This window comes from Sorex araneus, chromosome 2 (assembly GCF_027595985.1).
Source record: "Sorex araneus isolate mSorAra2 chromosome 2, mSorAra2.pri, whole genome shotgun sequence".
Taxonomy (NCBI): Eukaryota; Metazoa; Chordata; class Mammalia; order Eulipotyphla; family Soricidae; genus Sorex; species Sorex araneus.
The window spans coordinates 43,275,118-43,347,206 of record NC_073303.1 but is presented as its reverse complement, the minus strand read 5'-3'; the positions used below and the strand labels follow the sequence as shown (position 1 = coordinate 43,347,206).

At 46.2% G+C, this 72,089-nt stretch overlaps 1 protein-coding gene across 1 annotated transcript; it reads left to right on the top strand.

Moving 5' to 3' along the window:
• Nucleotides 1-24,041: 24,041 nt before the first annotated feature.
• On the top strand, nucleotides 24,042-60,324 carry LOC129401670 (NUT family member 2G-like). Its single transcript, XM_055124407.1, has 8 exons — nucleotides 24,042-24,057; nucleotides 25,971-26,676; nucleotides 27,210-27,338; nucleotides 27,694-27,833; nucleotides 28,210-28,502; nucleotides 29,041-29,157; nucleotides 29,590-29,655; nucleotides 59,839-60,324. Exons 1-8 carry the CDS (start codon nucleotides 24,042-24,044, stop codon nucleotides 60,322-60,324), a joined length of 1,953 nt encoding a protein of 650 aa, XP_054980382.1.
• Nucleotides 60,325-72,089: the final 11,765 nt, after the last annotated feature.

The following is a 72,089-nucleotide window of genomic DNA, read 5'->3' as shown; positions in this document are numbered from 1 at the left end:
ACAAAAAACTGAACTCATTAGTCAGAAGCAGAGTGAATGCCATGCTGAAAAATAGATTAAGGAAATTATGTTTACTCCTAACTTGCTAAGGGATTTTATACATTTTTTTTGTTTTTGTTTTTGTAACCCCAGCGATGTACAAGAATTACTCCTGGCTCATGCACCCAGGAATTACTCCTGGTGGTGCTCGGAGGACCATATGGGATGCTGGGAATCGAACCGGGGTCAGCCGCGTGCAAGGCAAACGCCCTCCTGCTGTGCTATCTCTCCAGCCCCGATTTTATTTTATTTTAAAAGAGATGTTAGTTCACATTTTCAATTATGAACTAACATCTCTTTTACATTGAATGTGACATGGTTTTCAGTCTTTATAATATTCCCTTTCTTAAGATAAAACAATACTTTTATAGGCCTATTCAGATTTTTTCCCTTTAAATTTTCTTAACTCTTTTCACTCTTACTAAATTTTATAGTTGCAGGCTTAACTTTTTTCATGTAAACTATGTTAGCAATGAATTGAAAAATAGTTTTATTAATGACAGGAAAGACAGTATTATTAATATAATGAAATACAAGTACAAAATAAAAGTTAATGCAATATATTTTAGATACCATAGTTGAAAACTTTAAAGGAGAGTAGGCATTATATTGTATTAAATTATTTTAATTTCTCTATTTACATAGGTTAGTAAATATAGGACTGGAGCGATAGCACAGTGGTAGGGCATTCACCTTGCACTCGGCCAACCCATGTTCGAGTCCTCCACCCCTCTTGGAGGGCCCGACCAGCTACCAAGAGTATCGTGCCTGCGCGGCAGAACCTGGCAGGCTACCTGTGGTGTATTCGATATGCCAAAAACAGTAACAATAAGTCTCACAATCAGGTGTTGTGAGACTGGTGCCTGCTTGAGCAAACTGATGAGCAACGGGATAACAGTGACAATGACAGTAAATATAGCAGTCAATCAACACAAACTTTTATTGATTTATCTTTGAATTGCATTTGCCATCCCTCTAATTCTTGGAGCAAGTAATATGAAGTAAATTTGTTTTTTATCTGCTAAGGGGGCAGGCTGGGAGTGGGGAGGGAAATGGGATATTGTGGAGAGAAGGTCACACTGGTGGTGGGATTGATGTCCGAACATAGAATACCTGAAACAACTTCATTATGAACAACTTTGTAGGTCATGGTGATTTAAAAAACATTCAATACCTGAAAGCTTTGTAACTTTCCACGGGGTGATTTAATAAAAGAATAAATTAAAAAATATATAAAATAAAATGAAAACCATTCAATAACCATACAACAAAAGTGTTTAATAAACATTTTTTAAAAAGAAATTAGAAAACAATTCAAAAAACCAATCATGGGACCAGGGTATGATACAGTGTATAAATGATTCGAAGAGGCCCCTTGTACAGTCGACAGCAAGCTGAGAGCTCTGGCTCAGACATGTCAATCAAAAACTCAAATTTTGACATAACCAATTGCTTTTAATAGTATACAAACATCCCAATCTTAGCCATTTAGAACATCCTGCTTTGTACGCCCTTCGGAAGTGCACAAGCATTGACTAACTGTCATAGGAGAACTTCTGGGCTTCAAGAGACCCCACTATGCTGCTCTTTCAGTTCTCTGATCTAGAAATGAACTTTTTCTGGGCTGAGTGATGTCCCTTCATAATTCATATGTTTCAGTTGTAACTTTGGTACTTCAAAATGTGACTTAATTTGGAGATCAGGTCTGTAAAACCATTAAGAGTTAATTAAGGATCGTAAAATAAAAAGGGATCATGAAGGTGGACCCTAAACCAAAATGACTGACCTCCTTAATGTTAAGAGATTTAGACAAAGATACAATCAGATGAAAGATCCCAAGAGTTTACAGGGACAGGCCATCTGCAGACTGAAAAGCTAAAAATAGAAGCAATGATCTTAAAACCCTGATCAGCATCCAGAATTAAAAGATACAATTCCTCTTGTTTAAGCCAACAGAATTGTGGTTCTCTTTGTTAGGCGTGCCAGTTAAAACCAATACATTTCTCACCTTGTTGAGCAAGACTACCTAGACACATAAGTTCTCTTTCCAGTGCCCACCTCCCATCCCCAAATCCTTCCCAATGTCCCTTCTGGGTGGGAGAACCACACTACTGCCCTAGAAGATATTCAGAGGGACATTTCTTCTTTCACTTTAATGGTTTTTGAACTGAACCACCACGAGATAGACCGTTACAAAGCTGTTCATGATTGGGTTTCAGTCACACAATGTTCCAACATGTATCCATTCACCAGTGGACATTTCCCACCACCCATGTCCCCAGGTTTCCCCCCCCCCCAACACCAATCCCTAACTCCCATCACCCCCATAGAGGCAGGCACTTTTCTACTTTTCTTCTCTCTCTCTCTCTCTCTCTCTCTCTCTCTCTCTCTCTCCCTCTCTTTCTCTCTCTCTTTCCTTCTGGGCATTATGGTTTATAATACAGGTACTAAAAGGTTATCATATTTGTCCCTTTACCTATTTTCAGCACTCAGTTCTTATCCAGAGTGGTTGATTCCCAACTCTCAGTCACAGTGCTCCCTTCTCTACCCTCACTGCTTTCCCCCCAACTTGTGGCAGACTTCCAACCGTGGACCAGTCCTCCCGGCCCTTGTTTTTTACTGTTCTTGGGTATTAGTCTCAGACTATTTTTTTTATAGCCCACAAATCAGTGCAATCATCCTAAGAGACATTTCTTCTTAAGCCCATCAAAGCACTGTCCAAAATAAGATAACTGTGTAATACTGGTATCTTGTGATTATGTCTTCCTTGGTAAGATAACTCAGGGAAGGGACCACCAAGTAAAATGTGGTTGGAGGTCATGTGGGGGAAGGGTGAGGCGGGTGGAATACAGACTAGAGACTGAATACAAGGGCCACTCAACACCTCTATTGCAAACCACAACACCTAATCAGAGAGAGAGAACAAAAGGGAATTCCCTGCCATAGTGGCAGGGTGGGGTGGGGGGAGACGGGTCTGGGGAGGGGGGGAGGGATGTTGGGTTTACTAGTGGTGGAGAATGGGCACTGGTGAAGGGATGGGTTATTGAACTTTGTATGGGGGAAGCATGAGCACAAAGATGTATGGATCTGTAACTGTACCCTCACGATGACTCTCTAAAAATAAACTAATAAAAAATTTAAAAAAAAATAAAATAAAATTTAAAAAAAAAATTCAAGATCCTCAAATTCATCATCTTCTATTTCTAATCTATATATTTGTGTAACTTTTCGGATATACATATGCACACTTCTATTGCATTTGAGTAAGATCTAGCAAAAGTAGTTCATATCTGAGATACAATAATGAGACATGATATAAATATTGAAATTCATAAAGCCATTTCTAAGTCCATAAACTCCATGTGCTGCCTATTTCCAGAAATAATAACGAGAACAAACCCATGTAATGATAACCTTCAGTGCTGTTACAGGAAAGAAACACAATAACCTTCTGATTTAAGTTCAGCTCTTCCTTTGTGCAATGAAGATTATAAGCAACTTAATATTTAAAAATTAATAAATTTATTATATATAAACAATGTATTAACTTATTACTAATAATTTATGAATTTAGTAAAATCCATATGGTTTTTAGAGTTAAATAAAGGTATTTAAGTGTTACAGGCCTACTTGCCTACTATCAGCAGTTTTCACCCAGAGCCTTGCAAATACTAAGGCTTATTAATGGAAGTGAACTTACTGAGAGACCTAGGATGTTAGTAGATGACATAAAAGCCTAAATTTTATTACAAAGCAATTAAAACAATCTTTAAATCAATAAATTATAACTATTCCCACTTGATGTATCCACAGTATGCCCTGGGAATATCATAACTAATCCTCAATGCCGTCTTTTAGTGTTACCTGCATTTTGAATAAAAGAAGTTTCTAAGTCTAGAATAGCAAACCCTAATTTTTATTACAAACTCAAGATTCTATGCTTTTCTTATGTTCATTATAATTTGTCTTGGTGTTCAACCCTTTTGAACTTAAATCTATAGAAAATAATCAAAAAGTCAGGATTAAGGCAAATATATGTATTCCACATATGTCAAAAAGATCTAACCATTACTAAACTTTATTCTAATCTCAAAAATATGAATGGTAAGGAAATTATGTAGGAAAAGCACATTACTATTCAAACTGTAAATAGGATCATCTGAAAAAAATAAAGCAATAACTTGGTCTGTCCTTTGTAAGAGGTAATCGATTCTCTTGCAGACATTCCATAGTTATTTCCAATTGTATGGCCTTTTTTACTTTCTAACTTGTTGCTGTAGGTTCTTACTCTGCTCTTTTGAATCAGGCAGCAATAGCAGAAGGAGACTCAGATGTGTTTCGTATTAAATTTTCCATGAACTCCTCACCTAGAGCATCAGTCACCATAAAGGATCTCGAGAAAAATAGCCAGTTGACTTGGAAATTTTTGCCAAGAACGCCCTAAGGGATTCCTTTTCTTTCTCAATTTCCCTTAACTGTATATCTAAAATCTTCTGCAGCTTTTGAACTTGTAACAAGGTCCTCTTATCTTCTGCAAGGTTGTCTGCAAGGGCCTTCCGAATGCGAGTGGGGTTTCCTGATTTGTGAGAGAATATCTTCCCTGAGTAACCCATGCTCCGACTTTGACCTAGCAGATCTGAGGTAGGAGTAAGAGTTTGGCTCTAAATGCTTCCGTAGAATAGTCTCTGGTGGTTGGAATGTTAGAACTAGAGCACCATGGGAACCACTCAGAATCTAGATGCTGACTAGCGTAAGAGTTTCACTGATTCCAAACCGTTTTATGTACTGATTCACTTTTTCAAATTTTCAGCTTCTTTGTTTGTAAAAAACTAAGGCTCGCCAAGGGGCGAGAGCACACTCACGGCCTCTCCGGGCGGCTCTGTCTCACCGCCCGAGTTCGGTGCCCCGGAACCGCTATGTGTGCTGTCGGTCAAGGGCAGGCGACGGAAGGAAGAAGGCCAGACTAGTTGCTCGATCAGTTTATTTCATTCTCTCTCTCTGCTTCTCTCCCGGCTCTCAGTCTCTCTCAGGATCTGTGGATCTGGCCCCGGTGGATCTGGCCCCCTTTCCTAGATGCCTTATAGACATTTTTCCTAACTTGTTTCCAAATCTTACTTTCTAGAGTTCCTTCATCCGGGAACCATGGGTTAACTGCATAAACTACCTTAAAGCAGGACTGGAGTTGGTCTCTGGAAATGCAGAGTTCCGGGTCTCCTGTTCTGCGGGAGAGACACTGAATCAAATCCATAAATGGTTTGCCCTGTTCAGTCTGGCTTGAGAAAATATGAAAGATCTTGGGAAGGCCCAGAATCTGTCCCATCTTAGTGGGTGACTGCTGTGAGGATTATAATCCCCAACACACTGAAAAATCCAGCACACTGAAAGTGATCTCCCACTCACTTTCTAGAGTGAGGGTGCACCGAACGCTATTCTTACCTTTAGTTGGTAGTTCGTGCCCGCTCCAGGGACGCTAGCTGTAAAACACTAAGGCTTGCGAGGGGCAAGTGCACTCTCGGCTCTCCAAGGCGGCTGTGTCTCACCGCCCACGTTCGGTGCCCTGGAACCGCAGGTGCTGTTCTTGCTTATGTCCGTGACGCAGCCCTGTGTGCATGGGAGAAGGTTGATGCAGAAGCAGAATTTAAGGGAAGTTTTACAAAGATTTTCCAGAGAGCCTCAGAACCTTATGCAGATTTCATAGGAAGGTTGATGAAAGCTATTGAAATGCAGGTTAAGGATAAGGCAACTCAGGAGCTGTTGACTAAACTATTGGCCTTTGAAAATGCTAATGAGGATTGCCAGGCCATTCTGCGCCCTATTAAGGAGAAGGAAGACATATTTGGGTACTTGGAAGCATGCTGGAATGTTGTCTCTGTTAAACATAAGGTGCAGGTCTATGCCTTAGAGACAAGCTCAGAAAAGATGTTTTAATTGTGGAAAACCAGGCCACTTTTGTAGAGATTGCAATGCACCCCCAAGCCGTGCTATGAGAGCACGTCCTGGGCCCTGTCCCAGGTGTAAGAAGGGAAACCACTGGGCCAGAGACTGCAGAGCCAGACTTGCACCTCCCGGGCCCTGTCCCCCGTGTAAGAGGGGAAATCATTGGGCCAGAGATTGTCGCTTTAATTTTGATGTAGTGGGTGACCCCAACTCGGGACACCTGCAAGGGGGCCAGCCCCAGGCCCCGCAAAATCAGGGGATGTTCTCAGTTGCAGCCCCTTTCCCCAGTGTGGAGTTTCAGAGCTCCAATCAGTATAATCGCTGCAGCCAGGGATGGCAGGAAGCGCAGCCTATTTCCTGCCCCGATACAGTTACTACAACCCCTTTTCAGTATAGAACACTGCGGCCTTAAGCCCACCACCTCTGCATTTTCAGTGGACATATGGAATGTTAAATCAAATACAAAAAGGAGGTATTTTCTCAATTGAATGTAGTAGGGAGACTCCTCATTCGAGGAAAAGGCTATGCTTTTGTTTCAACAGATGATAACCCCACTAAGAAACTTTGGATCCCTTTACTTCTCATCAGAAGTAGAATTCATCCACCTGATTTGGATCTCAGACCTCCAGAGATTCACAACCCTTCAATTTCCAGCTCTGATTCATCGCCAAATTGATTTCAGCTCGGAGTCACAAGGAAAGAAGAGGAGCCAGCGTTAGAGGACCTGCAGCAAAGGCCTCTAGCCCCTTTTTTGCATATCATGAGGTCACATTAAGACCTTACCTTATACCCCTCTTTTACAGGTTGTGGATTGGACAGCGCCAGGCCTCCATATTTTGAATTAACAATACTTGATTTTTACCCTTTCCTTGGAATTCACAGGTTCCTGAAGGAGAAAGAAATGACTTTTAACAGGAACACCTTCTCATTTCTCTCTAGGATATCCATTCGTATTGGAGCTTCCCTCTGACTCTTTCTATTCACAGGCATGGAGACCAAACCCCAACTGCGAAAGCCTCTAATAACTTTAAAGTGTTTTTTTCCAAACATAAGCTAGATTGCACCTAGGACTGCCGAGGAACCAGACCAGAGAATAGCTGTATTCCTCTGCTGAAGTTCTCCTGCCAGAAGTTGTGATGCTCCTGTTCCAGTGCTCCCTGACTGATCCAGTGCTTCCTGAAATTTATCGGACTTCTAATTGCTGCTCCCCTGGGACTCATTACTGCTACCACTACTGCTGATGTTACAAGGACAACTCTTCAGTTTTGATCCAGACACTTCATTTCTTCAAACTGTGACTAAATGACTCTTATCATTGGTGACTCTTATCACCCCTGGACAGTGCAGGACAATTGGACTCTTTACTACAAGCACTGCTCTGGACCCAGGGTCGGACTGAAATCTTAGCACAACTAATAAGACTGTATTGTATTTGAAATTGTGTTGTAGTTTGGAATTGTTCCTCATTTTCAAATTTTTGTGTTTTTGTAAAAAGAAAAAGGGGGATATGTAGGATAACATAGCCCCAGGTAGTTTAGGTTTATTGGGTTACTCCCGTTACAGTGCTCCTATTCCTCTTTATTTGTAGCTTCTTTCTTAGTGTTCTGTTGACTTGTAAATAATGTTTTTCTCTTCTCCTTGAGTCCTTTGCATAGTTTATTCAGAGCAAGTCCTTTTTGTATGGACACAGGAAGACTTAACAAATGTTATGCCTTTGTAACCTGGGAGTCATTTGACTCTACATGTATTTTCCTCCAGGGCATCTGTTCTCTTGACCTAAGCCTCAGCTGTCCTTACTTCCTAGCACCCCCAAAGCCCGGTCCCGACGGGGGACGAGAAGGACCCAGGGCAAACAGTGAGTTGTGTGCTACCCTGGCATTGAGATGGGCCTGGCCAAAGTGCCTAATGCTTAACTATAAGTTAAGAGCTTGATCATGGACAAATGCTGTCATGATCCAAACAGTGATAACTAGATTTGGACCCTGCTAGGGTGAGGAATGATTAATCTGGCCTGAGTGCTGTGGTCTGAGCCTGTGGCAAGATGTTGCCAGGAGAGCTGCCTTGCAAGCCTCAATGTATCCCTTGCTATGTCCATACAAAAATAACTAGTATTAAAATGTTAATAAGTTCCTGGACTAAGGAAAAGAAAAAAACCTTAAGAGTGAGGAAGGGCTTTGGAATGCCCTGCCCTCAGGAAGGGCTTTCTTATGTTGAGTTTGCTACCTGGCTGGGTGTAGCCTAGAAGGCAAGGTGGGAGAGAGAAGGGGGAGGAGAGAAAAGCCAGAAAGAGGCGGCAGTTGATCCAGAGAGAGGCTGGAGCTGGGAGTGCGGGAGATGAGAAAGATGGAAGATTGAATAAACGGTAACTAATCAGCAACCAGCTTGGTCCTCGTTCTTCCTTCGCCTGTCCTTGACCACCGGCTGTCCCGATCCAGTCCACACACTGCGGTTCCAGGGCACCGAACGTGGGCGGTGAGACACAGCCACCTGGAGAGCCCGCAAGTGTACTCACCCCTCGCCGAGCCTTAGTTTTTTACATTTGTTCACTGTTTTGTAAAATTTTTATTTATCTTACTATTGTAATTTAAGCTTAAAAGCTATATTTGCAAACGTGTTACCATTTATTTTATTTATTCATTTTTTTGATGGGAGGAGAGTGGTCCACACCCAGCAATGCTCATGGGTTCCTCCTGGTTCTGCATTCGGGATGCTCAGGATGTCCGTGGGTTACTCCTAGTAGTGCTCAGGGGACCATATGGGATGTCAGGGATCAAACCCCAGTTGGCCACGTGCAAGGCAAACCCCTTACCTGCTGTGCCATCGCTCCAGTCCAGCATTCATTTTCTACTTACATAGTTAATGCACTTCACTACCACCCAAGTGCCCAAGGCCTCCCACGAATGTGCTTATGCTACTTCCGGTTGTGCCTCTTTAGTACAGCCCCCGGTCTCCCTCCTCAGTGCTGCTGTCTAAGGCCAAGAGTTGGTCCATTCTTCCCTACTTCTAAACCAACTGGATTTGCAAGCTAAAAAACTCCCCTTGGTATTGAATGATGTCTTATTTACTTCATTCTCTTTTCTTTTTGCCACTTTAATTACAGTTTGTCTTGGTGTTATACTGGGTTTTGTTTGTTGGGGCGCACTCTTTGTATCTCCTAGCAGGGCTTCTTCTTCTTTCTTTTTTTCTAAGCAGGGCTTCTTAAAAGTGTCCACTTACCACTCCTTTCCACTGAAGGAAGAAGTGCTACATGGGTGAGGCTATCAGAAAAACCTTAGATACGTTGTGGTTGATTATGAATTAATTTTTGGCCATTGCCTTTTAAGATACTTTTTATTGTTGCAAAATTTTGTGACTCTTCCATTATGAAGATCATTTGACTTCATATGGGCTCATGACCTACAGCTTAAGAAAATAGGTTATAAAGGAACTTAATCTAAATACCCTTGTATTTTTTTCCTTTATTTATTTTTAATTAGTGAATCACCGTGAGGGTACAGTTACAGATTTACTCATCTTTGTGCTCTTGTTTCCCTCATACAAAGTTCGAGAACCCATCCCATCACCAGTGCCCATTCTCCACCACCAGTAAACCCAGCATCCCTCCAATCCTCCCCAATCCCATCTCCCCCCACCCCACCCCGCCACTGTGGCAGGGTATTCCCTTTTGTTCTCTCTCTCTCTAATTAGGTGTTGTGGTTCACAATAAAGGTGTTGAGTGGCCACTGTGTTCAGTCTCTAATCTACATTCAGCCCGCAAAACCCTTTACCCTTGTATTTTTAATTGTTACTACAATAGCAAGAAGTTGGTGGTATTCTAGCAATAGGATGGAATTGTAAAGGTGCCAGATTCACTTCCTACCAGCTAGGCAATAATATTTGCATACAAATATATTTGAAATAATTTCTGAAAAAAGAACAAAGTGGAAGATCAGCATGTTTATAAGGGAAAATGACCAAAATGTGTCTAGGTGAGTAGAAAATGCTACCAGGGTCCCAGGAGAAGGAAGAACAGTTATGATCTAGTATTTCTCGTAAGTGTGAAGTTATATGCATGACTATCGGCTTTTCAGGTTTCACTGAGTACAGAGTATGAGATATCTAGAGGTGGAGGAAAAGGATACCAGCATCCAGGGTGAAAGTGACAGGAGCAATGCAGGTGGGGGTGGGGAATGACAGAGGTGGTTATGACAACTATATCAAATAATTATGAAAAGTGAAACACAGTGGATTTGAAAATTATGGCTAGCACCTTATGAGTATTTCCTTTGAAGAGTGGAAATGCTTCGGGAGAAGGAACACAGGAATCTGTGGTCCAGGCGTCAGCGGTAGTAATTAGGTTTACATAAAAGTTGTTCCTATAGGCTATGGGCTTCGCTGTGTAGCTGAAGATGGGAGCTCAGAATAGTAGAACAGCTTTGAGCAACCAAGATAACAATATTTTGGGAATTTATTCCTTAAAATTGCTTATTTTCAGAGTGGACTGGAGCGATAGCACCGTGGTAGGGCATTTGCATTGCACATGGCCAACCCAGGTTCGATTCCTCTGCCCCTCTCAGAGAGCCCGGCAAGCTACCGAGAGTATCTCCTCCACACAGCAGAGCCTGGCAAGCTACCCATGGTGTATTCGATATGCCAAAAACAGTAACAAGTCTCACAATGGAGACATTACTGGTGCCCACTCATGCAAATCGATGAGCCATGGGATGATAGTGATACAGTGATTTTCAGAGTGATATTACAGAAGACACAGAGTAGATATAGATTTATGTATTAGCAATAGATTGTATTATTTAAAATGCTGCTTTTCTGTAGAAAAGGGACTATATAGAAAAAATATGAGTTAGTTTCTCACCTTATTAACTTGGGTTAGTCTACAAGTCATTGAGAGAATATAGATGCATTCTTCCTTTTGCATTGCTAGATGTATAAATTTTAGGTGTCAAGTGAAACTATTCAAAACATTTGTTTTCTTTTAAGTATTGAATAGATATTAGACAGGATAATTTTTTATTTTAAGTATATGGTGGCTGGAAAAAATAGTACAGGAGTTAAGGCACTTGCTCTGTGTGTAATTGAACCTGGTACTACCCTGTATATAGTTTCCAAGCACCACCGGGAATGATCCTTGAACACAGAGCCAGGAGTAAGCCCTAAGCACTGCTTGATGTGGCCCCCAATTAAAGTATATGTGCACAAAACTATTCACATTTATCACTTAATAAAATAATATTTTTGTTTGGGGGCCACACCCAGTGGTTCTCAGAGGTTACTCCTGTACCTGCACTCAGGAATCACACTGGCAGTCATCAGGGGACTATAGGGGATGCCAGGGGTGAATCCAGGTTGGCCACATGCAAGAGACGAACCTTATCCAATGTACTATAAGCCAGCCCCACTATAATAGAATTATTTTTAAAGGAAAAAGTGTCTTTTGAATTTTAATCAAGATCCCCCTTTCTGCTCCTCAGATTTCATCAACTCCAATGAGTTAAATTTATTAATAAGGAGCCTGAGCCTTCGGGGAGAGTCAAGTTAGTGGAAACAAGATGACTTGGTGCCTCCTCCTAAGAGAAGTTCTGGGACTGGAGTACAGTAGCTGGGCTGACCCGGGTTTTATCCCTGGCACCCCTGTGCTCACCAGGAGTGATCTATGGGCACAGAGCCAAGAGGAATCCATGAGTACAGCCAGGTGTCTCCAAAACCAATACATACATATATACATATATACATACATACATACATACTACGAGTTCTCTACAACTAGCTTCTGTGTTATAAAAAAAACCTGGCCACCCCCAAAAGTGGAATACTGGGTTTCCTAGAAACTGCCTGCCACCAGTTAGGTGTTAAAATGTTCATTCAACTGCGTATTCAGCCAAGTCCTGACTCCTCCCAGTACCCTAGCAATGGAGGCTAAGTGAGCCAAGAGAGTGGCAGGAAACATCACCAGATCCCTTAGAACAGGAGGGCTGGGTGCAGCCCAGGCAGACTGGAGCCACTGAGAAAAAGCTTCGCGTTCCCGCACAGAAGTGGGAGTTTCACTTCTTCCTTCAAACAGGAGGAGAGTTCACCTTGAGGTTTATTTTCCCCCCGAAATATAAGGTTTTTGTTTTTTGTTTTGCTCTTTGGGCTATATCTGGTGATGCGCAGGGGTTACTTTTGGCTTTGCATTCAGGAATTACTCCTAGCATACTCAGGGATGGGATGACCTGGATTGAACCCAGAATGGCTGCGTGCAAGGCAAATGCTCTATCCACTGTACTATCATTCCAGCCCCTCTGATTTTGTACCACGTGTTTCACTTCGTTCTGAGAGCAAATCAGACAAAATGTTGAGTTCTGCACCATCTTCAATCTGGTCCTGTTGTACATTTAATCTTTAAGAGGCTTTTAGGGTGTTGAAGCTAGGGTTTAAGGAAGATTATTTCAGATAAACTGATGGCAATATTGAAAATGTTAATAAAAAATAAAAAAATAATAAATTAATAAAATAGAATGCCCGCCCCTACAGGAGTCCAAACCCATCACTCCCAAAGTTCTCAAGTTGCCAAATTTACAGATGATAGCTGGATTGCAGCTGAGGTGTCATTGTAAATGGTTGGGTTCCAGAGACATCTCTGCAGGGCACTAATCCATTTTGGGATTCAATTGGGAGTCTCTGGACAGGGCTGTTGGTGCACTGAAATGGTGCCCGGAGGCAGATTGTGGGTGTGACAGCCAGGCTGCCAGGCGGCTGGGGAGCCGAGGGTGGCCAGCCCGGCTCCTCTGCCGCCATGCAGCCTGGAAATTTAGTGCTGGAACCCGCTTACCTGGGCCTTGCCTGTGGAAGCTCTTGGTCACCGAGATTCCATCTGGAGTAGTCAGTGAGAGCACACCTGCTCTGTCTGAGGTGCCCCGGTGAAACTGGCTCAGCATAGAGCCCGAAGAGATCTCTAGCGCTGTGGTGTCCCCCGGGACTCGCTACTGTGTATCTCTAGGTCAGCAAATTTTTAAAAAAGAAAATGTCAAAAGCATCTTATGGGATAACATCAAAAGGAACAGAATCCTTCTCATAAGTGTCCCAAAATGAGATTACAAAGAAAGCATTACAAAGAGAGGGGCCAGAGTGACAGTAGTGGGTAGGGTGTTCACCTTACATGTGGCCAATCCAAGTTTGATCCCATGAGTTCTACTGTTTGTTATTCCCTTACTATTTTTCTTTATGTAACAGATATGTGAGAGATAATACCTTATTTATCCCTCTCCTGACAAACTTCACTTAGCATAATACCCTCTAGCTCCACCTGTATAGAGTGAATTACATAGTTTTCTCACAGTTGAGTAGTATTCCATTGGGTATACCATAGTTTCTTCATCTAGTTATTTGTTCTTAGGAATTTGTGTTGTTTACAAATTTTGACTACTAAAAGTTGTGATGGACTGGATGATAGTATAGCAAGTAGGGCATAGCAAGTAGGGCATTTGCCTTACACACGGCCGACCCAGGTTTAATTCCTCCGGCCCTCTTGGAGAGCCCGGCAAGCTACCAAGAGTATCCTGCCCGCATGGCAGAGCCTGGCAAGCTCCCCATGGCATATTTGATATGCCAAAAACAGTAACAACAAGTCTCACAATGGAGACGTTACTGGTGCCCGCTCGAGCAAATCGATGATCAACGGGACGACAGTGCTACAGTGCAGTGCAGGAAAAATTGTGACACAATGAACAACTGAGGGGGACAAATGACTTTAGAGTTTTTTGACCATTACAGGGGTGGGTAGATGCCCAGAAATGGAATTTCTTGATCATATGAAAGTTCAATTCTTCGTTTTGGGGAAGTGTTCATTTTTATTTTCCAAAAACAGTTAACCAATCAATATTCCCACTAAACATTTTTCCCCACAGCCCCACAACACCAATTGTTTTTGCTATTTTTTTATGCATGTCGTCTCAATAGTGTGAAATAATAATTTATTGATGTTGTTACAGTTTGCATTTACCTGTAAATGCTTCCTTTACAATGGCTGTTGTAATTAAATTTCCATTTAATTAAATGGAAATTCCATTTCCATTTCTCCCAATGGCTTCCTTCACTCAGCTCCCCAGTTTTCCGGTAGCTTGGCACACCCACAAACTGCCCCCAGCGCCATGTAATCTCATCAACAGACAAGATCCCTAGACTGTAAAATAAGGTTCCCGGAAGAAAGCGATGCAGTATTTCCTGGAGTGCTCGACTGCATTTGCGGCCAGTGACCTCTTATACTCTAGCCCATGGTGTACCTAAATGGTTAATAAGTTTGCATTTATCATTATTAGTGATACAAAAGCATTTTTTCATATACCTGTTGGTTATCTATGCCTTTTATGAGGAAGTGTCTGTGCAGCTCTTACCCAAATGTTTTGATGGGATTGATTTTTTAATTACATTTTACAAGTGCTTATATCTCTTGTAGCAGAATCTCCTGCCCCTGTGCCAGGTTGTCTTTACTGGGTCCCCCTCGGGAGGGACGGGTTGAGTTTCCCTCCCAGCCCCAAGCAGGGTCCTGGCAGTCGAAAACCTCCAGAACCCAGCCGCGGCCATACTCAAGGCCACTTTCCACACACTCTGACGTGCCTCACACATGAAGGAACCGACAGGGGAATCCAGATATGCGGGACCTGTGGCTGACATCGCCAAGCCTGCTCAGATCGGGACTGGGCTTCCTTCACTCAGCTCCCCAGTTTTCCGGTAGCTTGGCACACCCACAAACTGCCCCCAGCGCCATGTAATCTCATCAACAGACAAGATCCCTAGACTGTAAAATAAGGTTCCCGGAAGAAAGCGATGCAGTATTACCAGGAGTGCTCGACTGCATTTGCGGCCAGTGACCTCTTATACTCTAGCCCATGGTGTACCTAGAGCAGCACACATGTGTTTGGGTTTAACATACTTGCTTGTATTCTCTTACATATGGGCTTAAAGGGCCCCAGAATGAAATCAATAACCTTTACACACTTCCATCTTATTGTGGTCAGAAGATGCTTGCTGGTTGGATGGGTGTTTGAATATTATCTGTAATGAACTATTGTCAACTACTTAATGAAAATTAAATGTATAAAAAATTGCAAAAACATATCTCTTATATAGTAACCTTTGTCAGATGAATAGTGGACAAGTATTTTTCTCCCAGTCTTTTTATTCTGTTCATTACTTCTTTTGTGGTTTAGAAGCTACTTGATTTCATGTAGTCCCACTTATTTATCTTTGCTTCTGTTTGTTTGGTTAGTTGAATTTTGTTTGTTTGGTTAACTGAATCTAGAAGGACCATCTAGAGTCTAGATTCTGTGTTAAAAAAGAATTCTGCCTATGTTTTTCTCACTATAATTTATAAATTTAAATCTGACATAAGGGCTTTACATTCATTTTTCATTGACTTTTGTGCACGTTTAAAGAAAGACATCTGAGATAATTTTTCTTTTTTCTTTTTCCTTTTTGCATGTGACTGAGTTTTCCCAACATCATTTGTTGAAGAGGCTTTCCTTGGTCCACTTCATGCTCTGGGCTCCTTTGTTGAAGATTACCTGTCCATATACCTGAGGATCAGTCTCTGAACTCTCGATTCCATTCCATTGGTCTGACAGTCTGACTTTGTTCTACAGCCACACAATCTTGATTACTATAGTTTTATAGTATAATTAAAAGTTGGGGAAAGAAAAAAATTTCCATATTATTTTTTCTAGGATTCCTTTGGCTATTCAGGGGATTTTAAACTCTATATGAATTCCAGCATCATTTGTCTGTTTCTTTAAAAAGTGTCATTGGTATTTTTATAGGAACTAACTACACTAAATCTGCATAGTGTTTTAGATAGGATTTTTATTTTGACAATATGAATCCTTCTAAGACATGAAAAGGGATGTGTATCCATTGCTTTAGGTCTTCATTTATTTCTTTGAGTAGTGATTTATAGTATTTTTATCACCTCTTTTGTTAAGCTGATTCTTAGGTACTTGAATTCAACTTGAATTGAAAATGAGGCATAATTGTAAATGGAGTTTTAAGATTTTCTCTCTTCTATCTCATTGTCTGCATATGAAAATACCATAGGTTTTTGCATAAAATTTAAGGAGCAATTAAAAAATATCCCCAGAATTAAAGCCCAGGACTCATAAGTGAATTATACCAAACTCCAGAATACCAAAGAAACATAAATCATTCCTAACAATGTCTATGAAATCAAAGTTTTCTTAAGACCTAAAGTAGGCAGAGGTATTATTTAAAAAGAAAGTTTCTGACTGATATTCATGAGAACACTTATACAAAGATGCTCAACAAAATCTAAGCAAACTGAACCAAACAATATATCAAAAGGATCATATGCAACAATCAAGCAGATTTCACATCAAAGATTCTAAGATGGTTCAACATATGAAAATCAATTAGCATAATATACCATACAAAAAAGGAAAGAAATACAAAATATCAATAGGTGCAGATAAAACTTTTGATGATATTCAACATCCATTAATGGTAAAACAAAACAGAGATAATAAAAACAGCCTAAGAGCAGTAACAGCCATATACAATAACAGCCATATACAACAAACATACAGCAAATACAATAGTAGTGAAAAAACCAAAGGTAGTCTCAGCAGTAACCATAAAACTAGGATGTGCACTTTCTTCGCTATTATTCAGTATAGTGTTAGAAGTTCTTGCATTCCAATCAGGCAGAAAAATACATTCAAATAGAAAAAGAGGCTGTTACTTGTATGTTCATTGCTGCACTATTTACAATAGCCAAAATCTGGAAAAAAAAAAACCCGAGTGCCCTAGAACAAATGACTGGCTAAAGAAACTTTGGTACATCTACACAATGGAATACTATGCAGCTGTTAGAATAGATGAAGTCATGAAATTTGCATATAAGTGGATCAACATGGAAAGTATCATGTTAAGTGAAATGAGTCAGAAAGAGAGGGATAGACATAGAAAGATTGCACTCATCTGTAGAATATAAAGTAAAAGAATGAGAGACTAACACCCAATAATAGTAGAAATAATGACCAGGAGGTTTGCTTCATGGCTTGGAAGCCGGCCTCACATGCTGGGGGAAAAGACAGCTCAGATAGAGAAGGGGACACTGAGTAAAGGGTGTTTGGAGGACCCGCTCAGGTTGGGAGATGCGTGACAAATGCAGACTATAGATCGAACACAATGTCCACTCAATGCCTCTATTTCAAACCACAACACCCAAAAGGAGAGAGAGAACAAAAGGGAATATCCTGCCACAGAGGTGGGGTGGGGTGGGGGTTTGGGGTGCGGATGGTGGGAGGGATACTGGGATCATTGGTGGTGGAGAATGGGCACTGGTGGAGGGATGGGTACTCAATCATTGTATGGCTGAAACGCAAACACGAAAGTTTATAAGTAGGTAACTGTACCTCATGGTGATTCACTATTAAAAAAAACTTAAAAAGAAAAAGAAGCTGTTAAACTATCACTATTTGCTGATAGGTATGATAATATAAAATCCTAATAGGTACGATAATAGAAAATCCTAAACACTTCACAAAATAATCATAGAAGCAATAAACCAATATGGAAAAATAGCAGACTACAAAATAAATACATTTATTTTTGCATTTCTATATGCAAACCATGAACTAGAAGAGAAAGAAATGAAAAAGACAGCTCCATCTGGAAGAGTATCCAAGGGACAAAAGGTGGTGCATGGGTTCATGTGTTTGCCTTGCCTGTGACTGCCCCTGGTCAAACCGTGGCACCACATTACCCCCTGAACATCATCGTGTGAAGTCCGGGGCCTCTGAATATGTACGAGTGGCTTTGAGGCCCCTGATTAGTGCTGGGGTGGTGCTGGAAATCCCCACCACCGCAAGGCCTGGGCAGCACTGCACCTGCGCTTTCACACTGAACTGCCAGCCAGAAATTCTGCTGGCCCGTTACTTCCAGGAGAGGTTTCTGAACTTCCTGAGCTCTTTTATGGAGGCAAGCAAAATAATATAAAATAGTATCCAAAAGCACAAAGCACATAGGAATCAACAGAACGTGAGAAATTTTATACACTGAAAAACCGTAAGTCAATATTGAATCGAAGAGGACACCAAGAAATTGAAAAATATTCCATATTCATTGAATATGAATTCCAATAATAACCTTGGAGAAACAGTCATTTTACCCAAGCCTTATACAGATACAGTGTACTCCCCTTCAAAATGCTAATGATATCTTAGGGGAGCAGGGACACACCACTCCAGATGGAATCCCGGCGACCAAGAGCTTCCACAGCAAGGCCCAGGTATGCAGGTGCCAGGACAAAGTCTCCAGGCTGCACGGCTGTGGCAGAGGAGCTGGGCTTTCCCTCCCCGGCTCCACAGCCACTTGGCAGCCTGGCTGTCACACCCACAATCTGCCTCCGGGTGCCATCTCAGCACACCAACAGCCCTGGTCCAGAGACTCCCAATTGAATCCCAGAACGAATTAGTGCCCTACAGAGATGTCTCTGGAACCCAACCATTTACAATCTACAATTCCAGAAGTGTGTGGCCACTTTTGTGGCCACAAGACCTCTCATATTCAACGTGAGCAATAGAAAATAAATTATCTAGCGTCTGCCCCTGGGAGGCAGGCTTCAACAGTGGTGGGAAAATTTGAGCACACTAGAATGCCCAAAAGTAGAGAGAAAGTAATGGGGAAATTGTCTGCCGTAGAGGCAGGGTGAGGACTGGGATAGGTTGGGGGATACTGGGGACACTGGTGGTGGAAGGTGTGCACTGGTGGAGGGATGTATGTTCAATCATTGTATGGCTGAATCTCAAACATGAAAGCTTTGGAACTATCTCACGGTGATTCAAAAAAAAATTAAACATGATAATTTAAAACAAAATTTCAAAAAAATACTGATGATATTCTTCAAGAAAAAAAGAAATGCTACTAAAAGCTGTAGGAAATCATAAGACTATACAAAAGGAAAGTCATAGAGATGGCCGGTAGACGTATGAGGAAGTGCTCATCCCCTCTTGTTATCAGCGGAATGTAGATGAAAATGGCCATGAGATGTCATCTCACACCAGGGAGAATGGCAAACATGTTTGTTTTTAAAGGAAAGCAACCAGTGATGGAAGGAATGTGGTTTTGAAAATAAATTGTCTTTCATTTATGTTAGGAATGGCATCTAGTTCATTCTGGAAAGCAGTGTGGAGATTCCTCAAAAAAGTAAGCAGAGAACTTCCATGTGACCCAGTGATTCCATTTCATGGTATCTACCCCAGGAACACAAAAATATTAATTAAAAATATACAGGCATACATATGTTCATTGCATTACTGAGGATAATAGCCAGGATATGGAAATAACTCAGTTAACCAATAACAGATAATTGGATAAAGAAATTTTGACATATGGGTATACCTTCACCCCAAGAACACAAAAAAATATTCATCCAAAAATACATAAGGCACACCTATTTTCATTGCTGAGTACAACAGCCAGGATATGGTAATGACCCAGTTATCCAATGACAGATGATTGGATAAAGGTTGATATCTGCCTGGTGTTGAAAAAAACTCCTCAACAAAACCTTATGAAATTAATGATCCATATTTATGGATTGGAAGGATCAACATTGTCAGAATGACCTTTCTACATATTTAGTGTGGAGTCAATAGCATTGTTATTCCATTACTGTTGCTTCTTTGTTGTTTCACTGAACTAAGCCCTTATCTGAAATTTCCTTTTAATTTGTTTAAATTTAATTAGCTCCATCTTTCCAGCTTTCTTTTTTTCAGGGGGAGCTCATCAGCAGTGCTCTCCTGTGGTTATAGTACAAAAATCTTAATAGCAATTCTTTTTTTTTTTTGCTTTTTTTTTTGGGTCACACCCAGCGATGCTCAGGGGTTACTCCTGGCTTTGCACTCAGGAATTACTCCTGGCGATGCTTGGGGGACCATATGGGATGCCGGGGATCGAACCCGGGTCGGCCGCGTGCAAGGCAAACGCCCTACCCGCTGTGCTATAGCTCCGGCCACATTAATAGCAGTTCTTCCAATTTATGGGTAGTACCTTTCCGTTAGACCTCTCCAAAACTTTTTGGACAGTTTTTGCTTATTCAGTCTAGGTGTGATAATTGTTTTGTCTTCCAGGATTGACCCTAATTTTATTGCGAGATGATCAACTTTGTCTCGTGTCACCATTTTTATTTTTATTGTAAAATCTTCCTCACACGATATTAGTATTTCCATTTCAACTCTCTGTTTTACCCCTTGCATTCTCTTGTTCCAATTTTTATATTTCAACTTTTACATGTCTCTGCGTTTGAATTATGTAACCTGTAAGTAGCACATGGTTAGACCATGGGTTCTTTTTTGGGGGGGTCACACCTGATAATGCACAGGGGTTACTCCTGGCTCTGCACTCAGGAATCATCCCTGGTGGTGCTCAGGGGACCATATGGGATGCTGGGAATCGAACCCGGGTTGGCCGCGTGCAAGGCAAACGCCCTACCCGCTGTACTATCGCTCCAGCCCCAATGGTTCTTTTTTTAGTATGTTGACCCCTGACTTTAGTTGTTTTTTTGGTGTTTTTTTTTTTGGTTTTTTTTTTTGCTTTTTGGGTCACACCCGGCAACGCTCAGGGCTGACTCCTGGCTCTGCACTCAGGAATCACTCCTGGCGGTGCTCGGGAGACCATATGGAATGCTGGGAATCAAACCCGGGTCGGCCTCGGCCGTGTGCAAGGCAAACGCCCTACCCACTGTGCTACCGCTCCAGCCCCGACCCCTGACTTTAAATTGGGATGATCAATGTATCTGCTTTAGCTCTGGCTTGGGGCCCACCCCGAGGTGTTCAGGGGCTACTCCAAATGCGGGGCTTCGGGGATCACTCCCCGCAGCGGCGGAGGGACCGGGCCCAGGGGCCACACCAGGGACTGGAGTGCAGTGGACACCGCCTGGCCGGTGTGGGGACCCCCGGAGCGCACACCACAGTCAGGGGCTCCAGACCCAGGCGCGGGTGCAGAGCCAGCGGCGCGGGCAACAGCGCGGGGCAGAGACCCCTGCAGAGGTGCCGCTACTTCTCTCCCTGCGTAAGGGACCAGGACGCGGCCGCGCGGGGCCCAGGGAACTGACCTGAGGTCCGTTAAGGCTCCGCCCTGGGCGGCTGTGCTCCCACGTGACGTCACCCTGACGTAAGGGGCTGGGGGTAGGGAAGCCTACGGGGTTCTGGGAGACGTTAGAGGGCGGTGGTCCCGCGAGACCCCGCGCGGGGCCGACTGCAGGGGGCCCAGGAGCTCCTGCAAGAGAGCCAGGCAACGAACTGCTGATGGAGGGTTCCCGGGAGCTCCGGGCCTCTCTCGGGGGGACCTCAGTGCTGGCCTCAACATCAGCGCTGGTGGAAGGAGCCCCGCGATTTTAACCCGAGAAAGGCCCTTCCCACGCAGCTACCGCGCGAGTCTGGAGAGGGCCAAGGAAAAGACTCCAGCCACAAACAGGGGCAATTCCTGTTACCGTTTTTGGGCTCGCTAGCAGTTGCAAAGGTCCCATCAAAGAACAATCCTGGCAAAAATTTCTAGACCTATAAACACTCTTAGCAAGTACATGCCTCTGACTGTATTCAGAGTTTCTCCAAAAGCACTTATGTACTTAGAGTATTACTGTGAAAAAGCAGCATTTCTCTTAGAGCATTTGTTCAACACTTGGAGTTGACTATGTAAATGTTGATCCACAGATGTTTCCTTTGCAAGGATTTTAATTACAACTTTGAAACTTTGACCAAAATTGTCCATTTCAATCAATTTCAGGTAATGATGCTATTATACCAACATCCCCGCCCCCCTCCCAGTCCCCTTCTTGCTATCTATTGACGAATCTCATGATAGTACAAAAAGTTGGCAGGTCTATAGAAGGCTTTTAAATTACTTAAACTTTAAAGGACTTTCTAGGAAAAATGCTGAATTTACTCCCAGGCGTGGCTCATTCACTGGGGGAATACTTACCACCTTACAGTCTGGGAATCCCTAAATCTGGAGAAAAAAAATGTAGTCAAACCAACTTATTCACTTAAGTTTGAAAGATTTTTGCAGTGATAATATTCCCGTTGTCACATAACATAGATTCTAAATCTGCTTCTGAAGTCTAGGATTTGAGTGTATGTATATAATAAAAAACACTACTTCTTATAAGAGAATGTTTCCACAATGCCATTTTTATATCAGTGTCCCTGAGAAGACTCAAGCTTTTTGTCAAAAGCATGAGTGTTACTCTCGAGAATCCATTGCTGACTACAGGAAAAGAAGAAAGAGAAAAAGTGAAATCAGCTTTCTTGGCTGCCTGAGTACAATGTTCTGTTTTATGCATCTTACATGAAGTTGTTTGAAAATAATTTACTATTTCTGCAGAATAAAGACTCACATCTTGAGAAATGTCTTTTAGTTATTTATCCTTTTCAATGTCCAGTGGCTGTTGGGGGGAAACAAAAGTCCTCGTGAGTTTGTCTGAATTCCTCTCAGATGCCCTGCTCTACTGAGACCAATTAAGATGCACAGAATATCTGCTAGAGAAAACACAGAGAAGAGGTGCCTGTAAAAAGACAGATCCTTGCTACAGAGAATTAAATAATTTTATGGGTAATTAATAATTGGGTTATTTTCTTCCTGGTCAAACAGTTATGGAAATGTAAGTACCCAATGATGATGAAGTACCAATACCTTTCAAATATTCAAGTTCTTTCAGGTTGAAAATTCAGAGAAAACCTAGAAACCACAAGGAAATTGGACTATCCAGTAATTCCGGACATCTAAGAATTACTTTCTTAGATGATGAACTTGTAAACTCTCTTAGCAAAAAGACAGGAGAAATCTGGGTTCATGGCCAAATCCACTGCATTGTTGAATTTTTATGCAACTCCTTTTAGATTCATATTCTTGTTCTTGTTTTTTCTTTTTCAGGGACAAAACACTTTCTAAGTACCAACACAAATCCCTTTCAGAGAATGTTCACTCTGAGGAATGCTCTAAATCACGCTTCTCTTTCCCCAAATCCTACTTTCTGTAGGAGCTCTACTTCTGCAGTATTCAAGAGGGGAAATGTCTGCCATGAGATTTGGCCAAGCTCCTCTAAATCTGACACACCTCACTGGCTTCTCACTGAAAAACAAAAGACAAACCCACAAACATGCTTCCCTATCATTGGACATCAACAACGGAAGTAGATGAAGGGGAAGAAAATCAGAAGATGAAAGTAAGGATCAACAAGTCTTCTTGAAGGTTGCTACACAGATTCTATAAAGATGAGATCACGTGCAATGATGATATGGATTCCAAAGAGCATGCATACGTGATTCAGTAAAGAAATACACTACATTTATTAAGGGCTAGATTGCTAATACAGGGGATAAAACTCGACTTGCATATGACTGACTCTGGTTTGATCTATGACACCCTATGTTCCCCAGGTAACACAGGGAGTGATCCTTGAGCACAGAGCCAGGATTGCAATGCTGGAAATGATCTCAAAACAAATTAAATCGCGAGCAATTAACTAAATAACAAGAATTAAAAAAAAAACACTGAGGATACGAGGAAGTGATTTCTCATTCGAAATCTAGGCTTCCTGTGTGGGTCAGAGGTTATGTTCTGAATTTTACTAAGAAGAAGTAGACTGTTGAAGTAGGTCAACAGGGAGCAAGAATGTAGAGAGGTCTGAGGGACACACGACTAGACCGGTGAATAAAACACTGAGGCACAGTGAAGAGCAAGTTAAACCTGTGTGCTGAGAATCGGAAACGATGTCTAAGCTGCTGGAAGAGGCCATGTCAACTGCGCCACCACTGCCCAGACTGAAGGAAAGTTCTGATTCTGACCCGCCAGTCAGAGCCCATCACGGAATGTTTCCCCAGCCGGGCCCTCCCGGGCCTCCCCTCCCCCACTGCGGAATGTCTGGGCCCAGCATTCTGAGGTTTGAATTCAAACTCGTCCCTCATCCACTCGGATCCTGAGCGTCTGCGTGAGCGGTTCACTCTCTGATCCTGGTCCTGACTTTTCGCATTGTGAAGGCTGATAAGCTGCGGTGGCCCCTGGCCTCGTCTACGGGGATGGCGTCAGAAGGAGGTAAGCCTCTGAGGGTGTCTGTGGTGTGTGTGTTTGAGAAGTCTCAAGCACCCTTAGACCCTCAGGACTCAATGGGCCCCACTCACTGGGGACACCATGAAGTCTAAGAAGGGAGAGAGCCCTGGGCTACCTGGACGTCTCACCTGTACAGCAGGGGAGCCCGGGAGAACCTGAGGGGGACTCAGGTTTGGAGATATTAATAACTGTTATTAGTATTCGTTATAATTGTTTGTTCTGTCCATGGAGGTGAGTCAGAAAGACTAGGGGAGAGTAAGAGGAAGGCAGCAGGCACCTTGTTTCTTCCTGTGTGTGTCTGTCTGTGCTGATTGGGGGGGAACGACAGAGCAACTCTTCATGTGTTTGTTGGGAGTCTCTGTGGCTGAGTCATGATTTTAATGGTGGCACAGGCAAGACCCAGGAATGCTGAGCCCCATGACATGTCCTCAACCCCACTGTGACTGTCTAAAGTATTTCAGGGAGGGTGAGCTAGACCTGATGGTGTCCAGAGTCTGTCACCGGGAGTGTTTCGTGTGTCCTGTGTCTGTCACTGGGGGTCCTGATGGGGGCAGCTCAGGAGATGGTCTGAGCCAGAAAACGGTTAAGTGGGACTGTCTGTGTCCACTTCTGTCCTCTTCAGGGCTGGGGCCTGACTGTCATGCAGACTGGAACTCATGCCTCCCTTGGCCAGAGCGTTGTCCTGGGCTGGCAGACAGGTGACTTCAGCCTAGTTAGGACTCGAAATCCCGAGTTGCTCTGGATTGTTCTCCCTGTAGGGGAAATTCATTCTTCCTGTCCAGCATCTCATGGTGCAGCCCCAGCCTGTGTTTCAGCACCAAGGGAAAGACTGATTGAATTTCACATTCTCCCTTCACAGACACAGGACATAAATGTGTGTGTGTGGGGTGTGTGTGTGTGTGTGTGTGTGTGTGTGTGTGTGTGTGTGAGAGAGAGAGAGAGAGAGAGAGAGAGAGAGACAGAAAGAGAGAGAAACAGAGACACAGAGACACAAAGACAGAGACAGAGGCACAGAGACACAAAGACAGAGACAGAGACACAGAGACAGAGCCGGCGGGGTCGGGGAGGCTGATTTTCCCAAGGGCACTCTGAAGGCCAGTTCCTAAGCGAGCAGGTGGAGTGGAGTGAACAGAAAGACCATCTTCGGCCCTAGCAGGAATGTCAGGCTGCTGTCCCGACCATGATGTTCACAGGCCTGGGGCCTCTCCTGGCTGGTCGCAGACAACATTGTCTCTCCTGGCAGCGGGCTGATGCCTGGTGTTCAGTGGCCCAGGTCTGTCCCCGGGAGCCCGTGGGAGAGGTCCACAGACAGTGTCACCTCCTTCCAGTCTAACAGGACCAGCAGTTCCAGAGAGTGACTGGTGCATTCTCTGGCCTCTTCCGTCCCTGCTACTGTCACGGGCACCCAGGGCCCCAGAACCACTCTGTAGGTCCCTCTCCTGTAACGGGGACTCCTGAGGTGACAGGAGTGACGCGGTGTCCTGGGACGGCGTGGCAGCCCCAGCCAGTGTGAAGGGTTGGCTGTGGGCCTGAGAGCACAGGGCCGGGCCGTGAGTGATGTGTGTGTCTCTGAGGGCGGGGCTCTTCCTGAGGAGGAAACAGCCCTGAAGGAGTCTTGTTCCTTAGTCGGGGAAGCAGAGGGTCAGCAGGAGCCCCAGAAATGCCTCTCCCACCGCGGTGTTTTTAGCTCAGGGTCACGATGAATAAGAACCCGGCCAGCAGGGGAGGAATTGCCCCTGGGGTCAGGGACCGAGTGCTGGGGACCCTGCACGCTGCCCTGTGCCTTGTCAAAGGGCTGAGACGGGACAGTCAGGATTGTTGGACCCGGGAAACAGAGGAGCACGGGGCTGCCGTGCCTGCACATTCTCCTTCTCATCCCTCCTCCCCTCTCTCCACAGCGTCTCCGGTACTGACCCCAGAAATGGCCATGAACCTGGGGGTCTCTGGCTCTGCCTTCAGGGCCTTCTTGCCCTTCCTCAATCCAGGGCTCTCCCCGCCACCACCCTGGGAGCCGATCCAGATGCCCCCTCTGGTGACCTCGGCCATCGCTCCCGGCAACCCTCTGGTGCTGTCACCTTTCCCCATGATGTCCTGGGTAGCAGAAGCAGCTGGCCATGGCCCCCGCGACCCTGGGCCTTGCATGGTCATCGTCCAGGTCCGTTCTGAAGTGAGGATTCTGGACTCAGCCCAGAACAAGTTGGTCACCCAGACACAGGTTCCACTCAACGGCGGTTCCTCAGAGGCCCCATCCGCGGGGGCGGGAAACCCTGCACCCCTCTGCTCGACACCCTCTGGGCCGAGGACTGTTGTGCCCACCCCAGCTACTGGCGTCACCCAGGCTGGCACGGGAGACCCCCTTCCTCACGCCCCACCACCAGGGGCCCAGATGGCCCCCGTCGTCCTCCCACCCAGCGGAGGGCCACAGCCCCGGGGGTACTGTGGGGACAGAGGTCCAGGCCCTGCCTGGCGCCAGGCCCCTCCTGCCGACTCCTGCAGCCCCAGGAGCGTCTATGAGAACTTCCAGCGCTGGAAGCTCTTTAAGGCCCTGACCCGGAGGTACCTTCCCAGGACTCCGGACACCAAAGCCCTGTCCTGCTTCCTCATGTGAGTCCTCCAGGGGCCACGGGATCATGGGAGCTTCTCAGGAGGGGTCTGGGGAGAGTGGAGGAAAGATGAGGACCCTGTCCCCAGGGATAGCAGATACAGGAGTCACCGTCCATGCATCACAGCCTGTAGGAGCCGTGGCCACACAACACAGAACTCCATTCCAGCCCGACTCACTGCATGTCCTGAGGAATGCCACCCCAGGGCTTCCGACTCAGGAGCCCGTCGGGACCAGCCGTGTCCAAAGCCTCCCCTCAGTCCCTCCTCAGGGCTGGTCCCGCCCTGTGCTCTGAGGACAGACACTCTGTTCCTAAGACAAGACACAGCACAGATGCGCCGGGGTTCAGGCAGGCCCGTGGGTGCCCGGCCTTGGGGTCCCTCACAGAGTCCCCTGGGCTGAGGGTGGACACCAGTACGGCCATCAGGCTGGGGTGTGGGCAGCAGAGTCCACTCTGGGCGGGCGGGGCCAGGCCGCCCTGGGGGGTCAGCAGGGGTCCGGCAGACGCAGCACCTGACCGAGTGTGGCCCTCCAGCCCGGTGCTGCACACGCTGGCCCGCCTGAAGCCCACCATGAGTCTGGAGGAAGGCCTGCGCCGGGCACTGCGGGAGTGGCGGGGCAAGAGCAACTTTGACCGCATGATCTACTACGACATGGCGGCCAAGTGAGTCGGGCCGCCCAGGGAGTGAGGGGTGGGGGTTGGCTGTGGGCCTGGGGCTGTGAGATGACTCCCAGGGGACTGGGGGCCTGGGCTGCCCCTGGGGCCCTTCCCCTGCTGAAGCTTGTCCCTCCCGGCCGGGACACTCCTCCACACCCCGCTCTGGGGCTCCGGACTCACACCCTGACCTGCTGTGACCCTCCAGGGCCTGTGGGGGTCAGTGGGGTGCTGGGGTCCGTGCCCACCCCATTCTCCACCCTCCTGGGGGCTGCGCCATGGGCATCCCCTGACCCCCCCTCGTCCTGGAGTCTGCTCGGACCCATCCAACCCGACTCAGCGGGGCCTGTGCTCCCCACCCCAGGTTCATGGAGTTTGAGGCAGAGGAGGAGATGGAGGCGCAGAAGCTGCAGTGCATGAACGGGGTGCAGGGCCTGCCGCCCCCCACCCCGCCACGGCCTGAGCCTCAGGGGGCTCCCGGCCCACCGCTGGGCCAGCAGCCAGGTAGGGACCCTGCTCCCCAGCTCAGGCCACAGGCCCGGGCAGGCCCCAGGGGGTCCTGGCCTGCAGGGAGCCTTCGCTCTCCCGGAGCCCCAGGCCCTGAGCTCAGCGGCGCCCTGTCCCCGGGCTCCTCCCTCTCCCCGCACACCCCACGCGGCCTGAGGGCACCAGACTCACCTATGAGGTGGGCTCGGAGACCCTGGACACACGCTGGGCCCCTCCTCCCATTGAGGGTCCCCTTGTCCCTCACGCAGCCGTGGGATTCTAGTGACCTGACCCAGCCCACAGGGACCCGATCCCCAACTCTGTGCTCAGTGCTCATGTCTGAGGGCACAGAAGCAGGTCCCCTCACCTCCCTCCCTTCTTCCTTCCTCCTCAGCCTACGTCCCTACTGAGGACAGCCTCTGTGCCCAGGAAGCTCACCCCAACCCACACAAACTACAGCCGCACCCCAAGACCAAAGCTTCAATAGAGATCCCCCCTGAGGCCGTGCAGGAGTACATGGACATCATGGACGAGCTGCTCAAGGCCCCCGGCACAGGCTGGGGGGCGCCCCTCGGCCAGCGTGCAGCGGGCAGGAAGGAGCAGCAGGGGGAGACCGGGACCTGCCCTGAGCCGGGGCTCCTGAGCTACGTGGACGAGCTGTGCTCCCAGGAGGCCTTTGTCAGCAAGGTGGGCGAGAGGGCGCTGCTGTGGAGGGAGGGCCCAGGGCAGCCCCCACCAGGGCTGCTCCTGTCGAGGGCTGGCAGGGACGCGCGGTCTTTGCTCTGAGCTCTGTGTGTGCTCACCTGTGTTTGCATATGTCTGCTTGTGTGTACGTGTATCTCTCTGTGTACAAGCATTGGCCCCTGTGTGTGCATTTGTGGGTTTGGTCGACGTGTGAATATCTCTGTGTCTACATGCGTGTACTGTGTGGGCTCTGCACAGACACTGTGTGGATACATGTACCTGTGCCTAGAGGTGGAAGGGTGTCTGTGTCTTTGTGTCAGGTGTGTGCATGAAAACATGTGTGTTCACACGTGCTTCTCTGTGAGAGTAGGTGAACAGTCATGTGCCTTTGTGAGTGCAGGTGTGTCTGCGTCTGTGTGTACGTGAGTGTGAGTCTCCCGCTGTGGGTCTGTGTGAGACTCTATGCTGGGGACATGTGTGTTTGCCTCCTCCCTCCCCCCTGTCCCCACTAGGACCCTCACCCCTGCTTCCCTCTGACCAGGTCGAGGCTGTCATTCATCCCGGCTTCCTGGCTCACCTGCTCTCCCCAGAGTCCCAGCTGGATCTCCTGGCCCTGGCTGAGGAGCTGGAAGAGGAGGAAGGACTCACCCCCACACAGGTGAGGCAGATGGGCCTCTGGAGGTCTGTGTCAGGGACCGGGGAGTAAGGGAGGGTCAGGCAAGGCGGTGGACAGGGGCCCTGGGCAAACAGGAAGGAGTGCCTGGCTGGGTCGGGGAAGGAGACTCTGGTGAGAGGTGGCTAACCCTGGGAACTCAGTGACGGGGGCTGCATGGGTCAAGGAGGGGCGCCCCAGAAGGGGGTCCCGCTGAGTGCGATGTCCTCCCTGCCCCCATGAGTTGAAGGCTGTCCCTCTGACACTTCAGGGATAAGAAGACGTGAGCACTTGGTGCAGGGAGGGGTGAGAAGCGCCGAGGCGGGCATAGAGCTCAAGCGACTTCTCCTGGGAGGAGTCGGGGTCACTCTGTGCCTCCATGCCCGCCCTCCCCGCCCCTTCCTCATGCCCACGCTGTCCCTCCTCCCCAACCCCCAGCTTGTGGAAAAGCGTCTGCAGGCCTCGCAGGACAAGGTGGCCATGAAGGCTCGTCCCCAACACCAGGTGACCCCAGAGGACTCGAGTCCCCCTGAGAGAGCAGCAGGCCACAGTGCCCCGGCACCTTCCCAGGGCCACAGGCCAGGGGCCAGCGCTGAGTCCTGCCCCCTAGAGACTGACTGTGGACACGCCTCAGGGCCTGGGCGGGCCGAGCCCACTGCTCCCGCGCCCCCGCCCACCCGCAGAAGGGCCTTCAAGCCTGCTGCCCCTGCCGCTGCCCCTTCCAGGAAGCGTCCTCTGTGTGGGGGCCAGGGGCCGGGCACTACTGAGAAGACCCCCTTCCCCGGGGGGCAGCCCAGAGTGTCTGGCGGCTCTGCCTTGACTGTGGAGGTGGTGGGCCCCTCACTGCCCCCAAAGAGAAGGTTCCAGCCTGCCAGGGCCCGGAGGAGGAAGAAGAAGCACTGAAGGCAGTAGGACATCGGGGGGCTCCCGCCTGAGCCACGCCCGGGCTCTGGCTGCCCCAGCAGCCTTGTGCTCCCCCAATCTTCAGCTCGGACTGTTCTGGAATGGGCTGGGGGTGGGCGGGCTCAGCCCCTTTGTGTCACTGTGTAAATAGGAATAAAGGTCAGTTCACTGGAAACACTCTCGGTGTGTGTCTTCTCACTCGTGCTCCTTGGGGGCCCTGAGAGCCCAGAGGTGAGGGATCCATGGAGTGGGGACCCGGAGAGCACGGTGCTCCCTGGAGCCTGGAGGAGTCCTCCCCACCTGGAGGGAGTCGTGCTCGGTCCCTGCAGGCCCCACCATCCTGAGGACACGGATAAGGCCCCCGTCTTGCTGCACGGCCTGGACCTCCTCACAGTACCAGCTCACTGGGTGTTCGCAGATCATATTCTTCACTCACACAAAATGCACAAGGCTTGGATTTGACATCATAGAATTTAAGTTCCTTGTAACCAGACACATCTGAACATTTGCCATCACCCTTCAAAAAAACTAAAAAGCAATGTGGGAGGGGTAGTGCGGCAGATACGTCGCTTGCCTTGCCCATGGCCAACCCGTGCTCTCGATCCCAGCACCCCACAGAGTCCCCGGCAGTGAGGAAGGGCCCCTGTTCACAGACCCAGGAGTAAGACATGAGTACCTCTAGGGGTACCCCCAACACCAAATAATAATAATAATAATAATAATAATAATAATAATAAAGGAGACCGGTTTAATGTAGTGATTTCATTGTTAAATGTTTTACAATTTAAATATGGTCCTGGTTCCTGTAGAACAGGTGCTTGAGACCCATTCTTCATTTTAAGTGACAAGATATTCAAAACTCAGGACCTTATAGATTCTCAAGGAATCAGACTACTACGTAGTTTCTGAAAACTAGTTCCAACTCTAATAATTGAGAAACAGTAGGAAAACAACTTTTCAGTGTTAAACATTTTGGTTATATTTACTTATTACTTAATGAAAAGTTAAAGCATAAAAGGTGTCTTGTAAAATATTTAGTGAATTTGAATTTATGTAAACTTACATTGCAGAGAGGGAAGGGACACAGTACACATGACAGAAATGCAACGGCAGAGGTGTTTGGGCACATTAGTGGGGAAGGAAATGAATAACACATACACCCAAAGCAAAGATATTAAAACAATTTGGGGGCAGTTGAGTCACACCCAGAAGTGCTTGGGCTCCTCATGGCTCTGCACTGAGGAATCACTCATATATTTTTAATTTTATTCTATTGATTCACCATGAGATACAGTTACAAGCTTTCATGTTTGGGTTACAATCTCACAATGATCAAACACCCATCCCTCCACCAGTGCACATTCCCCACCACCAATATCCCCAGTTTGCTGCCCCGCTTCCCCACCCTCCCCCTGCCTCCATGGCAGGCAATATTCCCCATACTCTCTCTCTACTTTTGGGCATTATGGCTTCAACACAGACACGAGAGGCCATCAAGTTTGGTCGATTATCTACTCTCAGCACACATCTCCCATCCCGACTGACACCTCCAGCCATCACTTTCTCGGTGATCCTTTCTCTATTTGAGGAATCACTCTTGCCTGCTCCAGTGAACACACACTGTGCGGGGGACCAAACCTGTGAACTTAGCCTGCACTGCTGCTAAACCCTGGCAGGAGTCTGGGGTTCCTGTGGCCTGATTTCCTCAGACGGTGCCCGGCTGCTGGCCCACTACAGGACTGCCCCTCTGGGGGTGCTGTGCCGGGGCAGCTGCCCGGGGCACCTCAGCTGTGCTCCCCAGGAAGGCATATGTTGCCTGCAGGGGGGCAGGGTCTCCCCTGGCAGTGCGGCTGGACTGGGCGTGTGTCTGGCAGCACGGGGCCTTGGCTCCCCTCAGTACGCATGTGCAGCCTTGGGCTGGTTCCAGGATCTCTCTTGGGGGTGGGGGTCTTCCCAAGGGATGCTCAGGAGGTCTGGGGGCCCCATGGTGATTCTTTAGTTTTTTAAAACACTCAGTGCCATGGTTTCGAATGCTACTGTGATGGGGTTCCATGGACAGAGTGTCCCACCACCACACCAAGCACCAAGTGCCCACTGCCCACTGCTACACTGATAGAGGCCCATGGACACTGTGTCCTACACACCAGCACCAGAGTGTCCACTGCCCACTGCTACAGTGATAGAAGCCCATGGACACCATGTCCTACACACCAGCACCAGAGTGCCCACTGCCCACTGCTACAGTGAGAGAGGCCCATGGACACCATGTCCTACACACCAGCACCAGAGTGTCCACTGCCCACTGCTACAGTGAGAGAGGCCCATGGACACTGTGTCCTACACACCAGCACCAGAGTGCCCACTGCCCACTGCTACTGATAGAGGCCCATGGACACTGTGTCCTACACACCAGCACCAGAGTGCCCACTGCCCACTGCTACACTGATAGAGGCCCATGGACACTGTGCCCTACACACCAGCACCAGAGTGCCCACTGCCCACTGCTACAGTGAGAGAGGCCCATGGACACTGTGTCCTACACACCTGCACCAGAGTGCCCACTGCCCACTGCTACAGTGAGAGAGGCCCATGGACACTGTGTCCTACACACCAGCACCAGAGTGTCCACTGCCCACTGCTACAGTGAGAGAGGCCCATGGACACTGTGTCCTACACACCAGCACCAGAGTGCCCACTGCCCACTGCTACAGTGAGAGAGGCCCATGGACACTGTGCCCTACACACCAGCACCAGAGTGCCCACTGCCCACTGCTACACTGATAGAGGCCCATGGACACTGTGTCCTACACACCAGCACCAGAGTGCCCACTGCCCACTGCTACTGATAGAGGCCCATGGACACTGTGTCCTACACACCAGCACCAGAGTGCCCACTGCCCACTGCTACACTGATAGAGGCCCATGGACACTGTGTCCTACACACCAGCACCAGAGTGCCCACTGCCCACTGCTACAGTGAGAGAGGCCCATGGACACTGTGCCCTACACACCAGCACCAGAGTGCCCACTGCCCACTGCTACAGTGAGAGAGGCCCATGGACACTGTGTCCTACACACCAGCACCAGAGTGCCCACTGCCCACTGCTACTGATAGAGGCCCATGGACACTGTGTCCTACACACCAGCACCAGAGTGCCCACTGCCCACTGCTACACTGATAGAGGCCCATGGACACTGTGCCCTACACACCAGCACCAGAGTGTCCACTGCCCACTGCTACAGTGAGAGAGGCCCATGGACACTGTGTCCTACACACCAGCACCAGAGTGCCCACTGCCCACTGCTACAGTGATAGAGGCCCATGGACACCATGTCCTCACACCAGCACCAGAGTGCCCACTGCCCACTGCTACACTGATAGAGGCCCATGGACACTGTGTCCTACACACCAGCACCAGAGTGCCCACTGCCCACTGCTACACTGATAGAGGCCCATGGACACTGTGCCCTACACACCAGCACCAGAGTGCCCACTGCCCACTGCTACAGTGAGAGAGGCCCATGGACACTGTGCCCTACACACCAGCACCAGAGTGCCCACTGCCCACTGCTACAGTGAGAGAGGCCCATGGACACTGTGTCCTACACACCAGCACCAGAGTGTCCACTGCCCACTGCTACAGTGAGAGAGGCCCATGGACACTGTGTCCTACACACCAGCACCAGAGTGCCCACTGCCCACTGCTACAGTGAGAGAGGCCCATGGACACTGTGTCCTACACACCTGCACCAGAGTGTCCACTGCCCACTGCTACAGTGAGAGAGGCCCATGGACTCTGTGTCCTACACACCTGCACCAGAGTGTCCACTGCCCACTGCTACAGTGAGAGAGGCCCATGGACACTGTGTCCTACACACCAGCACCAGAGTGCCCACTGCCCACTGCTACAGTGATAGAAGCCCATGGACACTGTGTCCTACACACCAGCACCAGAGTGCCCACTGCCCACTGCTACAGTGAGAGAGGCCCATGGACACTGTGTCCTACACACCAGCACCAGAGTGCCCACTGCCCACTGCTACACTGATAGAGGCCCATGGACACTGTGTCCTACACACCAGCACCAGAGTGCCCACTGCCCACTGCTACAGTGAGAGGGGCCCATGGACACTGTGTCCTACACACCAGCACCAGAGTGCCCACTGCCCACTGCTACAGTGAGAAAGGCCCATGGACACTGTGTCCTACACACCAGCACCAGAGTGCCCACTGCCCACTGCTACAGTGAGAGAGGCCCATGGACACTGTGTCCTACACACCAGCACCAGAGTGCCCACTGCCCACTGCTACAGTGAGAAAGGCCCATGGACACTGTGTCCTACACACCTGCACCAGAGTGCCCACTGCCTACTTCCCACTGCTGCAGTGACTGGGGTCCATGGCACAGTGTCCCTCCACCACACCAGCTCCAGAGCGCCCACTGCCTTCCCAACCACGGCTCCAGTTCCCTCTCCCCCTGCCAGTTTCTCCCTCCCAGCTCCTCTTCCCCTGCCACCCAGGAAACCCCATTCTGTAGGTCAGTTCTTATTTTCACTGTCTCTGGCATTTATTATTTCCTTATTATGTCCCTTTATATGCCACATACGAGGGATGCATCTATGCACACCTATGTAAACTTCAGCAGTGGCATTTCTTGGCAAATTCAGTGGCAGTTCAGTGCCAGGGTGCCAACAGGGCTGCTGTCCATGGTGATGCCAAACATGCGCCAAACCACTCTGTGATCGCCCAGCCCCACGGAGGTCAGCTCTTTCAAAGGGGTGAGTGACAGGGAAGAGATCGTTGACATATACCCGAACCCAGCAGGACCCGTGTCCTGGTGAGAACAGACGTGGACTCCCGCAGGGGCACCCACACACGAGGTGGAGAGGCTGCGGGCGATCAGCCCCGTTGCCCCTGCATCTCAGACTTCCAGGCTCCAGAACTGTCTCCATCGTGTGCGATACGGGCCTGTCCTACTGTTTCTGAGAGACGGCAGAGACCGATCAACTTCTCTGAAGTTATGCTCACCTCTGACACAGGGGAGAGTCTATCACCGTGGACACAGATGACTCAGTGTCCTGCCATCCTGCAGTCAGCCCCCCTTCCAGGCCACTTTCCTTGACCGGGGTTCAGATGACCAGGCCACAGGTAGGGGCAAGCATCAATTTCGGAGCAAGGTGAGCCTTTGTTTGGTTTTGCTTTGCTTTTCCAGGTTTGAGCTTGGCTCACAGCAGATGGACAGAACCACAGAGACGGGACCACAGAGATGGTGGTGAGTGCGAGGCTCCAGTCAGGACACTGAGCACTGGGGCAGAGAGCAGGGACAGAATGTCCTTTGGTCACTGCAGGGCCTGTCACAGGGCTGTAAGCACCGGAAGAACAGGAGCAGTGCTGAAGAGGGCTGCGGGTTGTTACTGATGAGCTGGCAACTTGCTAGGATTCATCTAGAGATGGGACCTCAGGAGGAGCAGACAAGAAAACAGGAAGAGGCACAAGTCTCTGGATCTGGACGACAGTGCTGAAACGGGCAACACTGGGGAAGACGCTGTGGTAGAGGGACACTGGCAGTCCAGGCCCCAGCTGGCCAGCCCTAGTAGAACCCAACTCTTGAGAAGTCGCAGACCAGAGGGCCTCCAGAATCACCCTAATAACAAGAGAGGGCCATCAGTGTGGGCAACTGAGGTGGGCCTGAGAATTCTAGTTGTTAGGGCAGCTTGTTGGGCACAGCTCCTTTGGTGTTTTCGGTGTCCACTGGGATGATCCCGAACCCAGTTTCCTGCTACAGCTCTAGTCTCCAGGGTAGGAACTGCCATCCTGCACCAGGAAGCTCCGATTTGACCCTTGGGGCAGTCACAGATGTAAATCTATCAATTCACACAGTCAACCTCAGCCATTAGCCCGCGACCTTGTACTACACAGCATCAGAGGTGATAGTTGATGAATAAGGGCTGAGAGACTGAGCCTGTGGGAGGCTCTGGGGTTCTGAAGCCACTAGACCCTAGGCTTTTCAGAGAGCTGATTACAGCATTATAACAGTACCCAGAATCCATCCTCTCAGCAAAGGCCATTTTTTAATAATCAAGGGATATGTACAGCATGAAGAAATCACACTACTAGGGGCTGGAGTGATAGCACAGCAGGTAGGGCATTTGCCTTGCACATGACCCACCTGGGTTCGATTCCCAGCATCCCATATGGTCCCCCAGCACTGCCAGGAGTAATTCCTGAGTATAGAGTCAGGGGTAATCCCTGTGTATCACTGGGTGTGACCCGAAAAGCAAAAAAGAAAAAAGAACAAAGAAATCACACTACTAAACTAGTATGCACCCAATGAGGGGCCAGCTAAATACTTAAAACAACTGTTAACAGACTTCAAGGAGGACTTTGGTAGAAACACAATAGTAGTTGGAGACTAAACATCGCATTATAACCTCAGGGTAGATTAACAAGATTAAAACTCAGCAAGGAAGTACTGGCTCTGAAGGAAGAAATGAAAGATAGAGCTAATAGATGTATACAGGGCTTTCCACCCCCCAAAATGTCAATACACATTCTTTTCCAATGCACATGGGACATTTTACAAGATAGACCATGTGCTGGACCACAAAACAGACCTCAATAGAATCAGAAAGACAGATATTGTGTCAACTATCTTTTCAGACCACGATGCACAAAAGATAGAAGTTAATCACAACCAGATGCAGAGAATCAAATCAAACACTTGGAAATTAGACAACACAATGTTGAACAGTGAGTGGGTCAGGGAGAAAATCAAGGAAGAAAACAAGATACCTGGAAATAAACGAAAATGAAGACACGAGTTACCAGAACTTGTGGGACACAGCTAAAGCAGTGTTAGGGGAAAATTTATAGTTCTGCAAGCATTTATCAGGAAGGAAGAAAGGGCCCACATAAATAACTTGACTTCAAACCTCAAGATTTCAGAAAAGGACCAACAAAAGGAGTCCAAACCAGGCAGAGGAAAAAAATAATAAGACTTAGAGCAGAAAGTAACGACGCAAAAACCCAAAAATCAATCCGAAAGATCAATGAAATCAAGAGCTGGTTCTTTGACAAAATAAACAAGGTTGACAAACCACTAGCAAGAATCACAAAGAAAGAGAGAGAGAGAACCCCAATAAACCGAAACAGAAATGAAAATGGGGACATCAAAGCAGAAACCAAAGACATTCAAAAGATCGTCAGAGATGAGTCTGAAAGTCTGTATGGCACAAAACAAGGGGACCCAGAAGACATAGATAAACTCCTGGATTCCTAAAAACTCCCAAGGCTGAGCCAAGAAGATTTGAAATACCTAAATAGACCTATTACTATCAAGGAAATTGAAACAAGTAATCAAAAGTCTTCCCCAAAACAAAACCCCAGAATCAAATGGATACACTAGCGATTTCTTCCAAACATTTAAAGGGGACCTATTGCCAGTTCTTTTCAAGCTTTTCCAGGAAATTGAAGAAACAAAAACACTCCCAAGCAGTTTCTATGAGGCACATATCACCCTAATACCAAAAGCAAACAGAGACATCTCAAAAAGAGAAAATATCCATACCCTGTAGATGAACACATGAGCACAGATTCGAACATCCTCAACAAAATATTAGCAAATAGAATCCAACAACTCATCAAAAAGATCATACACCATGACCAAGTGGGATTCATCCCAGGGATGCAAGGATGGTTTAACATTAAGAAGCCAATCAGGGGGCTGGAGTGATAGAACAGCGGGCAGGGCATTTGCCTTGCACGTGGCGGACCCAAGTTTGAATCCCCGCATCCCATATGGTCCTTTGAGCACCGCCAGGGGTAATTCCTGAATGCATGAGCCAGGAGTGACCCCAGTGCATCGCCAGGTGTGCCCCAAAAGGCAAATAAATAAATAGATAAATAAATAATAAAGTAAACATCTTTGAAAAAAAAAAGAATAAGTCAATCAGGTCCCGGCCTGCGCCTTAGACCCCGAGCACCCCAGCCGTCCCTCCCCCACCCCGGACTGCCGACCCCAAGCGCCACAGCCATTGTCTCTTCTGGCACAGGTGTGTGCTATTGTGGGGGAAAGGGGCGTGGCCTAATCATCAGGGGGCGTTGCCTAAGCAAAAGTGGGCATGGCCTCTTTTCAGGCTGAAGATATTCTCCTAAAATCCATCAATATATTGTTTCATCTCAGCCTTCATTACCTATGTCATGTCCTAGCTATCCGTAAACAGTAGGACAATAAAACACAACGCTTCACATAAGGATTAGAGGAACATCTGAATAGGAGGCCATGTTCTAGAAGGGGAAAATAAAAAGGCAAGTACCATTGACCGAGCCCATCCACAATCCTTTTTCGCAACAAGAGGGAACAGGGATACGGATTTTGAAGGTCCCTCTTCCATACTATCACAACAACATGAAGAAACAGCGCCGATCCCCACCGCAAGGAGAGGATGATGAAAGAACTCCAGAAACCTCAATAGGCACTTCCTGCAAACTTGAGCTCTCTGATAAAGAATTCAGAGGTGAAATCCTAAAGCTGTTCAATGAACTCAATGGAAAGATTGACAGCTTAAAGGAGAACCTGACAGAAACAGTAAACAGACAGCCGACAAAATACGGGAAGAAATGAGAGCAGAAATAAAAAACCTACAAAAAGAAATGAAGGATTCGGCAGATGAAATCAAAAACTCTGTGGCCACCCTCAACAATAAAATGACTGCAGCAGAAGACAGAATCAGTGAGCTTGAAGATGAGCTGCAGGCAACAACAAACAATGGGAAGGAACCTCAAAATAGCTCTAGGGCGACTCAGAGTCCTAGGGCATGATTTCAAGAGGAACAACATTAAGAACATTAAGAATCATCGGAATACCAGAAGGACAGGCAACCAATCCCAAAGAAAAAGCCACAGTCAAAAAAATCATTGCTGAAAAGTTCCCAGAGCTGAAGAATGCAGGCATCCCGAAGGGTTCCAGCTAAAAGAGACCCTAACAGAAAAACCCCAAGACATATCATAGTTACAATGATGGACGTCACACATAGAGAAACTATACTGCAAGCATCAAGGTCGAAGAAGGATATTGCATACAAAGGAGCACCCCTTAGATTCACTGCAGATCTATCAGAGGAAACCCTGCAAGCCCGAATGCAATGGTGGGATATAGTGGAAAAAACTCAATGAAATGAACGCTTCACCAAGAATATTTTATCCGGCTAAACTCTCATTCAAAGTTGAAGGAATGATACACCATTTTGGGGATAAACAACAGCTCAGGAACTTCATAGACTCAAAACCAACCCAAAAAGAAGGACTAAACAGGTTATTGTAAGACAAGAAGAACCCCTACAAGCACAACAAACCCTTATGCAAAGATGGCGCAAAATCTTATAACAATAATCTCTCTTAATGTCAATGGTCTAAATTCACCAATTAAGAGACACAGAGTGGCAAAATGGATTCAGAGACTGAACCCAACATTTTGCTGCCTGGAAGAAATGCATCTGAATAACCAGAACAAACACTGACTCAAAGTCAAGGCATGGAAAACAATCCTGCAAGCAAACAACTCTTTCAAAAAAGCTGGGCTGGCCTTACTAGTACCGGATAACATAGATTTCAGGATGAAAAAGATTAGAAAGGATAGGGAAGGCAATTTTTTATTAATCAAGGGATATGTACAGGAGGAAGAAATCATACTCCTAAACGTGTATGCATTCAGTGAGGGACCAGCCAAATTCATACAACAACTGCTAACAGACCTTAAGACGGACATCTCCAGCAACACAATACTAATTGGAGACTTCAACACTGCCCTATCACCCCTGGACAGATCAAGAAGATTAAAACCCACCAAGGAAATACTGGCTTTGAAGGAAGAAATAGAAGAGAAAGGGCTGATAGATCTATACAGGGCTTTATATCCCATAAAAGGGAATACACATTCTTTTCCAGTGCACATGGAAAATATTCCAGAATAGACCATGTGCTGGGGCACACAACATACCTCAACAGAATCAGGAAGATAGACATTGTATCAGTTATCTTTTCAGACCATGATGCACTGAAGATAGAAGTTAACCACATACAGATGCAGAAAACCAAATCACACACCTGAAAATTAAACAACTCAATGTTGAACAATGAATGGGTCAAGAAGAAAAATCAAAGAAGAAATCAAAAGGTACCTTGAAACAAAGAGAATGAAGACACGAGCTACCAGAACCTGTGGGATGCAGCTAAAGACATGTTAAGGGGAAAATATATAGTTCTACAAGCATTTTTTCAGGAAGAAAGAAAGGGCTCACCTAAATAACTTGACTTCACAGCTTAAGATCTTAGAAAAGGACCAACAAAAGGAGCCCAAACCAGGCAGAAGAAAAGAGATAATAAAACTAAGGGCAGAAATTAACGACATGGAAAACCAAAAGACAATTCGAAAGATCAGTGAAACCAAGAGCTGGTTCTTCGAGAAAGTGAACAAGATTGATAAACCATTAGCAAGACTCACAAACAAAGAGAGAGAACCCTTATAAACAGAATCAGAAATGAAAAGGGGGGACATCACTACAGAAAACAAAGAAATTTAAAAGATTATTAGAGAGTACTTTGAAAAGCTGTATGACATGAAAGAGAGACCCTAGAAGAAATGGATAAATTCCTGGATTCCTACAATCTCCCAAGACTAAACCACGAAGACCAGGAATACTTGAACAGTCCTATTAATATCAAGGAAATTTAAATGGTAATCAAAATTCTTCCCAAAAATGAAAGCCCAGGTCCAGACGGATTCACTAGCGAATTCTTCCAAACATTTAAGGAGGACCTGTGGCCAGTTCTTCTCAAGCTTTTCCAGGTAACTGAAAAAACAGAAACCCTCCCAAACAATTTCTAGGAGGCTCATATCTCCTTAATACCAAAAGAAAACAAAGACACCACAAAAAAAGAAAACTACAGGCCAATATCTCTGATGAACACGTATGCAAAGATTCTCAACAAGATATTAGCAAACAGAATTCAACAACTCATCAAAATGATCATACACCACAACCAAGTGGGATTCATCCCGGGGATGCAAGGATGATCTAACATCCAGAAATAAATCAACATAATCCATCATATCAACAAAAGAGAAGAACCATATGATCATATCAATAAATACAGAGAAAGTATTCGACAAGATCCAAACCCGTTTATGATAAAAACTCTCGCCAAAATGGGTATAGAAGGGGCTTTCCTCAATATAGTTAAAGCAATCTACCACAAGCCTATGGCAAGCATCATCCTCAATGGGGAAAAACTAAGCCTTCCCTCTGAGATCAGGGACAAGACAACGATGCCCACTCTCTCCACTCCTGTTCAATATAGTACTGGAAGTACTTGCAATAGTGGTTAGGCAAGAAAAAGGTATTAAGCGCATTCAGGTAGGAAAGGAAGAAATCAAACTCTCACTATTTGCAGACAATATGAAACTATACTTAGAGAACCCTAAAACCTCTACCAAGAAGCTCTTAGAAACAATAGACTTGTATAGTAAAGTTGCAGGCTATAAAATCAACACCCAAAAGCCCATGGCTTTCCTATAGCAAATAATGAGAGAGAAGAAAGCAACATGATAAAAGCAATCCCGTTCACAATTGTACCTCAAACGATCAAATACCTCGGAATCAACTAAACCAAGGAGGTAAAGGACTTGTATAATGAAAATTACAAAACTCTACTTCAGGAAATAAAAGAGGACACGAGAAAATGGAAAGACATCCCCTGCTCATGGATTGGAAGAATTAATATTATCAAAAAGGCAATACTCCCCTAAGCATTGTACAAATTCAATGCGATCCCTATAAAAATACCCTTGACATTCTTAAAAGAAATGGAGCAAGCACTCCCAAAAGTCATATGGAACAATAAGCACCCACGAATAGCTAAATCAAATCTTGGGAAAAAGAAAATGGGAGGAATCAACTTCCCCAATTTCAAACTCTACCACAAAGCGGTAGTAATTAAAATGGCATGGTATTGGAACAAAGGCAGAGCTGCAGACCAATGGAACAGGGTTGAATATTCTGACACACCACCCCAAATATATGATCATCTAATCTTTGATAAGGGAGCAAGAAATGTGAAGTGGAGCAAGGAAAGCATGTTTAACAAATTGTGCTGGTAAATCTGGACAGCTATATGCAAATAAATGGACTCAGATCTCCACCTATCACCATGTACAAAAGGCAGAACAAAATGGATTAAAGACATCAACATCAGACCAGAATCCCTAAGGTACACTGAAGACAAGGTAGGCAAAACCCTCCACGACATTGTAGCCAACGGGATCTTCAAAGCTGACATGCCACTGGCCAAGCAAGTGAAAACACAGATAAATAAATGGGACTACCTTAAACTAAGAAGCTTCTGCACCTCAAAAGATACAGTGACCAAAGTACAATGACAGCCTACAGAATGGGAAAGGATATTTACCCAATACCCATCCGATAAGTGGATGATATCAAGGATATACAAGGCACTGGTGAACTCCACAAGAAAAAAAAAAGCTGACCCAGTCAAAAAATGGGGTGAGGAAATGAACAGAAACTTCCCTGAAGAAGAAATCCGAATGGCTGAGAGGCACATGAGAAAATGCTCGACATCACTAATCATCAAGGAGATGCATATCAAAATCAAAACAACAATGAGAAACCATCTCACACCACAGAGATGGGCCCACATCCCAAAAAACAAAAGCAATCAGTGTTGGCGAGGTTGTGGGGAGAAAGGGATCTTCTTCACAGCTGGTGGGAATGCCGACATGATCAGCCCTTTTAGAAAACATTATGGACGATTCTCAAAAAATTAGAAATTGAGCTCCCATTTGACCCAGCAATACCACTCCTGGGAATATACCCCAGAAAAAGAGGCAAAAAGGTATGGTAGAAATGACATTTGCATTTCTATGTTCGTTGCAGCACTGTTTACAATAGCCACAATCTGGAAAAAACCGGAGTGCCCAAAAACAGATGACTGGTTAAAGAAACGTTGGTACATCTACACAATGGAATACTATGCAGCTGTTAGAAAACATGAAGTCATGAAATTTGCATATAAGTGGGATCAACATGGAAAGTTTCATGTTGAGTGAAATGAGTCAGAATGAAAGAGACAGACAAAGAAAGACTGCACTCATTTGTGGAATATAAAGTAGCAGAGAGGTACGAGTTTGCAATAACGCAACTTCTGGCAGAAATTTCTCTGGAATTACTTAATAAAATACCAAAATACAGAAATCCAAAATTTTGTGGCCGCTATTGTAGCCACACGACCGCATAACTCTTCATTCTCAGCAATGGAAAACAAATTATCAAATGCTTCCTTTCCAGCAGGTCTGACTTTGGGAGGGAAAACTCCAAACAATAATAGTGAGGTTTTTGTTGAAATATTGAATGTAATCAAAGTAAAGAGAAAGTAAAGTGAAATTAATCAGCTACACAGGCGGGGTGGGGGGCTGGGGATGTGGGGGATGGGGGGAGGTTTACTGTGGTTCTTGGTGGTGGAATATGTGCACTGGTGAAGGGATGGGTGTTTGAACATTGTACAACTGAGACTTAAGCCTGAAAGCTTTGTAACATGGTGATTCAATAAAAAATTTAAAAATATTAATCAACATAATCCATCATATCAATAAAAGAAAAGATAAAAACCATATGATCACATAATAGATGCAGAGAAAGCATTTGACAAGGTCCAGCACCCATTTGTGATGAAAATTCTCACCAAAATAGGAATTGAAGGGACTTTTTTCAATATAGTCAAAAGCATCTACCACAAGCCCACGGCAAGCGTTATCCTCAATTGGGAAAAACTAAAAGCCTACCCCTAAGATCAGGGACAAGACAAGGATGCCCACTCTTGCCACTTCCATACAATATAGTACTAGAAGTACTTGCAATAGAAGTTAGGCAAAAAAAGATATTAGGCGCATATGCTGTCCAAGCCCGTGCCCTGCTTGTGCCTGCGTGGCCGAGCACATGTGGTGCCTGAGCACATGTGTTGCCCGCATCTCCCCTCTTGAGATGAGCACGTTCATGCTTTCCTATATAATGCTGGGATGTGTGTTGGGGCTCTCTCCGCCCTTGGAGAAGCTGCGTTCTCTCTTGAGCATGTTACTCTCTGAATCTCTTACTCTTCACTCTCCCACTTTTCTCTTCCTCCTTCCCTTCAAAACTCCTCCAAATAAAACTTGTTCTACTTCAAAAAAGAAAAAAAAAGATATTAAGGGTATCCAGACAGGAAAGGATGAAATCAAGCTCTTCCTTTGCAGATGATATACTACTTAGAGAACCCTATAGCCTGTACCAAGAAGCTCCTAGAAACAATAGACTTGTATGATAAAGTCACAGGCTATAAAATTAATACCTAATGTCCATGGCTTTCCTATACGCAAACAATGAAAGAGAAGAAATTGATATGAAAAAAACAATCCTGTTCACAATCATGCCTCAGAAAATCAAGTAAAAAAAAACCCTACAAAAAAAATAAATAAATATCTGTGTAAACCGCGCGGCCGCTACCGCGGCCGCGCGACATTTTATCTCTTCATTCTCATCAGTGGAAAACTTATTATCAAATATTTCCCTATTAATAGAGCTGTATTCTTAGGGGATAAATTTCAACAAAAATAGTGAGTCTGTTTTGAAACTCTAACAACAATAGTGAGTTATGTGTTGAAATCTGGAATGTAATCAAGGTAAAGAGAAAAGGAAGTGAAATTATCACTCACCTAGGGGGTGGGTTGGGGGGTGAGGGGTGGGATGTATACTGTTTTTTCTTTTGTTTCTTTGTTTGTTTTGTTTTTGCTTTTGTTTTTGTTTTTATTGGTGGTGAAATATGGGCACTGGTTAAGGGATGGGTGTTTGAGCATTGTGTAACTGAGATATAAGCCTGAGAACTTTGTAACTTTCCTCTTGGTGATTCAATAAAATAAATTAAAAAAAAATAAATAAATAAATAAATAAATAAAAGAAAAGAAAAATAAATAAATAAATAAATAAAAATAAAATAAAAAATAAATTAAAAAAAATAAAATAAAAAAAACCCCTACAAAACACTACTTCAAGAAATAAAACAGGACACGAGAAAATGGAAACACATCCCCCGCTCATGGCTCATGGATTGGGAGAATTAGCATTGTCAAAATGGCAACACTCCCCAAATCATCATACAGATTCAATGCAATCCTTATAAGGATACCCATGACATTCTTCAAAGAAATTGATCAAAGACTCCTGAAATTTATATAGATCAACAAACGCCCACGAACAGCTAAGGCAATTTTTCGGAAAAAGAAGATGGGAGGCATCACCTTCTCCAACCTCAAACTGTACTACAAAACTGTAATAATTAAAACAGCATGGTATTGTAACAAAGACAAATCCACAGACCAATGGAATTGGGTTGAATATCCTTAAATATAGGAACACCCTCAAATATATGATTATTTAATCTTTGATAAGGGACATAGAATGGCTATACTCATTTGTGGAATATAAAGTAACATAATAAGAGACTAACAAGACTAACACCTAAAGATAGTAGAGATAAGAATCAGAAGGTGTTGACGAAGATATGGGGAGAAGGGGACTCTCCTTCACTGCTAGTGGGAATGCCTATTGGTTCAGCCCTTTTGGAAAACAGTATGGACATTTCTCAGAAACATTAGAAATTGAGCTCCCATTTGACCCAGCAATGCCACTTCTGGGAATATATCCTCAAGATACAAAAACGTATAGAAGAAATGACATCTAGTGGGGGCTGGAGCGATAGCACAGCGGGTAAGGCATTTGCCTTGCATGCGGTCGACCCGGGTCGATTCCCAGCATCCATATGGTCCCCTGAGCACCGCCAGGAGTGATTCCTGAGTCCAGGAGCCAGGAGTAACCCCTGTGCATCGCCGGGTGTGACCCAAAAAGCAAAAAAAGAGAGAGAGAGAAATGACATCTAATCTGGGAAAAACCCAAGTGTCTAAGAACAGATGACTGGCTAAAGAACTTTTGGTACATCTACACAATGGAATACTATGCAGCTGTTAGGAAAGGTGAAGTTATGAAATTTGCGTACAAGTGGATAAACATGGATACAAGAGTATCATGCTCAGTGAAATGAGTCAGAAGAGTGGGACAGACATAAAAGGACTGCACTCACTTGTGGAACATAAAGTAACAAAATGGGAGACTAACAACCAAGGATAGTAGAGGCAAGGACAGAAGGATTTCTCCATTGCTTGGAAACCGGCCTCACATGCTGGGGGAAAATGTAGCTCAGATAGAGAAGGGACCACCCAGTAAAGGATGCATGGAGGACCCACTCGGGATGAGAGATATGTGCTGAAAGTAAACTATAGACCGAACATGATGGCCACTTAATACCTGCATTGCAGACCACACACCCTAAAGAAGAGATAGAGTAAAAGGAAATTCACCTGCCACAGAGGTGAGGGGGGTGTTGGGAGGATACTGGGAACATTGATGGTGGAGAATGGGCACTGGTGGAGGGATGGTACCCAATCGTTGTATGACTGAAATGTAAGCATGAAAGTCTGTGAATCTGTAACTGTATCTCCTGTTGATTCATAAAAAAATTTAAAAAATGGATTAAAGACCTCAACATCAGACCAGAATCCATAAGGTACATTGAAGAAAAGGTAGGCAAAACCCTCTACGACGTTGAAGCTAAAGGTATCTTCAAAGATGAAACGCCACTGACCAAACAAGTGGAACCAGAAATAAGCAAAAAGGCCCATCTTAAACTAAAGTGACAGGAATACAAAGACTGTCTACAGAATGGGACAGGATATTCATCCAATACCCTTCTGATAGGAGATTAATATCAAGGATACACAAGGCACTGGTTGAACTCTACAAGAAGAAAACATCCAACCCCATCAGAAAATGGGGCGATGAAATGAATAGAAACTTTCTCAAAGAAGAAATCCGGATGGCTAAAAGGCACATGTAAAAAGGATCTTCATCACTAATCATCAGGGAGAAGCAGATCAAAACAACAATGAGATATCATCTCACACCACAGAGACTGGCCCACATCCAAAAGCAACTGGCGTTAGTGTGGATGTGGGGAGAAAGGGACTCTTCTTCACTGCTGGTGGGAATGCCACTGCTTCAGCCTTTTCAGAAAACAATATGGAGATTCTCAAAAAACTAGAACTTGAGCTCCCATTTGACGCAGCAATAGCACTTCTGGGACTATATCCCGGAGATGCAAAAACAAACAAACAAAAAACCAGTATAAATGACATATGCACTTGTATGTTTATTGCCACACTGTTTACAATAGCCAGAATCTGGAAACAACCCAAGTGTCCGAGAACAGATGACTAGTTCTTCCTTACAGAAGAAAAGGCAGCTGGGATTAAGAAGGGAGCACTAAGTGAATGATGGTTGGAGGGCGCGCTCGGGATGGGAGATATGTGCTGAAAGTAGACTATAGCCACTTACTACCTGTGTTTCGAAAATAACACCCAAAAGGAGAGAGAGAGGAAAAGGGAATGCACCTGCCACAGAGCCGGAGGGGGGGGTGGGGGAGAGGGATACTGCTAACATTGGTGGTGGAGAATGGCCACTGGTGGAGGAATAGGTACTCGATCATTGTATGACTGAAACATAATCACAAAAGTTTCTAAGTCTGTAACTGTATCTCACAGTGATTCATTTTTTAAAAATAACAATAATAATAAGAACATAAGACAAAAATCTTAAGAAAAAATAAGCCAGAGAAAGGTTACTGTGTAAAAAATTCTTGCATGGAAGAGTAGAGAGATAAAGGCTCTGGGTTGAGGATGTTCCAGCATTAACAGACAGGTTACAAAGGGACTTAGAGGAGAAAGGGGGAAGCACCCCGAGCTTCCCTCTCCTCTGGACTGCCGGCCGAGTAGCCGGCACGCCGACCCCAAGCGCCACTGCCATTCTGTCTTCCGGCAAAGGTCTGTGATGCTCCCTCGACCCACCCTTCTGGACCCAGCCTGCTCCGCGGCCCTGAGCACTCCGCGCTTCCCTCTCCTCGGGACTGCCACCCCCGTTGACCACTGCCGGGTTGTGGGGAAGGGGCGTGGCCTAATCGGCAGGGGCGTGGCCTAAGGAAAGTGGGCGTGGCCACATTACCAGTGGCCAACGCTCACGCGGCAGCAGATAATTTTCTCAACATCCTATCCAAGACTAACATCCTAGCTATTCGCAAGCAGTAGGACAATAAAACACAAGACTTCACATAAGAATTGAAGGAAACATCTCAGTAGACCAGGTTCTACAAGTAAAAAGGCAACCACTATTAACTGAGCCTATCCACAATCCTTTTTCGCAACAAGAGGAAACAGGGATACTCATCTTCAAGGCCCTCTTTCATACCACAACAACAACATGAAGAAACAGCGAAAATCCCCAGTGCAAGCAGAGGACGATCAAAGGAGTCCGGAAACCTCAATGGGCGCTTCCTACAAACTTGACCTCTCTGAGAAAGAATTCAGAGTTGAAATCTTCAACATGTTCAATGAACTCAATGCAAAGATGGACAACTTCAAGGAGGACCTGGTGGAAACAATACAACAGACAGCCGACAAAATACGGGAAGAAATGAGAGCAGAAATTAAAAACCTTCAAAAAGAAATGAAGGATTCCGTACATAAAATCAAAAACTCTCTGGCTGCCCTCAACAATAGGATGACTGTAGCCGAAGACAGAATCAGTATGCTTGAAGATGAGCTGCAAGAGGCCTACAGGCAACAACAAACCATGGCAAGAGACCTCAAAATAGCTCTAGCCAGAATCAGAGTCCTAGGGGATGATTTCAAGAGGAACAACATTAGAATCATTGGACTACCAGAACCACAGGGAACCAACCCCAACGAAAAAGACACAGTCAAACAAATCATTGCGGAAAACTTCCCACAGCTGGACAATGCGGGCATCCAGATTCAAGGCACCCGAAGAATGCCAGCTAAAAGAGATCCTAACAGAAAAACCCCAAGACATATCATAGTTACAATGATGGACATCGCTCACAGAGACACAATACTGCAAGCAGCAAGGTCCAAGAAGGAAATCGCATACAAAGGAGCACCCCTTAGACTCACAGCAGATCTATCAGAGGAAACCCTCCACGCTCGAAGGCAATGGTGGGATATAGTGAAAAAACTCAATGAAATCAACGCTTCACCAAGAATACTTTATCCGGCTAAACTTTCATTCAAATTAGAAGGAATCATACACTACTTTGGGGATAAACAATAGCTCAGGTACTTCACAGACTCAAAACCAAACCTAAAAGAAGCACTAAAGGGGCTATTGTAAGACAAGAACAACCACTACAAGCACAACAAACCCTTGCACAAAGATGGCGCAAAATCCCATAAAAATAATCTCCCTTAATGTCAATGGTCGGAATTAACCAATTAAGAGACACAGACTGGCAAAATGGATTCAAAGACTCAACCCAACATTCTGCTGCCTGCAAGAAACACATCTGAATAGCCAGAACAAACACAGACTCAAAGTCAAAGGATGGAAAACAATCCTGCAAGCAAACAACTCCCTCAAGAAAGCTGGGGTGGCGTTACTAGTATCGGACAACATAGACTTCAGGTTGAAAAAGATTAGAAGGGATAGTGAAGGCCACTTTTTATTAATCACGGGATGTGTACATCAGGAAGAAATCACACTCCTAAATGTCTACGCACCCAATGAGGGACCAGCTAAATACCTACAACAGCTGCTAAGAGACCTTAAGAAGGACATCTCGAGCAACACAATCGTAGTTGGAGACTTCAACACAGCACTGTCTCCTCTGGACAGATCAAGAAGATTAAAACTCACCAAGGAAATACTGGCTTTGAAGGAAGAAATAGAAGAGAGAGGGCTAATAGATCTATACAGGGCTTTATATCCCCCAAAAAAGGAATACACATTCTTTTCCAGTGCACATGGAACATTTTCCAGAATAGACCATGCGCTAGGCCACACAGCATACCTCAACAGAATAAAAAAGATAGACATTGTACCAGCTATCTTTTCAGACCATGATGCACTGAAGATAAAACTTAATCGTGGACAGATGCAGAAAACCAAATCAAACACCTGGAAATTAAATAGCTCGATATTGAACAATGAATGGGTCAGGAAGGAAATCAAGGAAGAAATCAAAAGGTACCTAGAAACCAATGAGAATGAAGACACGAGCTACCAGAACCTGTGGGACGCAGCTAAAACCGTTTTAAGGGGAAAATTTATAGCTCTGTAAGCATATCTCAGGAAGGAAGAAAGGGCCCACATAAATAACTTGACTTCACAGCTCAAGACATTAGAAAAGGACCAACAAAAGGAGCCCAAACCCGGCAGAAGGAAAGAGATAATAAAACTTAGAGCAGAAATTAACGACATGGAAACCCAGAAGACAATCCGGAAGATCAATGAAACCAAGAGCTGGTTCTTCGAGAAAATAAACAAGATTGATAAACCACTAGCAAGACTCACAAAGAAAGAGAGAGAGAGAACCCTTATAAGCCGAATCAGAAATGAAAAGGGGGACATCACAACAGAAACCAATGAAATTCAAAAGATCATCAGAGACTACTTTAAAAATCTCTATGCCACGAAACAAGAGAACCTAGAAGAAATGGATAAATTCCTCGACTCCTATAATCTCCCAAGGCTGAACCAAGAAGACCTGGAGTACCTGAATAGTCCAATTAACATCAAGGAAATTGAAATGGTAATCAAAATTCTTCCCAAAAACAAAAGCCCAGGTCCAGATTGATTCACTAGCGAGTTCTTCCAAACATTTAAAGAGGACCTTTTGCCAGTCCTTCTCAAGCTTTTCCAGGAAATTGAAGAAACAGCAACCCTCCCGAACAGTTTCTATGAGGCTCATATCTCCCTAATACCAAAAGCAAAAAAAGAAAACTACAGGCCAATATCCCTGATGAACACAGATGCAAAGATCCTCAACAAAATATTAGCAAATAGAATTCAACAACTCATCAAAAAGATCATACACCACAACCAAGTGGGATTCATCCCGGGGATGCAAGGATGGTTTAACATCCAGAAATCAATCAACATAATCCATCATATCAACAAAAGATAAAAATCATATAATCATATCAATAGATGCAGAGAAAGCATTTGACAAGATCCAGCATCCATTTATGATGAAAACACTCGCCAAAATGGGTATAGAAGGGACCTTCCTCAATATAGTCAAAGCCATTTATCACAAGCCTATGGCAAGCATTGTCCTCAATGGGGAAAAACTAAGAGCCTTCCCTCTGAGAACAGGGACGAGACAAGGATGCCCACTCTCTCCACTTCTGTTCAATATAGTACTGGAAGTACTTGCAATAGCGATTAGGCAAGAAAAAGATATTAAGGGCATTCAGGTAGGAAAGGAAGAAATCAAGCTCTCACTATTCGCAGATGATATGATACTATACCTAGAGAATCCTAAAACCTATACCAAGAAACTCCTAGAAACAATAGAGTTATATAGTAAAGTTTCAGACTATAGAATCAATACCCAAAAGTCCATGGCTTTCCTATATGCAAATAATGAGAGAGAAGAAAGTGACCTGAGAAAAGCAATCCCGTTCACAATTGTGCCTCAAAAAATCAAGTACCTCGGAATCAGCTTAACAAAGGAGGTAAAGGACTTGTATAATGAAAACTATAAAACACTACTTCAGGAAATAAAAAAGGACACAAGGAAATGGAAAGACATCCCCTGTTCATGGATTGGAAGAATTAATATTGTCAAAATGGCAATTCTCCCCAAAGCATTGTACAAATTCAATGCGATCCCTATAGGGATACCCTTGACATTCATCAAAGAAATGGAGCAAGCTCTCCTGAAATTCATATGGAACAATAAGCCCCCACGAATAGCTAAAGCAATCCTTGGGGAAAAGAAAATGGGAGGAATCAACCTCCCCAACTTCCAACTCTACTACAAAGCGGTAGTCATTAAAACAGCATGGTATTGGAACAAAGGCAGAGCGGCAGACCAATGGAATAGGGTTGAATACTCTGACATACACCCCCAAATATATGATCATCTAATCTTTGATAAGGGAGCAAGAAATGTGAAGTGGAGCAAGGAAAGCATGTTTAACAAATTGTGCTGGCAAAACTGGACAGCTACATGAAAAAAAATGGGCTTAGACCTCCATCTATCACCATGTACAAAAATCAGATCAAAATGGATTAAAGACCTCAACATCAGACCAGAATCCCTAAGGTACATTGAAGACAAGGTCGGCAAAACCCTCCACGACATTGAAGCCAAAGGTATCTTCAAAGCTGACACACCACTGGCCAAGCAAGTGAAAACAAAGATAAATAAATGGGACTATCTCAAACTAAGAAGCTTCTGCAACTCAAAAGGACAATGACCAAAATACAAAGACAGTCTACAGAATGGGAAAGGATATTTATGCAGTACCCATCAGATAAAGGGTTGATAACAAGGATATACAATGCACTGGTTGAACTCCACAAGAAGAAAACTGCCAACCCAATCAAAAAATGGGCTGATGAAATGAACAGAAACTTTTCCAAAGAAGAAATCCGAATGGCTGAGAGGCACATGAGAAAATGTTCAACATCACTAATCATCAGGGAGATGCAGATCAAAACAACAATGAGATATCATCTCACACCACAGAGACTGGCCCACATCCCAAAAATCAAAAGCAACTGGTGTTGGCGTGGATGTGGGGAGAAAGGGACTCTCCTTCACTGCTGGTGGGAATGCCGACTCGTTCAGCCCTTTTGGAAAACAATATGGACGATTCTCAAAAAGTTAGAAATTGAGCTCCCATTTAACCCAGCAATACCACTCCTGGGAATATATCCCGGAGAGGCAAAAAGGTATAGTAGAGATGACATCTGCATTTCCATGTTCATTGCCGCTCTGTTTACAATAGCCACAATATGGAAAAAACCAGAGTGTCTGAAAACAGATGATTGGCTAAAGAAACTCTGGTATATTTACACAATGGAATACTACGTAGCTGTCAGGAAACATGAAGTCATGAAATTTGCATATAAGTGGATCAACATGGAAAGTATCATGCTGAGTGAAATGAGTCAGAAAGAAAGAGACAGACATAGAAAGATCGCACTCATATGTGGAATATAAAGTAGCTGGAGGTACAAGCTTACAATGTTGCAATTCCTGGCAGACATTTCTCTGGACTTAGTTACTAAAATACTAAAATACAGAAATTCAAAACTATGCTGCTGCTAGTGCGGCCTCCTGACCTCATATCTCTTCATTCTCAGCAGTGGAAAACAAATTACCAAATGCTTTCTTTTCAGCAGATCGACTTTAGAGGGGAGAAACTCCAAATCAATAATAGTGAATTTTTTTGTTTAAATATTGAATATAATCAAAGTAAAGTGAAAGTAAAATGAAATTTACCAGTTACACATGCAGGGTGGGTGGCTGGGGACGTGGGGGGAAGGGGGGAGGCATATCGTGATTCTTGGTGATGGAATATGTGCACTGGTGAAGGGATGGGTGTTTGAGCATTGTATAACTGAGACTTTAACCTGAAAGCTTTGTAACTTTCCACATGGTGAATCAATAAAAGAATTAAAAAAAAAAGAGAGAGAAAGGGGAAACAATCAACAAGCTACTCCTGGCTTTTTTTTTTTAACTTGGTGGGTCATACAAATCTATTATAAATGGAAAATTAGATTTATAAAATAAAAAGAATGAGATCTCATTGGTCACAATCAAAATACCCCATAAATTTACCAAGCAATCCCAGCAATAAGCTTTTTCTCTCTCACTATTCTTTAATGTACTCAGGACACAATTAGTCGGACAGAGAAATAGCTATGGATCAGGGGTACATCAAAGTTCTCTGCATGTGGGACGCTGATTCCAGTAGGGGGTCAGCTGGTCTTTCTCAGAGGCGCACTTTCACTCCGCCTTTGTGTGAGTTATGTACTCTTGGAGAGAGAGAAAGATAAGTATCGCTGCAGCTGACATATTTCTCATTCATCATCTAAGATTCTGAAGCTAGTCCAACCTGTTGCTGCAGGACGTAAAACCAAATAAAGTGGCCCCGAAATGGAAGATATGTGTGGGATACTGCAAGGAATCAGGCAGAGGGGTGAGAGCCAACACCACAGAAAGCCTGAGAATTAGGTGGGGGATGTGGACTTCTAAGTACGGGTGGGAAGGTGCAGAGGAGGGGAATGGTGGCACCAGTCATACGGCAAACTCTCAGGAAGTTGTGTGGACAACAAATCACACAGCATGCGGCTGGGAGAATATCTGGAGATATTGCCTGAACATCAGGGTCTTGGGTCAGAGAGATTGTTGGGTCAAAGAGCTGAGCACATGTTCTGCATGCAGGAGTGAAAGGTCGCTATCCAACGCTGCAGGTCCCCTAACACTTCAGGAATGACACCCTAAGCCCCACAGAGTGAGAAGTACCCCTGAACACCTCTTGATGTGGCCGAAACTCAGAGAGAAACACATACAGAGAAGTGCTTGTCTATAAAACACACAGGAGAAAACTTAGTAGGTATATTCGGGGATTTCAACACGAGGGATAAATTCAGACTCAACTCCAACGGTCAGGGAAAAGCAATCCAGAATACATGAATGGCGTGAGTTTCCAAATAAAGGAGTGGGCACGCATGTGGGACTCAAGAGTTTGGTGGCCGAGAGCTGCCTCCCCAGGCTAGACGATGGCGAGGGATGGACGAAGGAAAAGGGAACTGAGGCCCAGGCTTGTCGGTAGTCAGTTTATTTTTCTCTCCTCCCCATCGGAGTCTGATCTCTCTCCTTACTGCACAAGCGTAGTTGTAGTTTTGGTCGTAGTCCCAGTCATCATAGTTCCATCATCCTAGTCTCCTCATCAACCTCAAGGTCCTCTACTTCCAGTCCTCGTCCTTGTATTCCTTGTCATCCTTCTAGTCTCCTCTTTCTCCTTACAGTATAGTATTATAGAAATCATGAAGGGTGGGGGTACACATAGGTGGGGTTGAGCATTGTCATAACAACAAACAGATGTAAAGCCAGTCATTAAAGGGAAGTCCTAGGAGACTTTAACTCAAGTCTCCTAGGACTTAAACCCTCAGATGAGATGACAAAATCTCATCTGAGGGTTCAGTGCTCCAGATTACTAGGATAGCTGTGTGTTGCTTTCTCCTTTCTTCATCTAGTAATCCATTTCTTTCTTTTTTGGGGGTGAGGGGGTCACACCTGGCGATACACAGGGGTTACTCCTGGCTCTGCACTCAGGAATCACCCCTGGCAGTGCTCAGGGGACCATATGGGATGCTGGGAATTGAACCCGGGTCAGCCGCATGCAATGCAAACACCCTACCGGGTGTACTATTGCTCCAGGCCCTAGTAATCCATTTAAACAATCATAGTAAATTACTTCTTATAATATTTCTAGTCATTTTTGTATGAACACAATAAGAGATATATTAAGCTTACAGGATGTCTCTTCCTGGAGACATCGCCCTATATATTCCAGACCACAGTCTTCAGGCCAGGCTAGTCTTTCCTAACCCCAGCAGCATCCTTATTCAGTTACTTCTTTTTGAGTCATGACAGAATCTACTCCATGACCATGATTTTAATTTATTATACTTCATATGACACTTGAACCACAGCCATACTCAAGGCCAAACTCCACAAGAAAGGAAGAGCCTCACGCATGAAGGAACTGGCAGAGGAACCCAGGTGTGCGGTACCCGGGGCTGAGATCTTCAAGCCTGTTCGGACCGGGACTGGACCTCTTCCACCCAGATCCCCCATTTTGCCGCTGGTGGGCAGTCACACACAGAAACTGCCCCCAGCTGCTGTGTAATCCCATCAATGGCCAACATCCAGAGACTAGAAAACCAAGCTCCCAGAAGCTCCTTATACCCTAGTTCTCCCTCTCGAGAACCTGGCAAGTTTCCTGCCCGCAAGGGAGATCCTGGCAAGCTCCCCGTGGCATATTCATATGAAAAAAACAGTAACAATGATGGGTCCCATTCCCCTGACCCTGAAGATCCTCTAATGCAGCACCATTGGGATGGACGAGCAAAGAAAGGCTGCTAATATCTCAGGGCTAGGACGAATGGAGACGTTCTGGGCCCGCTCTAGCAAATCAACGATCAACGCGATGACAGTGGTACGGTGATATGGCACATAGTTTGTCCCTTTCCGATGCCAGGGTAGCTTACAGGTGGCCCTGGGTCTATCCAGTCCCTTCGTTGGGACCCTGATCTTGGTGTGCTAGGAACTAGGGACAACTGAGGCTGAAGTCAAGTAAATATGGATGCCCAGGAGTAAATATTATTTTGGAGTCAATTAACTCCCATATTACAAAGCATAGCATGAACTGTCTTCCTGTGTCTAACAAAAAGGACATTGCTAAATAAACCATTCAAATGACAGACAGGAAAGAGTAAAGCACTATAGGATTACCAGTGCCTGATGGAACTGGGTGTGCCTCAGGGCACTCTTGTGGGAGTAACTCAATAAATCTAAGCTCCCTCCAGGAGGAGCAAGGACAACCCAATGTAATCCAACAGAATGGAACAACATAAAAATAAAATGGAAACATAAAACTAAATGGAAACTACCATGGAAACAAAAACAAACAAACAAACAAAAACGCAACTAACAGGCAAAAGCTATTTGATCATTAAACATCTAACAAAGGATTAATATCCAGATTATACTAACTCACATAACCAAACAACAGAAAAAAACACAATAAAAATTACACAAAGGACATAAACAAACACTTCCTTGAAGATGGTCCACAGGCACATAAAAAAAGTCAATGTTGGGGCCGGAGTGATAGCACAGCGGGTAGGGCGTTTGCCTTGCACGCGGCCGACCCGGGTTCGATCCCCGGCATCCCATATGGTCCCCCAAGCACCGCCAGGAGTAATTCCTCAGTGCAAAGCCAGGAGTAACCCCTGAGCATCGCTGGGTGTGACCCAAAAAGCAAAAAAAAAAAAAAAGTCAATGTTACTTATGATTAGGAAAATGGCTCATAGTTGGGAAAATGGTTAAAAGAGAAAATGAATGTTGGCAAGGATGTGGAGAAAAGGAACTCTAGGGCTCTGTTACTGGGAATAAAATTGGTGTAGTTACTATGAATAACAATACGCCGTTCTTAAGAAAATTAATATGGAAATTCCATATGATCCAAAAGTACCACTACTAAGTATCTGTCCAAAGACAATTATCAACAGATTTCGCTCAAATGTAGAAGATGATTTACTAAGGCAAGCAATCACCAAGAAATGACAACACTAACGTACAGACCCAGTGAAAACAAGGAAGCTGCTAGAGAGAAAGGAGAAGGGGAGAGGGAGTAACGGGCATAAGAATGTTTGTGATGGTGGGCTGGCATTTGAGCACTGGTGGTGAGGCTACCTGGTCACAGCTAAACCCATAAAAGTCAGAAGCTGATTGTCTGAAACTAGTGATAAGTCTGTGGCATGCTCCTAGACCTCAAGACAAATGCAGCATAAGCTTGTATGACTGAGTGAGAGTACGAGTGTGTCTGCATGTGTGTGTGTGTGTGTGTGTTTGTGTGTGTGTGTGTGTGTGTGTGTGTGCATGTGCATGTATTGTTGGGGGCTGGTTATGAGGAAGGAAGTGTTCCTGCCACTGAGACAGGTGGGAGTCTGGGATGCTGTTGTACCCATTTCCGGAAGATATGGTCTGTGTGAAATGCCTGAAGCACCTTTGAAGAGAAGCAATGTACGAAATAATGACCTTAGAAATAAAGGCATCTGGGGAGCTGGAGCGATAGCACAGCGGGTAGGGCGTTTGCCTCATGATAACTAGAGATTGTCACAGATGAGCCAAAATCCCTTCCCCGTCTCCCACCCACACCCACGCCTCTCCCATAGCCACTCACTGTCCTCGGGCAGCTTCCCGGCAAGTTATCCAATAAAATGTGCCAAGGGGCAGCTCCATGCCAGGGGTTGGCAGGCAGGCAGGGACGCTGTCGGGGTGAAGTTCACAGGCTGGTGCAGCTGTAACATGTCCATGTCTGTTGCAAAACGAGGAGCGTCCCAAAGTCTGGATGGATGATAACGCGGCTCATGGCCACCCTCCTGGCATATGGGGTGTCCTGGTAGAGATGGGTACTTCCCCAAAACACCCGGTAATCCTCGGGGGCGTGAGACTTCCTACAGGAGGGAAGGTGACAGTCGTCATCTTCTGCAAACTCCAGCTTGAGCCTCTACACCATCATCTGACCCCAGCACTGCCTTGTCTGCGCCACCCACATGATTCTCCCTTCCTGTCAGCTCTTCTCTCTGGAGACCAGGGGCGGCTTTAATCACAACTCAGCACACACCCACTATTGCAGGGAGGGTCTCGGAGGGCTGGAGGCCCCAGGAGGCTGGACAATCCCTTGCGTATGCAGAACCCTGGCTCCATCCTGGCCCTTGACCCGCCTTATGACCAAACTGCTCTCGTGCTCTCTCATGTCTCTCACTTCCTTCTTGGTACTCGGCTGTTTAAAACTGCACAAAATCACTGGTCAGAGGAGACATGCGTGCAGGATGTCCTGTGTTCTGACCATGAGGGATGAGACATTCCACCTTCTCACTCACACACCTGGAAACTTCTCCCCACACTGCCAGGGACCAAACTCTTGCGTCCACAAGCTGACCCACGCCCACGGGGGCCTGCCCACCTGACTACCGCGCTCCAACAGTGTCAGCCCTGCTCACCCTCAGGGGGAGCTCCTGCTCTGACTAGATGGAGACACATGAGGTGGGTCAAGCCACCCCCAGTCCGCAGTGGGTCCCAAGTGGGACCCAGCATAGAGCAGATGCCTGTGGGTCTCTGTATGTACCAAAGATCCAGCCCCGGGTCACTGCCCCTCCCAAACCTGTGGGAACACCCACCCAGATCCAGGACAGAGAGCTAGACTCCTGAGACCCATGCTCGTCTTTAAGTGTCCATGCAGCTGTCCAATGGACATGTGGTGAGCACAGACCCCAGGACACCAGCGTCTGCCCCTGCACCCAGGTTCCAGCCTCTGTCTGACACCCAGGATTGCAGGGACACTGAGGGAAGCCCTGGTGTGAGGTGACACGGAGCGAGCTGACACTGCACCTGGGGGGCAGGACGAACAATGGCATCTTGGGGGCACCCTGTGTTGGGGAAAGGCACAGGGACGAGGAAGGAAGGTGAGCAGAGTCAGGTGAGGAGTGAGGACAATGCAGGAGGAGGGGACAGGTCACAGGCAGAAAGGCGCACACAGACTGTCCCAGCCTTGAGGACCTGGGGGTTCAATCCCCCTTTTTTTTTCTTTGCTTCTTGGGTCACGTCTGGTGATGCACAGGGGTTACTCCTGGCTCTGGAGTCAGGAATTATTCCTGGCAGTGCTCAGGGGACCATGAACCCTGGTCTGCCACATGAAAGGTAAAGCCCTCCCTGCTGTGCTATCACTCCAGCCCCAGGGGGTCTTTATCCTTTAACCCTGTGCCCCTGCCAGCCTGGCTGCTAGGACCCGAGAAACAACTCACTCTTTAAGGCAGTGGGTGGGAGACACCCGGGGGCATCAGCGAGCCCCGCCCCAGGGACGACTGCCCGTCACTGCAGACTGGCCGGCGTGTCCGCGGCCTCCCTCGGCGTCCCGGCCGCCAGGGATCTCCCCTGTGCCCCTGGGCTCCCGCTACCGCGGAGACAGCCCGATGCCCAGTGAGCAGGGAGGCCCGTCTCCTCTCCGTCGGCCTGTCCACCCCCAGCGGGACGGCCAGGGGCAGCGCCGCCAGTCCCGGGGGCCGGGCAGCTCGGGCCTGGGCAGCGGGAACCGGACAGCGGAGCGCGGGGAGCGGCAGTGCGGGAAGAGGCGGAGGGGATGTGGGGGCCACAGGCCCCTGCCCGCAGCGGCCCCGGACCCCGGCCCGGACACCAGCCTCGTGCCCAGGGCGGTCCCGGGGTCCCGCCTCCCCGCCCCGTCGCGGGGGCCGCGGGGCGTGGCCGGGCCTGGCCGGTGCCCCAACCACGTGACGCGGTGGCCGGTCCCGCCCGAGGACGGGCCCAAGAGGAGACAGGAGGAGGTGGCCGGGCCAGCCCACTGCCGGCTGCGCCCCGCCCGCGCCCGTCTGCCCACCCGCCCCGGGCGCCCCCGTCCTGCTGGGCCGCCGGCTGCGGGGGCGGGACTTCCTGCTGGCCCCTCCGCGCCCGGGGCCAGAGCGGCCACAGCCCTGGCCCCGACCCCTGACCTCTGACCCCACCCTGCCGCCGCCCCCGACCCTAACACCTGAGCTCTCTCATCCCCTCCTCTTGGTCAGACATGGCTCTCTCCTGCGCTGTGCTGATCCGCCCTGACCCCGCCCTGCCGCGCCCTGACCCCGCCCTGACCCGCCCTGACCCGCCCTGACCCCAGCTCTCACACCCCACCTAGGCCCCTCTCTGACCAGGTCAGGCCCTGGATTTTTGGAGCACTGTCCGCGGAGCAGCAGAGTGCTCCTACCCTTCTCCTCACTCGCGGGAGGGACCTGGAAACCCCAGTTTGCTTCCGGGAAGAGGTGCGGGCTGGAGGGATCCAGGTCAGGCTGGGTCGGGGCCAAGGCACCGCTGGGGCGGGGGGAGCGGGCCCGTCCTGGGGGGGCAGCGGAACCGAGCAGGGGCGGTGGGGGGGAGCCGCCGGGACGACCCAGGGCGGGGCCGGGTGGGGGATGCTCGGCCTCGGGAAGGCCAAGGCGGGGCTGCCCAGGGCTTTGCCTTTTGGTCCCCCCGCGAGCCGAGACAGTCCCGGGCGCGCAGCTCACCCCTCGGAGGGACAGTGCCCTGATCGTCAGTGTGACCTGGAGTCTCAGGAACGACCCCACTGGGAGTGACCGGAAGACCCTCAGTGAGTGAGTCATCAGGGACAGTATGAGCCCGGACCAACTGCTGAAATCCAACATGAGAAACACTGATTCTGCAGCTGGATGTCGAGTGGACTTTGCCCAGTGAGGAGTCCCCTCTGGGACATTTCATTTCCACGGCAGGTGTAGCCCCGTTGGGATAATATCATTCTCAGTAAGACAAAGTCGGAACGATGGAAAACTGTGGAATAGGGATCACTTGCCGCGAAAAGCATCTTGCTCAAAATGTGACTTTTAAATGTCGATGAAGTTCAGTTTATTCATTTTCTGTCATCCCGTTGCTCATCAATTTGTTCAAGCGGGCACCAGTAACGTCTCTCATTGACTTATTGTTACTTTTTTTTTTGGCATATCCAATACACACGGGTAGCTTGCCAGGCCCTGCCGCTCGGGCTCAATACCGGGCTCTCTGAGAGGGGCAGAGGAATCAAATTCGGGTCGGCCGCGTGAAAGGCGAACGCCCAAGAGTTGTGCTATTGCTCCAGCCCCTTATTCATTTTTAAGCTTATTAATCTTGTGTTTTCTATCATCGCTAAGAATTTTACTTTGTCAAAACCAATTTTGTTTTTCTGTTTATGTGCCTGGGATTGGTGGAAATTTCTTATAAATTGCTAAGTCTGGAAATTAGACTGGCTTCCTCCTGGCTTTCTTGGCTTACTGTAATTTTTTTTCTACCATTTTAAAATCTACAATAATATGTCTGCTGATTTAGAGCATTTCCCAATTTGTTATTAATTTTCTGTTACAAAACTTATTCCTTGTCATGTGTGGTCAGTGATGTTTCCATTCTTTACATCGTGTCCTCCCTGTGTCCATCTGAGCTCTCATCTCACTGAGACCCATTATAACACTAGTGAACAAAACACAAGAAAATGAAATTCACATTTTCCTCTGCTGTGAAATGTCTCTTGTCAGATGAATTTACAGGCAGATCAGAAGTGGCTGGTGTCAGTAGACCCTGTCTTTCATCTTCTGTGCAAAAACCTATGTTAAAAAGCAAAGAAGGGGCTGCTGGAGCGATAGCACAGCGGGTAGGGTGTTTGCCTTAAACATGACCAACCCGGGTTCAATTCCCAGCATCCCATATGGTCCCCTTAGCACCACCAGGAGTAATTCCTGAGTGCACGAGCCGGAGTAATCCCTGTGTATTGCCAGGTGTGACCCAAAAAAGCAAAAAAAAAAAAAAAATGCAAATAAGGGCCAGAGCTACGTATTGCCAGAAATGACTTCTGAGAGCACAGAATCCAGAGTATGCCCTGAGCACCGCTGGGTGTGTTCCAAAATCAAAAAGAGACAAGAAAAAAATAATGAAAGACATAAAGAGAGAATATCTCAGAAATCTGCAGTGAAAGACCCTTACTTTGCCATTTATGAGTTTCTAGAAAAAGAAGCATGCATGAGATGACAACTTCTCTCTGCCATTCCATCCACCAGACATTTTAGGAATGAGATTCAAATTCTTTGGGCTCCTATGTCATCTTAATTTTTGTTTATGATCAAGTTCCTATCATTTCCTTCTGCTAGTGTTTGACTCTTTCCATTTCTAGATTCTTCACATGTGAGCTCCAATTAATTATTTGAGACTATGTTATTTTTTCTTTTCTTTTTTTAAGGGTAGGCCTGTATTGCTTTGGTCTTCCCTCATTCCTGTAATTTTTTTTTTGGCTTTCAGGGTCACACACGGCTATGCACATGGGCTACTCATGTCTCTGCACTCAGGAATTATTCCTGGCAGTGCTCAGGGGACCATATGGGATGCAGGAATCAAAACTGGGTCAGCCACATGCAAGGCAAATGCCCTACATTTGTCATCGCTCCAGCCCCTCCCTTCACTTTTCTTGCTTCGTGCCCTAGTTTTTTTTCCACTTTGTCTCTTGTTAATGTTCATACATCTTATTTATTTCTTCATTGTTCCAAGAGCTCTTCAGAAGAATCTTGTTCTGCTTCTGTATAGTGTGATTCTTACTGTTTGCTTTTGGGTTGATTTTTGTCATAGCTTTGTAACGGGAAAAAGATGCTTAATTTCATTTGAATATTTATATGATTATTGGTTAGCAAGGTACCGAGAGCATCCTGCCTGCATGGCAGAGACTTGCAAGCTCTCCGTGGTGTATTAGATATGCCAAATACAATACAATGATGGGTCTCATTTCTCTTACCCTGAAAGAGCCTCCAATGCGTTGGGAAGAACGAGTAAAGAGAGGCTGCTGAAATCTCAGGGCTAGGACAAATGGAGACGTTACTGTGCCTGCTGGAGAAAATTGATGATCAACAGGATAATAGTGATGACAGTGACAGTGATACAGTGATATGATTATTGATATCTTTGTAAATACCTACGACTGATTTGTACTGGACAACGTTCCACATGTACTGAGAAGACTGTGAATTCTTCTTTGTGGGTTCATTCTCTTGATGCCTTGCCGGCTTGTGATTTCTAAATTGCCTCTTTTTCCAGTACCAGAAGGTGTCGCTGTGACCTTACATCTGGGTTTCTTTCGGGTCCTAGTTGGAGGCAGGTACAGGCAAGCCAGAGACAACTTCCCTTAGCCACAGTCTGGGGCAGGGAGGGCGAACCTGAGCACAGAGTTCACAGTCCTCCCCGTCTCAGCCCCTGTCTGTGGTGTCTGTGGATAGCACCTGGGTTTCCCTCTGGCCTCACACTCTCCATCCCCAGGGAAGAGGGGAGGGCAGCGGGGGGAAGAACACACCTGCCACAGCCAGTCTCCAGAGCCAGCTGTCTGCTTCCAGCGGCCAGTCCTGATAGTTGGCACAAACCTGCCATCTCTCCGTGGAGTCCACGGGGGCCTGGGGGTGAAGCTCTTCCCTCCCCAGCCAGGTCAGCTGACAGCTGTGGCTCCACTCACCGGCTCCGTAAACTCCATGTGCCTCTCTCCTCCCCTTCAGGGAGACAGCTGTGTGGTCCTCAGGCCTCCTCGGAGGATGAACTGCTGAGTGTGGTGAGAGAATTGTGGGACCTTCTGGCACTACTTTAAGGGTGAGTTTGGCGGTAGCTGCTCATTCCCCATGATGATAAAATCATGGTTGTTCTTTGCTCCTCTCAGGCTTACAGTTATTCTTTCCTTTTTAAATTTAGAAAAAGTTTATTAAGCATTAAGACAATGTTGCTTACATAGATATTCATAGTTGACTTTGAGGTATACAATGTTCCAATACAATCTCCCCACTGCTGTTGACTTCCCTCCATCAGTTTCCCTAAGATTCCCTGTTGCGTGAATATTCGTGTGATCAGAGGCGCTGAGATAAGGAACACTGAAGAAATGTGTCTCATGGAGATCCAAGGCTCGCTCTGGCTCTTGGCAAAGGCAGAGGGCCTCATGGATCTCCTTTTATTGATCAAGGGCTCAATACAGTGGTATCACCAAAGGCATCAAAAGATGTTACTGGATGAACATTGAGGCAGCATTATTTCCTTTTATCTGCAGGTCAGTAATCTAGGCCTCCTGAAAGAAGATACAAAACCAAAATGGAAACCTTTCTTGCGCTAAAAGCACTTGGATCTCAAAGACAAGGCTGGGTTGCCACAGGAAATCTACATGTCAATTTCAAACTAGGCAGCACCTGAAATCTATATCCCCAAAGACTAGGCTGGGCCAGATCCCACAATTTACAATCTCAAAGGTCAGGCCTGGCTAACACCTGAGATCTGCAAGTAAAAGACCAGCCAGGCTTCTGTGAGAGAAGGAAAAACTGCCTCTTTCAATAGACTGAAATTATTTTCTGAAGGCAGCTTGAAGGGGAAATGTTCCTGTCTGTAGTACAGTCTACCTGGGTTCGCCCTGGTAGCTCAGTCCATCCCCAACAATTCCCCCCAGTCTCCTGTCTTCTGGACGGGCACATATTATTAATTTTTTAATGTAGGATTACTGCTATTTATTCAGCCATTGGTTAAGTTGATTGAATTGGGCATGAACTCCACATTACTTTTTAAAAAAAATTTTTTAATTGAATATCCATAAGATAGACCATTACAAAGCTGTTCATAATTAGGTCTCAGTCATACAATGATCCAGCACCCGTCCCCCCACCAGTGTATACCTCCCACCACCAATGTCCCCTGTTTCCTTCCTACCATCCCCCAACACCCCATTCTCCACCCCCAGCCTCCCTCTATGGGAGGCACTTTCCTTCTTGTTCTCTCTCTCCTTTTCCTTTTGTGCATTATGGTTTGCAGTACAGGTGTTAAGAGGTCATGGTGTGTGTTCAGGGCATTCAGTATTTTTACTGGGATGGTAAGGCTGGCGTAGCTTTTTTTATTATTAATTTTGTTCCCTCCTCTTTCTCCTCTTCCTCCACTGTATTTTTTGAATTTTTTTTTTATTAATGAATCACCATGAGGGTACAGATACAGATTTACATATGTTAGGGGTTGGCAGATCTCTGCCCGGGGAAGGGCGGAGCAACAAAAGAACAAAACCAAGACAACTCTTTCTGCAAAATCACGGGGTTTATTCAAGCAACATGGCCATATCTGGACCTTCAACCGTGCCTGAAAAGCGGCAAAGCTGAAGGCCCCGAACTCAAAAAGTGAGCCTTTTTTGTACCCTTTTGGGGGAGAAAAGGGAATCACACATATTGGATCAAAGGAAATCACCCATATTGGACCAAAGGGAATTACACCTATTGGATCAAAGAGAATTATACCTATTGGATCAAAGGGAATCACACCTATTGGATCAAAGGGAATCACACATAGGTCACTTAATTTGCTAATCTCAACATTTGTTAACTGTTAACTGTTTCCTCAAAAATGTTTGTTTACAGTTCCTAGAGCAGTTCTTGGCCCATTTGTTGACCGTTTCCTGCCCAGCGATAGGTCTCGAAAACATCTTTCAAAGCAGCCAAGCAGTTACAAAGGCAAATTTAATCCTTAACCTGCCCTCCTTTTCACATATTTTTGTGCTTGAGTTTCAGTCATACACTGCTTGAGTATACCAATCCCTCCACCAGAGCCCGTTCTCCTCCACTGATGACCACAGCATCCCTCCCACCCCCCTTCCCATCCCCCCACCCCACACGGCCTCTGTGGCAAGGCATTCCCTTTTGTTCTCTTCTCTCCTTTTTGGTGTTGTGCTTTGCAATGGAGGTATTGGGTGGCCATCGTGTATTTTTGTTTCTGCTCTCCCTCTGAATGGGTCTGATCATTAGAAACACTTTTGAGGCCCGAAGCCCTACTTCCTTCCCAGGGGGAAGGGGTTAAACCAAGCCCGATTTGCCACCCACAGAGCCCTGGAGCCAGCATGCAGCAGCCTGGCTGGCAGCCTTCATGGGGCTCTGTCCCTGTGTCCGCTGGGTAGCACTGGGCCGCAGCCCCCTCACCAGAGCCCAGCCAGCCAACTCGCAGGGAGGCCAGGAGTGCATGTCCCACCTCTAGGGGCCACACCGAATCCCCTCTATAGAAGGCTGGGTAAACACTGGGCTCCACCTGGCTGGCCTTAACAGAGTCATCCACGTACCAGGTTTCTACCAGAACCTGGGTTTGATCCTGCCCCATCAAGCAACGGTTGACAGAGGCTAACCTCTGATGCAGAGGTGTGGACCATCTGCTCACATAAGTCCCTAGCCCCTGCACAGCTTGAACCTGCCTACACAGGTTTGCAGAAACTCTTCTCACCTAGCTCTAGTGGGGATTTTCATTTCCCTTTCCTGATCCAGTGGCTCGGCCCTTTCCCAGCCAAGAATTGGACATGCAGTTTGGACCCTCACCAGAGCTGTTCCAACTGTGGCATGTGGAACGTGGCCCTTTGGCAGCTGCAGATGCTGCTGCCATTTCTGGAGCCTATCCCAGGTTGCCCCTTTTGGAGACAACGTAGCCAGGGAGCACAGGATCTGGGCAAGGTGGGAACCAAAGTGCCAACAGTGCAAGGAACACTGCAAGACTTTGCCAGGCAGGGCCACAGGTGTGCCTGCATCTGCTTATAACTGCTCTGGGATGGCTTTACCCAACCCAAGCCCAGGAACTTGACACAAACAGCAAAACTATTCTGGGGCTCAAGGATCCTCAAGAACGGATACTGGGACCTTTGTTCCCCACCTATCCCATGAAAGTTCACCCCTCAATATTTATCCTGCTCATATGAAACATGGTCCCCTCCCCAGGGACTTTGAGGTGTGCCTTCGCTTGGGAGCAGACCGTGTTAATACCTCCCAAGGCCCAGCTAGACCCTTCCGTCCCTCGCCCCCTCCCACTTCAGAGGAACAAAGTGCTGGTCTCGGCCGGGAGCCGCCCCAGGTCTAACAGGTAAGAGCCAGGCTCCCAGGGCTGCCCAGATGCTTGTCCCAACTTTTTCAGGTCCTTTATCAGCGCCTCCACCTCAGAGCCTGCACATCAACCCAGCTTCATAGCCGGGCTGCCCCTCTAGGGTCTGCTCCACGGAGGAGGCAGAGCCCAGGAACGCCACAGCTCCCTGTGAGTGTGGGGCTTCCCCAGGGCCCCAGTTGTTTCAGCTCCAGGTGGCAAGGAGACTCCCCTACGGGAGCCAGCAGAACACAGCTCGTATGATGCCCAAGGAACTGCTCTTGCTCCTAGGGACCATACACATGCTCAGGCATGTAGCCAGGCTGAGCCACTTCACACCAGAAGCTGCTGGTGCCTGGGAGGAGCCCAAAGTGTGACCCTAAAACATTCCTGACGAGAAGTGGACCTCGGAACCAAGCAGCTCACTGAAGAGATGTCCCCAGATCTTGCACCAGGAAGGTTTCACCAGGGTGCCTCAGACAGGAGCAGGTGTCGTCCCTCCACCTGCCCCCTATGAATTCCAGAGCCCAGTGAAAACCCGAGATATGTGGGACCAAGGGATCCGGGACGGGCCGCTCCTTCCTATCTCCCTGCTCCTGTGTCACGCCCACGAACTGCCTCTAGGTGCCATTTAAGCGCATTATCGGTCATGATCCAGAGTCTAAGAAATGAATATCGTAACCGAGCAGCTCGCTGCAAAGATGTCTTCAGACCCTAATTATTAAAAATTTTAGAATTCCAGGAGTGTAGTTACTTTTGTGGCTATGAGACTTCTCATGCTATTCATAGAAGCGATACAAAATCAAGTATCTGTTGGCAGGTTTGAGTGGCGGTGATGGAAAAATTTGAAATAATGTTGGTGGGAAGGACTAACGGTGATGGGATTAGAATATTGAAGGCAAACCATTATTGTGAACAACTTAATGAAAATAATATTTTAAAAATAATTTTGGGTACCAAAAAAGACCCCATTTCTGACAGGAACCACATGTGACTTTGGACTCTCCAAATACACAGAAAATAACAGAACACCAAGACACTGTAGACCCTTAACTATCAGGGATACAGAAAACTGCAGGTCCAGGACACCCAACCTCAGTTCCAGTAAACAAGGCGGGGCAGACAATGACTTTGCTGTTTGTCTTCATGTAAAGAAAACACCAGGACAGGACACATGTTCTCTGGATAACACAACTCGTTGCATTCCTAGAACAGTTATCGGAACCATCGCACTCAGGTTGCATTGCACAGTGTATAAAAATCTCTACTCCAGAATCCCAAATTTTGGATTCTCTGCCAGCAGTGAGAGAGTTTTTCCCAGGCTTGAGTTCTCAATGAAACTCTTTGAGAAACTCACTTAAAATCTGTGTGTCTGCTGTTCCCAATAGCCAAAATCTGGAAACAACCCAAGTGCCTAGAACAGATGACTGGTTAAAGAAACCTTTTTTACATCTACACAGTGGAATACTATGCAGCTGTTAAGAGAGATGAAGTCATGAAATTTGCTTATGAATGGATAGATGTGGATAGATGTGAAGATTCTCATGCTAAGTGAAATGAGTCAGAAAGAGAGGGACAGACATAGAGGGACTGCTCTCATTTGTGGAGTGTGGGGTAACATCACATGAGGCTGACACCCAGGACAGTAGATACAAGGGCCAGGAGGATTGCCCCATAGCTGAATACCTGCTTCATGAGCGGAGAGGAAAAGGCAGATGGAATAGAGAAGAGATCCCTAAGAAAATGATGGCTGGAGGAATCAGTCTGGATAGGAGATGTGTGCCAAAGGTAGATAACGGACCAAACATGATGACCTCTCAGTGTCTGTGTTACAAGCCATTATGGAGGCGGGGGAGGGGGGAAGGGGGTGTGTGTACCGGGGATATTGGTGGTGGGCAATGTGCACTGGTGGAGGGATGGGTGTTTGATCATTGTCAGATTGTAACCAAAACATGAAAGCCTGTAACTATCTCATTGTGATTCGATAAAATTTTTTCAAAAAATCTGCGTGTCTGATGTCAACTAGTACCAGGGAGTAGAAAGAAGCTCAGTGTGTATCAACCATTGAACGGGTTGGCCAGATGCAGCCCTTCTACACCTGAAATAAGACGCTAGTTAGAGTCTGGACTGTGGATCTGTGTTGACGTAGATGGTCCAGGAACAGCTGTTATCAGTGAAAGAGACCAAAGATAGCTCAAGGCCACAGATGGCCACTTAAGGCCAGAGTGTGGAATCGAGAGAAAGAAAGAGGAGTGGGGTGTTCAGGACTCAAGGACCAATGGGGAGACAAAGGGTAACGCTGAGGGAGGAGGTTATGGACACCTGAGGATTCTGAGCTCTATTTTAAGGTATGATGAAAATTTTTTAAAATGTATTTTGGAGGGCTGGAGCGATAGTACAGCGGATGGGGCGTTTGCCTTGCATACGACCGACCCGGGTTCGATTCCCAGCATCCCATATGGTCCTCTGAGCACCGCCAGGGGTATTTCCTGAATGCAGAGCCAGGAGTAACCCCTGTGCATCACCAGGTGTGACCTAAAAAGCGAAAATAAATTAAAAAAATAAATAAAATGTATTTTGGAACTGAAGAGGTGGTAAGCTGAGAGGGCAGTTGCATTGAACATGGCCAACCTGGATTTCATTCCTGGCACTCCATTTGGTCCCCTGAGCCCAGAAAGGAGTAATTCCTGGGCAGAGCCAGAGAAAGTCCCACTATGTAAGGGACACTTTGTGTGACCCTAAAACAAATAAAATTGAATTTTGAGAAGTGGAAAAATTGCATACACACTAAGGTGCTTGTGTTGCATGTGGTCAGCCCCGGTTCTACTGATGTCCAGCACCAAATTATCCCTTGAGCTATACCAGGAGTGAGTCCTAGAACAAGTAGCTCTGTAGACCAAGGCACTGTTGGATATGACCCAGGAACTCAGGGAAGAAATAGAAAGAGTAATGTTATAAAAATATGTTATATCAGATCAATAAAATAGAGTTGAATATCCTGAGAGAGACCCTCAATTATATGACCATTTAATTTTTGATAAAAGAGCAAGATACAGGAAGTGGAGCAAGGAAAGCTTCTTCAGCAAGTGGTGCTGGGAAAACTGGGCAGCTCCATGCAAGAACATGAACTTAAACCTCTATCTGCGCTCTCCACAAAAGTTAGGTCAAATGGATCAATGACCTCAATATCAGACCTGAATCCATAATGTCCATGGAGGAAAACATAGGGAGAACTCTTAATGACATGGAAGCTAAAGGCCTCTTCAAAGATGAAACACCACTGACCAAGCTAAACAAATGGGACTGCATTAAACTCTGAAGCTTCTGCACCTCAAAGGAAATGATGACCAGGATACAAAGACAGGCCACAGAGTGGGAAAAGATTATTTACCCAACACCCAATGATCAGGGAATTAATGTCCAATATATATAAAATTCTGATAGACGTTGACAGAGGAAAGCGTCCACCCAATCCAAAGATGCAGAGAGTCATGCTCACAAACCACCTCTGGCGCCACACACGTCTTCATGCCCCATGACCCAGAGACTCACAAATCTCAAAAGAGATCAACAAGTTGCAGAGATTCTTCTGGACCCATTCAAGGCTAAGTTGTCCAGGATACCCTGGAGAGGGGTGGGTGAGCTCAATACCTGTCCAAACAGAGCCCCCGTGGCCAAAAGTCTCCACACAACAATCTCTGCCATGCTCCCAGCCAGATTCCATTGCTTGGGACGAGCCTCAGCCAGAAGTTAATATGTTGAAACACTCAGAGATGCAGATTTTGTGACTGAAATTTTCAAGCTTTCATGGAGTTGGGGATTGACTACTCATCCCCTTATACTTCCAGAAGTTCTGGCAGTCACACACATGCCCCGAAATGTTACCCCATTAAAAATTTAACTCCAGCTGTATCACTTTGTTAAAAATTTTGGACTTCCCAGAGCGACATCTCAAACTCTACAATGCTGATAAAAGAGATTGGATTGGATGTCATGTGGAAGGCATCCAATCTCCATTAACAAGATATCAACACAGAAGGTTTCACCTATAACAACATCTTAGTAATCTCTTATACAAGGGTGTAATAGCTCCACGGTGCAATATACAAGATTCACCAACTTTATTCTGAGGAAAGGTTTTTTGACGTTCTTTTAGCAAATTAAAACAAGCAATATAAAACATATTATTGAGGACCTGCTATCGGGAAGACTTAAATCGTGGCTTGGAAAATTGGAAATAGTGATGGTGGGATGCAATAATGCAATGATGGTGGGATTGCTGTTGATATATTGAATGTAACAAATCATGAACAACTTTGTAAACTAAAGTATTTACATAAGGTATAGAGGGGGAAATAAAATTAAAAAATTTAATATGGAAAAGAAAACTTCCTCATATAAGAAACAAAAAATGAACAAAAGGTACATGGAAAATGCTCTACATCACTAATCATCAGGGAGATGCAAATGAAAACAACATTGAGTAAAATCTCATGCCACAGAGACTGGCACACATCAAAAACTAAGAGAACAGCCTGTGCTGGCAGGAGAAAGGGACTCCATTCATTACTGGTGGGAACGCTGTCTGGTCCAGCCCTTTTGGAAAACAGTATGGGCATTCCTCAAAAATGAGAAATTGAGCTTCCATAGGATCTAGCAATAGTGCTCCTGGAAAAATACACCCCAGGACCCCAAAACACAATGCACTAAAGCCATCTGCATTTCTGTGTTGATAGCAGCACTATTCACCATAGCCAGAATCTGGAAACAATTCAAGTGCCTAAAAACAAATGAGTAAATAAAGAAACTATGGTATAGCTACACAATGTAATACTATGCAGCCACCAAGAAAATGAAGTCATAA

What these genes read in the sequence shown, in the direction of transcription:
- LOC129401670 (XM_055124407.1), top strand. An exon ending in TACTACGACATGGCGGCCAA is followed by an intron (nt 27,339 to 27,693) that starts GTGAGTCGGGCC and finishes TCCCCACCCCAG; the next exon opens with GTTCATGGAGTTTGAGGCAG. An exon ending in ACCGCTGGGCCAGCAGCCAG is followed by an intron (nt 27,834 to 28,209) that starts GTAGGGACCCTG and finishes CTTCCTCCTCAG; the next exon opens with CCTACGTCCCTACTGAGGAC.